This window comes from Cricetulus griseus (assembly GCF_003668045.3).
Source record: "Cricetulus griseus strain 17A/GY chromosome 1 unlocalized genomic scaffold, alternate assembly CriGri-PICRH-1.0 chr1_0, whole genome shotgun sequence".
NCBI classification, from domain to species: domain Eukaryota; kingdom Metazoa; phylum Chordata; class Mammalia; order Rodentia; family Cricetidae; genus Cricetulus; species Cricetulus griseus.
Window position 1 is genome coordinate 155,695,777 of NW_023276806.1, and position 60,948 is coordinate 155,756,724.

At 39.8% G+C, this 60,948-nt stretch overlaps 1 protein-coding gene across 4 annotated transcripts; it reads right to left on the reverse strand.

Moving 5' to 3' along the window:
• Nucleotides 1–1,100: 1,100 nt before the first annotated feature.
• Nucleotides 1,101–60,544, reverse strand: LOC103160199 (SCY1-like protein 2). Of its 4 annotated transcripts, XM_035450807.1 has the most exons (19): nt 60,294–60,544; nt 53,119–53,323; nt 42,701–42,858; nt 39,964–40,108; nt 36,487–36,636; nt 35,261–35,482; nt 34,399–34,515; nt 33,326–33,451; nt 32,124–32,300; nt 27,414–27,536; nt 26,125–26,238; nt 22,767–22,899; nt 21,869–21,987; nt 19,714–19,814; nt 8,234–8,300; nt 8,018–8,113; nt 4,070–4,189; nt 2,621–3,130; nt 1,101–1,778 (listed from the first exon to the last, which is right to left on the reverse strand). In XM_035450807.1, exons 2-19 carry the CDS (start codon nt 53,293–53,295, stop codon nt 1,680–1,682), a joined length of 2,754 nt encoding a protein of 917 aa, XP_035306698.1. In that variant the 5' UTR covers nt 53,296–53,323; nt 60,294–60,544; the 3' UTR covers nt 1,101–1,679. The 4 variants fall into 4 exon arrangements, with proteins under 4 accessions (XP_035306698.1, XP_027248396.1, XP_027248394.1 ...); XM_027392595.2 differs by having other exon boundaries at nt 1,126–3,130; nt 8,018–8,110; XM_027392593.2 differs by having other exon boundaries at nt 1,126–3,130.
• Between the last annotated feature and the right edge of the window lie 404 nt (nt 60,545–60,948).

Sequence of the window (60,948 nt, forward strand, 5' to 3'; positions counted from 1 at the left end):
CCTCTTGCTTTTGCAGCTCTTGGTCTGGTTTCTGAGTCTCAGGGGCTCCTGGGACTCTGTGCCCCTTAGTGATCTGGGGGGTCTTTCAATTTAAAGTTTAAGACACATATAGATGTTTCTTTCCTTCTAATAAGGAATTCAACACTATTACCAAGCTACTTTATAAAATAAAAAGACTGGAGAAATGACCCGTGGTTAAGAGTGATTAGGCTGCTTTTCCAGAGAGCCTGAGTTTGAATCCCAGCCACATGGTAGTTTGCAAACATCTTAACTCCAAGCCCAGGATATCTGTGGTGATTTGAATGAGAATGGCAGCCATAAGCTCCTATATTTGCATGTTTGGTCCCCAATGGATTAGGAGGTGTGGCCTTGTTGGAGGAGGTGTGTCACTGGGGGTTGGGCTTTGAGAGTTCAAAAGCCCACTCCATTCCCTGCATGTGTGCTCACCCTCCCTCTGTTCCCCTCTCTCCCTTCCACCACTACCAACTCAAGCTTATGGATCAGGACGTAAGCTCTCAGATACTGCTCTGGGCACCATGCAGTCCCATCATGATAGTCGACCGTGAGCCCCCACATAAATGCTTCCTTTTGTAAGTTGCCTTGGTCATGGTGTTTTGTCAACGAAATAACTGAAACTGGATCCAATACCACCTTCTGGCCTTTACAGGCATTGCATGTACATGGTGCACCTACACCCACGCAGGCAAAACACCCACACATAAAAACTAAAAAGAATTACTGAATAAACAGTAGCTACTGAATCATTAACAAAGAAATGGTCTTAATACCAATTTTATTCCATATAAAACATTTCCCAGAAGAAATATTGTGTTTAAAACAAGTCAGGTGAAGTTTTGAATATTTGACAAATGCCTTTTTGCTTCTCGAGTGAATCCTTTGTATCCTCCCAGTTCTTTAGCAGGCATGCCACCCAAGTGCCAGGTGTAAGCACCAACTCGCATTTCTCTAAGTGTGCTTTCACTAAGAGGATGCTATCAGCACTGGCAATGGCATAACTCTATACACTGTCATCAAGTACTGCACAGTACGCACATCACGTGCATATGTGTATATGTTTTTTTTCAATGAACATTCAACCATTTAATAAACTTAGGATCAGCACACTAAACTTTATATGATTTATTTTAAATGATTGCTGGTTCCAGATAATTAAAAACCACAAACTATGGCAACAACTATAATACATACACAGTTTTAAAAGAGTTCTTTCTTTAGTTATCACATAACAGTGGAATATAATTTTTAAAAATACAAAGGACAGCTGTAGCATAAGGCTCTGTGGTAGAATCGGCAAATTAAAGACAAACATCAGAGACAGGTTCTGGAAAGTGAGGCGTGTCCTATTAGAATTGATTTCTTCTTTTCTAACAGTGACTGATTTACAGACACTAAAATGTCCAAACAAAACAAAATGTTTCTGGGACTCCTAGAAAAGAATTAAACTTCAATAGTAGTAACTAACAAGGCTGGACTACCATGGCAAGCTAACATTCAATCTGTTGGTACCAATGGCTCACTCATTTTTAGAGTTTATTACACTTGAAACAATATGGCAGAAATCTCAAGTTTACTCATTAAATATAGTTTAATTTTTTTTTTTTTTTTTTTTTTTTTTTACAAATCTCCTTTTGAAAATGTAATTCATTTATGCTGCAACTTCAGAAGTTTGAATTCAAACTCGCGTATGAAGGCAGTGGTCGAGAAAGCCGTATCCGGGTGCTTCGTCTGTTTGCTGTACAAGTCAGTACATGGCTCTCCTGTGATACAACAGGGAAAAGGTGATCCTAAATATATTCAAGTAAAGGCAGAAAATACATTGCTATTTGAGGCAGATCATGCTAAAATATAACTCACAATGATTAGTTTGCATTTAAGATGGTCAATAATGTTTTTAAATCAATAAAATTAATATAAGTTAAGATTTGCAGCATTTTTACTGTCTTTTGTACGAAGCGTAAGTTTCTTTGAAAAATAAGACTAGAAAAAGCAAACGACTCAATCCTCCTTCATGTTACCATCCACTGCTGTATAATTGCAAACCAATCAACCCAGCATCAAGATCCTTCACATTAAATGAAGACAAATGAATACAAAGGCAGTAGATAACAGGTGAGCTTCCAGTTACCATCAACTTAAGGTTTTTAATAACATGAAGATTTACAAGCCAAAATAAATATCTGATTTAAAAACTGCTATTCAAGATAACTCGGTTGTCCTTTTGTACTTTGAGACTAGTAAGGACTGGATCTTTAAAAACCTGAAGAGGCGTTTGTAAGAGAAAATCCTCAATGCTTTAAAAAATTCAACTGGCCAGGATCCACACAACTCCTGCACTGGCTGGCATGGAAGCAGGTGCTCTCTGTCTCTCCCAGAAGCAGTTTCTTCAAGCCAGCTGCACAGCGATGTAAACCTGCTTACCGAGGACTGAAAGTGCAGTGACCCTCCAAAGAGCAGCATGGGCACCTCACCCGAAAAGATCTTTCAAGTCATTGCTAGCTGAGCCGCTACTGGTCATAGTAGTGGGTGGCTGTGCAAAGTTCTGTGGGTTAAAGAAAGGATTACCCTGCATACCAAAGGCAGTCTGTCCTATTACATTCACCTGCGTGCCCATGGCTGCGTTGCCCAGGCCTGGGGACCCTGGAGGAGGTACAAATTGACTCAGCCACTGATTTGGTTTCTGTTGGGATAGCTGGTTCATGCTAACTTTGGGTTTCTGAGGGCCAAAGAGATTATTAAGGGCAGACATATCGGTTGGTCTCTGTTGAGCCTGCTTCACACCAGCAGAAGGAACACTCAAAGAACTGTAGTTTGACAGAGTGGGGGCTGCTCCCAGAGTCATCGTGGTCACTCCAGCTGTGCTTGTACCACTGAAGAAGTTCTGGTTTGGATTGACTGGCATGTTGAACCCGGAAGTCTGAAAGCCCATGTTGGCATTTAGACCATTTGTCAAATTTCTCTTTGTATTATCAATTGGTGTAGAGAACATCATGCTGAGGCCAGTGGAAGGAACAGACGTGAAGGTACTTGAAGCAGAAAGCTTGGGAGTGCTAACAGAAAGGCTGCTCAATGAGGTCATGTTGTCCATCAATGTGTCTGTCAAGTCCTTAGTCTGAAAAACAGGAGCAAGTACTTTACCTCCAAGAAATTCAAAGTACTTTACAATTAGTGAGCACTAGACAGACCACATGATAACCAGTGTGAGCACTGGGCAGACTACATGATAAAGTACAAATTATAGTTAAGCTGATGATCTACACTAAGTCAGTAAACTAGAGCCTATACATTAAATAATGACTACTACTTATTTTTGTAGTTTTTGTAGGCAAACACTGGCAATCAATTCGATGATAGTAATGGTAAATTTAAAGCACAATTAAGTGAAATGCTCCCAAGACAGAACTATCTTTTTATTATCATAAACGGGATATTTTATATTTTTTATTTTGAATTTCATCACAATTTTTAGGAATTTTTTCTATTCTACAAGTACCTAACAGTTACTCTCTATTTTGGCCCTTAGCCAGAAACATTATTGCCTCTGAGGAAGAACTGTGGTGACTAAAACTAGTGAGAACAGTATTAAGTTGGAACACTTCTGAGCTACACCAGTGAGTGTAAACTCTGCAAGCAGGACCCATTCCCCAGGGCAGTGCCAGCATCTGAAACGATGCCCAGAACATAGAGGGAATCCATGTGGTCAGGCAATATAGGTGCCTCTTCTTAACCTGAGCTACAAGCCAGTTAGATGGAAAAGCCAGGAACAGGCAGCTTCTTCTAGCGGAGAAACACAAGGATATGAACAAAATATTCCTGATAATGGCACTATTAATCTACATCTTTTCTTACAAACCTGCTCACCCCATTTCCTCTTTGGTGACAGCACTGAGACAAAGCAATGAATATGGAGCAGGTTACTCAGGAGTTGCTGTAATGCCTAAGTCACACAATTTATCATATTATCCTTTAAACACATCCCTACACACATTAGTTGTTTACCACTCTGTTCCTTACTCCTAAGCATGCTTGAAAGTACGCCAAAGAAACGCACCTGTTTGATGGGCACAATGGGAGTGTGGGGCTGGGGCTTGAGAGGCTGCTGGCTTTTCAGCTTCTGTGCCTGCTCCTGTTCTTTTGCTAATTTCTGTTTTTCTTCAAGTGTAAGTGATGCCTTCAAACAAAGCAAAACAAAATTCAACCACAACTTTATACTCCAGCTGTAGGTGTGTGCATCACAGCACATTGAGCAATGCTTACTACTTCAGTAGAAAGCAAGCAATCCAGTGTTGGTGACCTCAGGTGGAAACTCACAGATCTGCTACAATGCTTCTGGTGTAAAAGAAAGTTCTTTACAATTACCTGTTTCTTTATGAGTAACTGATTTCATTCTTGTTCAACTTGAAATCTTAGTGGAAAAAGCTCATGAGCCAGGTCTAGTGGCACAGACTGGTAACCCAGATTATATGAAAGACTGAAGCAAAAGGACCAGTCAGAACACCTTACAGAGAATGTCTCACAACACAACCAAAAAGGAAAAGCTAGAGCACTCAGTGTGGTAGCACACGCCTTTAATCCCAGCCCTTGGGAGGCAGGTGGATCTCTGTGAGTTCAAGGCCAGCCTGGTCTACAGGTGTTCCAGGACAGCCATCCCGTCTCAAGCAAACAAAAAAAGAGAAGAAAGAGGAGCCAGGGGGCTGGCTAATGGGTAAAGCAGTCGGAAGACTTCCAGCTGATAAACACCTTCAGCAAAGTGGCAGGATACAAGATTAACTCAAAAAAACTCAGTAGCCCTACTATATATAAAGGGGCTGAGAAAGAAATCAGAGAAACATCACCTTTTACAATAGCCACAAACAAAATAAAATATCTTGAGGTAACTAACCAAATAGGTAAAAGACCAGTATAAAAAGAACTCTGAATCATGAAAGAAAGAAATTAAAGAAGATACCAGAAAATGGAAAGCTCTCCGATGCTCTTGGATAGGTAGGATCAACATAGTAAAAATGGCAATTTTACCAAAAGCCATCTACATATTCAATGCAATCCCTATCAAAATCCCAACACAATTCTTGACAGACTCTGAAAGAACAATACTCAATTTTATATGTGAAAACAAAAGACACAGGATAGCAAAAGCAATCCTGTACAATAAAGGAACTTCTGGAGGCATCACCATTCCTGACTTCAAGGTCTACTATATAGCCATACTCCTGAAAACAGCTTGGTATTGGCACAGAAACAGAATGGTAGACAAATGGAATTGAATTGAAGACCCTGATAGTAACCAACACACCTATGTACACCTGATCTTTGACAAAGAAGCTAAAACTAAACAATAGAAAATAAAAAGCATCTTCAATAAATGGTGCTGGCATAACTGGATCCTGACATGTAGAAGAAGACTGCAGATAGATCCATGTCTATCGCCATACACAGACTCAAGTCCAAATGGATCAAAGACTTCAACATAAATCCAGCCACACTGAACCTATTAGAAAAGAAAATGGGAGCTACCCTTGAACAAATTGACACAGGAGACCACTTCCTGAACATAACGCCAGTAGCACAAACACTGAGATCAACAATTAATAAATGGGACCGCCTAAAGCTGAGAAGCTTCTGTAAGGTAAAGAACACAGTCAACAAGACAAAATGGCAGCACACAGACTGGGAAAAGATATTCACCAACCCAACATCTAACAGGGGGATGATTTCCAAAACATACAAAGAACTCAAGGAGCTAGACTCCAAAACACCAAATAATCCAATTAAAAAGTGGGGTACAGAACTAAATAGACAATTCTCAACAGAGGAATCTAAAATGGCTGCAAGACACATAAGAAAGTACTCAACATCCTTAGCTAGCCATCAGGGAAATACAAATCAAAACACTCTTAGGTGCCATCTTGCTCCTGTCAGAATGGCTAAAATCAAAAACACCAATGACAGTTTATGCTGGAGAGGATGTGGAGAAAGAGAAACGCTTCTCCATTGCTGGTGGGAGTGCCAGCTCCTATAGCCACTTTGGAAATCAATATGGTGGTTTCTCTGGAAAATGGGAGCCAGCTACCTCAAAATCCAGCAATTCCAGTCTTAGGCAAATACCCAAAGGATGCACATTCATACATTAAGGACATCTGTTCAACTATGTTCATAGCAGCATTATTTGTAATAGTCAGAACCTGGAAGCAACCTAGATGCCATTCAACTGAAGAATGAACACAAAAAATGTGGTACATTTAAACAATGGAGTACTGCTCAGCAGAAAAAATAAAAATGGAATCTTGAAATTCAGAGGCAAATGGATGGAACTAGCAGAAACCATCCAGAGTGAGGTAACCCAGTCACAAAAAGACAAACATGGTATTTAATCACTCATATATGGCTATTAGACAGAGACAAAAGGATTACCAGCTACAATCCACACCTCCAGAGAAGCTAGGAAACAAGGAAGACCCTAAGACAGACATACATGGTCCTCCAGTGAAGCAGAAAGGGACAAGAGCCCCTGAACAAATGGGGAGCATGGGGGAAGGGAGAAGGGAGGTAGGAGAAAGGGGGGGGAGAACATGAGGGATCAAGAAGATTGAGTGGGGAAAGGAACAGAAGAGAGCAAGAAGAGACACATCAATAGAGCGAGCCACTGTAGGTTTAAAGAGAAATCTGGCACTAGGGAATTGTACAGAGACCCACAAAGATGACCCCAGCTAGGAATCTAAGCAATAGTTTAGAGGTTACCTTAAATGCCCTTCTCCTATAATAAGAATGATGACTACCTTAAATCCCATCCTAGAGCCTTCATCCAATAGCTGATGGAAGCAGAAGCAGACACCCACAGCTAAACACTGAGCTGAACTCTGGAATCCAGTTGCAGAGAGGGAGAAGTGATGAGCAAAGGGGTCAAGACCAGACTGGAGAAACCCTCAGAAACAGCTGAACTGAGTAAGTGGGAACTCATGGACCCTAGTCTGACTGCTGGGGAACCAACATAAAACCAAACCAGGCCACCTGAACATGGGTGTCAGCTAGGAGCACTGGACAGTCTATGGAGCCTCTGGCAGTGGAACCAAGATGTATCCCTAGTGCACAAATGGATTTCAGGAGCCCATTTCCCATGGCGGATACTCTTAGCCTAGATACACAGGGGATGGCCTAAACCCTACCTCAAGTGACATGGACAGATTTTGATGATCCCTCATGGACCGTATCATCCTCTCTGGGGAGTAGATGGAGGATGGAATGGGGGTGGTCTGTGGGGAGCATGGGAGGATGGGAGGAAGAGGGAACTGGGATTGATATGTAAAATAAGACTGTTTCTAATTAAAATAAAATTTATTTAAAAAAAACTTGAATGAATATCTGAAGGTCATAAAATTAAGGTATATCACGTAAAAAAAACAAAGAAAGGCACGGCTGCTGGGCTAACAAAGAATGGGCTTGCATTCACTCTGACAGGAATGTAGTCAGAGATGATTTCATACTGAAAAGCTGCGGCTGGAAAGATGGCTTGGTGGCTAGAAGGGGACACCTGCTCTTCAGGGGACCTGAGTCAGCTCCCCACATCTCTATCAGGCAGCTCCCAGTTCCCTGTAACTCCAACACTGGAGGATCCAATAGCCTCTCCTGGCCTCAGTGAACACCTGCATTCATTTGTACAACCCCCCCCAGACACCACAAATACATTTTTAAAAAGTAGAAAAACTTTAATTATTGATAAGCAGTAATTGAGGAGAAGCAGACAGGCAGCATAACTATAAGTGATGGCACCACCCAAGCAGAGACAAGCGATCAAGGCAAGACACCGTGCGTGCGTGCGTGCGTGCGTGCGTGCGTGGTAACAAAGGAACCCAAAATAGCATATACACACTCCTTCCCAACACACTTCACAAAGAGTTAGACTATTCCTTGTTAAGAGGTCACACAGTATTTCCCAGGAAATACATGTGGTTTATAGGAAATCTCACAATAGAAACGCTTTGTTTAAAGTAGAGAAACTTACTCTTTTCTGTTTATTCTGCAGCCCATCTTCTTTATTTTCTGATTCACCACCAGTTAGAAGGTCTGCTCCAATGTTGTTAAAGACCTTGTCAATCTGCTGAAATACAAGTCCGACAAAGATACCCCAATATAATTGTCATTTTGTTCCTAAAAGACTAAGGACTCTTAAGTGAGGCACACTCTCAAACATTTTCTGTAAAAATGAATGTCATCTTACCTGACTTCCAGCATGTGCAACGTTTGTCTCCTCGGGAGCACTCATTTGATTTCCTATGTCCAAAGACCTACAAGATGGACAGAATTATGGAAAGGTAGTTAAAACAAACAAACATCAACTTCATTCCTTAGCTCAGATTTCCCTACTATTTCCCCACATTATTTTACCCAAATAATAATAAAAATGATGATGATAACATCTGGGGCCATGAAAGTCTGGTGACAACTCCAGAACCCATGTAAAACAGTCAGCTGTGGTGGCATGCGTCCGTAAATCTAGCAATTCTGCTAGGCATTGGGCAAAGATTACAGAATTGACTGGAAGGTCAGGGCCAGCTAGTCTGTAGTACACACAGCAGAAACAGATCTGACTCAACACTGTGGAAGGAGAGAGCTACCTCCTAAAAGCTGTCTGATGGGGGAAAGTCATTCTGTATGCTATGAATATATATTTCTCTTATTGGTTTAATAAAATACTGATTGGCCAGTAGCCAAGCAGAAAGTATAGGCAGGGCTACCAGATGAGGAGAATTCTGGTAGGAGGAGGGGAACGAGAGTCAGAAACAGACAGACAGACAGACAGACAGACAGACAGACAGACAGACAGACAGACAGACAGACAGACAGAGAAGCACTCTTGAAGAAGACACCATATAGCAGCAGAAGGAGTAACATGCCGGCGAAGCATTACGAGTAAGCCACAACATCGTGGCAATACATAGTTTAATACAAATGGGTTAATAATTAAGAGAGAGCTAGCCAGTTTATAAGTAATATAAGCCTCAGTGTGTTTATTTGGGACTGAAGGGCAGCAGGACCAGGCTGAACTCCATCTACAAATGGTGCCCCAAGGTGGGGCAAGAAGTTCCACATGAAACCTGACAAAAGCTTAAAAAGGGATTCTGAGAACAAAAGCATGGCTTCTTGGTAGCATCATTTTCTTGAGTGGCCTCTGTTTGCTAGAGGCAAACTTTAAGAATAGCTTCCTGACTCAGTTTTAGTGGCAAAAACCACAAGGCATTTTTTAGGTTTTTGTTTGTTTTCTAGGATTTATTATGTATATGGTGCTCTATCTGCATGTATACCTGCACACCAGAAGAGGGCATCAGATTCCATTATAGATGGTTGTGAGCCAAGATGTGGTTGCTGGGAATTAACTCAGGTTCTCAGGAAGAACAGTTAATGTTCTTAACCACTGAGTCATCTCTCCAGGCCCCACAAGGCTCTTTTAAGAGGCCCTAGAGCTACCAAATAATTAAAGGGTGTTTGTGAGCAGCAGGCAGCATGCTTCTTGGTGGTGACATGGACCTAGAAACTCCACAGTGCTGTGATAATAAGCATGGCTCCCACAGCCATGATGCTAGTCTCTCAGAAAGCCAAGGAATAGGCCAGGCCAGCCGCTGCTTTAATTTTAGTCATGCTGTTTAGTCATGTGGTCAGAAAAAGAGAGATATACAGTAAAGAAAAATTCAGAGGAACAAATCCTCTAAATTATTTACAGTGTGTTTTAAAATATATGTAGGCTTGGGAGAGAAAAAAAAAAAAACTAGCTGGGTGTGGTGGTACTCGCCTTTAATCCCATCGCTTTAGAGGCAGAGGCCAGCAGATCTCTATAATTTCAAGGCCAGCCTCGTTTACAGAGCAAGTTCCAAGACAACCAAAGATACACAGAGAAACGCTGTCACAAAAACGCCAAAAAGTAAAAGAAACAGAGTAGTTTAAAAGAAAGAAACAAAAAAGTCATGTAAAGATGGAAAATCACAGAGTCTAAATACTGATGCTATTGTGTTGTCTTTGAATTGTTGCTGAGGAAGGAGCAACAGCTGCTAAAAGACATTTGATTATAAATGCTGCCGGATTAATCCAACCTATATATTTTGAAAATGCCTTGACTTCAAAATTTAAGTCTAAAAACATGTTACTTTGGAGAAGAAGTTCTGCTTTTGTTTCCACAGAAGATAAAAAGCTGTGGATTCCTTCCAAATTAATATGGTTTGATCAAGCAAGACCTCTTGAAGCAGTAGCCCAGGTGATCCAACAACCAAAGCAACTGAGATGATGCAGCCCCACAGACTACTTAACTACAGCCAGGATTTGTTCATGATTCTAGTTTTCCCAGATCTCCTTGGGATTGATAGAGCCCACAAACAGCAGGAAGCAGTTTGGAGAGAACTACGCCCAAATTCCCAAATATTGTTTATAAATGCTTGTTTTCATTTAAACAGGGTTAGTTATAAATGGCTAATGATCACAGCCAATCACTTACTAAAGAAAAAAGGGATTATGATATAGAAATGAATACTTTGCATTGGTATGGATTTTGGTTTATTGTTATTTAAGGTCAATTTTGTTATATGTATATTTCTACTCTTGTTTAGGTATTGTGTTTACACAGCTCTTTTAAAATTTGTAATGTACTCTGCCCCACCTTCCTCTGCCCTGCTTAGAGACACCTGAGGCCTGGGACTGGGGGCTGCTGCGGGTCCCATCTCTTTGGGATTCAGCCCACACAGAGTCTGCTGGGTCCTGATACGTTCCACGGGAATAGGTGAGCTTGGGCCTATTTCTGGTCCACCTTCCTCTGCCCTGCTCTGAGACACCTGAGGCCTGGGGACTATTCACAGAGGATCCCATCCCAGCGGGATCCAGTCTACCCAGACACTGCTAAGGCCCTGGTACCAGTCCTGCCTCCATCCACAAGTAGATGAGACACAGAGTATTGGACCTATTTGTATCCACTGGAAGGGAACCTTGGTCCAGGACCCACCAGGAGAAGAGACTCCTATACCTACCGGAAGAAGGGATGTTAAGAAGGCAATATAAAAAGAACACATTCAAAAACAGAAAAAACAATATGACATCACCAGAGTCTAGGGACTCTACACCAGCATGAATATCACAAAGCAGATGAAGCAGAAGAGAATGACACTAAAAACAACTTTATGAAGATGAGAGAGATCCTCAAAGAGGAAATGAGAAAATCCCTGAAAAAAATGGAAGAAAAAATGAACCAAAAACTACAAGAAATCAACACATCTCTTAAGGAAACAGTTCAAGACCTAAAAACTGATATAGAGACAATAAAGAAAGCAACAATCTGAGGGAATCCTGGAAATACAAAACCTGGGTAAATGATTAGGAACTACAGATGCAAGCATAAACAACACAATACAAGAGATGGAAGAGAGAATCTCAGATGCTGAAGATACTCTAGGAGAAATAGACTCATCGAAAAAAGAAAATCTTAAGTCCAACAAATCCCTAACATATAATATCCAGGAAATGTGGGACCACCATGAAAACACCTAACCTAAGAATAACAGGAAAAGAAAAAGGTTATGAAAAACCAAACTCAAAATTGCAGAAAACACATTCAACAAAATCATAGAAGAAAACTTCCACAACCTACAGAAGGACATGCCTATGAAAGTACAAGAAGGCAACAGAACACCAAATAGAGTGGACCAAAAAAAAAGGTCTCGTCGCCACCAAACATACAGAATAAACAGAAAATATTAAGAGCAGCAAAGGAAAAAGACGGAGTAATATATAAAGACAAACCTATCAGAATTATACCTGACTCCTCCATGGAAACTCTGAAAGCCAGAAGGTCCTGAAAAGAAGTCCTACAAACACTAAGAGACCATGGACGACAGCCCAGCAAAGCTTTAAATCACTATAGATGAAGAAAACAAGATATTACATGACAAAACCAGATTTAAACAATACATATCCACCAATCCAGCCCTACAGAAAGTTCTGGGAAAAAAAAAAAACTCCAACCAAAGGAAGTTAACTACAAAAAAAAAAAAAAAAAAAAAAAAAAAAAAAACCATAGGCAATAGATAATCCCACTTTACCAACAGCCAATAGAAAAATAGGGTGGAAATCCACACACATTTCCACCACCACCACCACCACCAAATCCAAAACAAACAAGAATGAACAATCAATGGTTATTAATATCCCTCAACATTAATGGTCTTAACTTGCCTATAAAAAGACAAAGGCAAGCAGAATGAATATGAAGACAGAATCCATCCTCCTGCTGCATACAAGAACTCACCTCAACCTCAAAGACAGACAGTACCTCAGAGTAAAGGGTTCGAAAAAGATTTTACAAACAAATGGACCCAAGAAACAAACGGGAATAGCAATCCTAATATCTAATAAATTAGACTTAAAACTAAAATCAAGAGATGAAGGGGGTCACTTCCTACTCATCACAGGAGAAATCCATCAAGATAAAGTCTCAATTCTGAACATCTATGCCCCAAATACAAAGGCATCCATGTTCTTAAAAGAAACATCACTAAAACTCAAATCACACATAAAACCTCACACACTTACAGTGGGAAACTTCAACACCTCCCTCTCACCACTACACAGGAACACCAGACAGAAACTTAACACAGAAACAAAGAAACTGATAGAAGTTATGGCCCTTTTGGGTTTAACAAACATTTATAGAACATTCCATCCAAATACAAGAGAATATACCTTCTTCTCAGTGCCATATGGAACCCTCTAAAATCGACCACATACTTGGCAACATAGCAAACCTCAACAGGCACAAAAAATTAAAATAACCCCCTGTATCTTATCAGACCACCATGCTTTAAAGTTAGAATTAAACAACAAAACAAATTGCAGAAAACCTACAAACTCATGGAAATTGCATTATTTCTGAGTCAAGGAAGAAATAAAGAAATTAATGATTTTCTAGAATTCAATGAGAATGAGGACACAACATACCCAACCTCTTAGGACATTTTGAAAGCAGTGATAAGAGGAAACTTCATAGCACTAAGTGCCCACATGAAGAAACTGGAGAATACTCACACTAGAGAATTAACAGCACAACTTAATGATCTAGAACACAAAGAAGCCAATGAACCCCATAGGCGTTGACACACCAGGAAATAATGAAATTGAGGGTTGAAATCAACAAAGTAGAAACTAGGAAAACAATACAATGAATCAATGTAATGAACAGTTGGCTCTTCAAGAAAAATCAACAAGATAGACAAACCATTATCCAAATTTAACAAATGGCAGAGAGTAAACATGCAAATTAATAAAATCAGAAATCAACAGGGGGACATACAACAGACACTGAGGAAATCCAGAGCATCATCAGGTCATACTTTGAAAACCTGTACTCCTCAAAATTCAAACATCTAAAGGAAATGGACAATTTTCTGGATAGATAGTACTTTCCAAAATTAAATGAAGAACAGATAAGCAATTTAAACAAACCTATAACCCCTAGTGAAATAGAAGCAGTCATCAAAACTCTACTAACCAAAAAAAGCCCAGGGCCAGATGGTTTCAGTGCAGAATTCTACCAGAAATTCAAAGGACAGCTAATACCAATTCTCCTCAAAGTATTCCTCAAATAGCAGAAGGGTCATTGCCAAACTCATTCTACGAGGCTTCAATAACCTTGGTACCCAAGCCACAAAAAGACACAACTAAGAAAGAGGACTACAGACCAATATCCCTCATGAACATTAATGTAAAAATACTCAATAATTAACACTGGCAAATCGAGTCCAAGAACACATGAGAGAAATCATCTACCATGATCAAGTAGGCTTCATCCCAGGGAGGCAAGGATGGTTCAACATACAAAAATCCATCAATATAACCCACCATATAAACAGACCGAGAAAGAAAAACCACATGATCGTCTCATTAGATGCTGAAAAAGTCTTTGACAAAATTCAACATCCCTTCATGATAAAGGTCTTGGAGAGATCAGGAATAACAGAAACATACCTTAACATAATACAACCAATATACAACAAGCCAACAGCCAACACCAAACTAAATGGACAGAAATTCAAAGAGATTCCTTTAAAATCAGGGACAAGAAAAGGCTGTCCACTCTCTCCATATCTCTTCAATACTGTCCTTGAAGTTCTAGCTAGAGCAATAAGACAACAAAATAAGATCAAGGGGATACAAATTGGAAAGGAAGAAGTCAAGCTTTCACTGTATGCAGATTATATGCTAGTCTACATAGTGACCTGAAAAACTCTACCAGGGAACTCCTACAGCTGATAAACACCTTCAGCAAGGTAGCAGGATACAAAATTAACACAAAAAAATCTGTAGCGCTACTGTATACAGATGATAAACCCAATGAGAAAGAAATCATGGAAGCATCACCTTTCACAATATCCACAAGCAACATAAAATATCTGGGGGAAACACTAACCAAAAAAGTGAAAGACCTGTACAATAAGAACTTTGAGACTTTAAAGAAAGAAATTAAAGAAGATACCAGAAAATGGAAAGATCTCCCATGCTCTTGGATAGGTAGAATTAACATAGTAAAAATGGCAATCCTACCAAAAGCAATCTACAGATTCAACGCTATCCCTATCAAAATCCCAGCACAATTCTTGACAGAACTTGAAAGAACAATTCTCAACTTCATATGGAAAAACAAAAGACCAAAGATAGCCAAACAACCCTGTACAAATAAGGGAACTTTTGGAGGCATCACCATCCCTGACTTCAAACTCTACTATAGAGCTATAGTCCTGAAAACAGCTTAGTATTGGCACAAATATAGACAAGTGGACCAATGGAATCGAACTGAAAACCCTGATATTAACCCACACACATACTTGATTTTTGACAAAGAAACTAAAATTACACAATGGAAAACAGAAAGCATCCTCAACAAATGGTACTGGAATAACTGTATGCTAGCATGTAGAAGACTGCAGATAGATCCATGTCTATCGCCATGCACAAAACTTAAGTCCAAATGGATCAAAGACCTCAACATAAATCCAGCCACACTGAACCTATTAGAAGAGAAGATAGATGGTACCCTTGAACAAATTGGTACAGTAGACAGCTTCCTGAACATAACACCAATGACACAGACACTGAAATCAATTAATAAATGGGACCTCCTGAAACTGAGAGGCTTTTATAAGGCAAAGAACACAGTCAACAAGACAAATAGCAGCCCACAGAATGGGAAAAAGATCTTCACCAACCCAACATCTGACAGAGGGCTGACTTCCAAAATATACAAAGAACTCAAGAAGCTAGTTTCCAAAACACCAACTCATTCAATTAAAAAGTGGGGTACAGAACTAAATAGACAATTCTCAATAGAAGAATCTAAAATGGCTGAAAGACACATAGGGAAGTGTTCAACATCCTTAGCCATCAGGGAAATGCAAATCAAAACAACTCTGAGATACCACCTCACACCTGTCAGAATGGCTACAATCAACACCAATGACAGCTTATGCTGGAGAAAGGGAAACACTTCTCCGTTGCTGGTGGGAGTGCCAGCTCACATAGCCGCTTTGGAAATCAGTATGATGTCTCCTCTGGAAAATGGGAGCCAGTCTAACTAAAGATCCAACAATTCCACTCTTTGGCATATAACCAAAAGAAGTACATTCATACAACAAGGACGTCTGTTCAACTATGTTCATAGCAGCATTATTTGTAATAGCCAGAACCTGGAAGCAACCTAGATGCTCCTCAACTCAGGAATGGATGGAGAAAATGTGGTACATTTACACAATGAAATACTACTCAGCCGAAAAAAACAATGGAATCTTGAAATTCGCAGGCAAATGGATGAACTAGAGGAAACCATCCTGAGTGAGGTAACCCAGTCACAAAAAGACGAAAATGGTATGTACTCACTCATATCTGGATTTTAGATCTAGAGCAAAGAAGAAACAGCCTACAATCCACAATTCCAGAGAGGCTAGGAAACAAGGAAAACCCTAAGAGAAACATACACATGGTCCCCAGAGAAGGGGAAAGGGACAAGATCTCTTAAACTAATTGGGATCATGGGGGGATGGGAGAGGGAGTCGAAGAAAGAGAAGGGAAGAGGAGAAGGACATGAGGGAATGGGAATATCTAGTCATGGGAAGCATAGAGGAGAGCAACAAAAGAGATACCATCATAGAGGGAACCATTATAGGTTTAAAGAGAATTATGGCACTAGGGAAATGTCCAGAGATCTACAAGGTTGACACCAACTAACAATCTAAGCAATAGTGGAGAGGCTACCTTAAATGCCCTTCTCTGATAATGAGATTGATGACGGCATTATATGCCACCCTAGAGCCTTCATCCAGTAGCTGATGGAAGCAGATGCAGACACCCACAGCTAAACACTGAGCTGAACTCTGGAATCCAGTTGCAGAGAGGGAGAAGTGATGAGCAAAGGGGTCAAGACCAGACTGGAGAAACCCACAGAAACAGCTGACCTGAAAAAGGTGTTGCTCATGTCCCCAGACTGATACCTGGGAAACCAGAATAGGACTGTTCCAGACCCCCTAAAGGAAGTCAGTTTGGAAGTCTGGACAATCTATGGGGCCACTAGTAGTGGATCAGTATTTATCATTAGTATACAAATGAAACTTTGGGAGCCCTCTCCTCATAGAGGGATACTGGGGAGGGTCTAGGCCCTGTCCATATGATATGGCAGACTTTGAAGATTCCCCCATGGAAAGCCTCACCTTCCCTGGGGAGCAGAAAGGGGTTGGGATAGGGGGATTGGTGGGGGGTAGGGGAAGAGGGGAGGGCGAGTGAACTGAGATTGACATGTAAAAGAAGCTTGTTTCTAATTTAAATAAATAAAAGTAAACAAAATTTAAGGTATAATTAAATACAGATTATAGTTACCTATAATAGTCAAAACTTAGTTATGTTAGATTTTCTAGATATAACAGATATATTTCAAATGATTAGATAGTCTTCAAAACTTTTCAAAGACCTACAGAATATGGATTCAATGAGACACAACTGTTCCTGACAACACCAATTACTTCAGAGAGGAAGACGGACACAAAAGAAACTCATTATGGAGTTTGCCTTCAATATGGCAGGAATGTCCATTTATTTGGACAAGAAACTGCTCTTGCCTGGACTGCTTGACAGCATGCTGTCCAAACTGAATAAGCAGGTTACAAAGAAAAGTGACTGCTGAACTTGCCAAGAGACAGGAGGGTCCTTCAAGATTCCTGCTTCACAGAAAAGCTGCCAGACACTGGGCCTACAGGCTGAAGAGGGATGCCCCACATTACAAAAGAATTTTGGGTGACTGTCCAGGGAGCAAGATGTCATTTCTAAAGTTTATATATTATCCTTCTGTGGTATTTGATGGAGTTGAAGACATATAGTTATGAATACAGTTTTCCTTAGTCATGATAAAAGAGAAGTTACATATAAAATTTAGACTCACAAACATAGGATATTTTCTTCAAACTTTGTCAAATGCAAATGGACTAAATATTGTTAACTATAATTCCTTGATAACTGTTTTATTACATATAATTTTACTATGTTGAAGTTAAAGCCTTTCTTTTTTTATTTACACAGAAAAGAGGAGATGATGGGGCAATGTCCTTCTGTATGCTGTGAATACACATTTCTCTTGTTGGCTTAATACAACGCTGACTGTCCAGTAGCCAGGCAGGCAATATATCGGGGCTACCAGACTAGGAGAATGCTGGGAAGAAAAAGGAAGTGAGTAAGTAGCCAGGCAGACACCATGCAACTACCTGGATGATAGGATGATGAGCATTCTCCAGTAAGCCAAACTACATGGAGATACACAGATGAATGGAAATGGGTTAATAATTAAGAGAGAGCTAGCCAATAAGAAGTCTGAGCCATCTGCCAGACTTTGTACTTAATATAAAGTGGGACTGAATGGGTGCAAGATCAGGTGGGACAGAGACTCGGTCATCAGCTGTCCTCTATGCTCATGTACTCACATTTCTTTCTCTCTCTCTCTCTCTCTCTCTCTCTCTCTCTCTCTCTCTCAAAATAAATAAACAAATAAGTAAGTAGATAATTTGAAAATACCTGTGTATCGGTTTTTGTTTTTTTCGGTTTTTTTGGTGTTGTTTTTAATTCAACATTTAGGACTTGGGCCAGGAGGCTGGAGAGATGCCTCAATCAGTAAGAGCATTTGCTGCTGTTCCAGATGGCCTGCTGTTCACTTGCCAGTACCCACATCAGATGACTCCCACACACTAGTAACTCCAGTTTCAGAGAAATTCTAGACTACAAGGACATCCGCACACATACATACATATAATAGATATATATATAAAAAAAAAACCTTGGAGAAAATATTTAGACCAGGAAGATGGCTCAGCAGGTCAAAGCACTTGTATGTGCCAAGCCTGACACACGGAGCTCAATTCCTTGGGACCCACATAGTGAAGGGGAAACTAAGTCCTACACGTTGTCCCTGAAATCCACGTGTCATGCATGCATGACTCATAAAAACCAAAATTAAGACTTATTTTTAAAAATGTAAGAATTAAAAACTTTAAAAGACTTACTAGTGAATATACCAGTATTTCAGGAATCAAGAGATGCCAGTTATTACTGCCGAGGATTTTATTATGTAACTGAGAGACAAGATGTGGTACGAGCTAATGATTAAGTTTAGAACATAACAAGAAATACTGTAGTCACTGTGATATGACCAGATGTATAGAATGTATGAGGAAGGATTTAGCCAGGAAAAGCAAAAATGAAAGGACTGCTTTGCCCATCCAATATAAATACTAAATATTACAATTTTGTTTAAGGCTGAAGGTATAACTTCATGGCAAAGTTCATGTTTAGGATGTGTAAGGCTCTACATTCAATGCCCAGCAACAAAAATAAATTGTTTCCACCTAAAACACATTTCAAACATTAATTTTACAGCTTTAATGGATCAAACCTCAGATACATCTGCAACACACAAAGGAAAGACACAAGGGCTGTTTTATCTATTACAGTATGAATATTCACTCCTCAAGTTTTTCCCTTACACTGGGACAGAAGCTAAAGAGTTTTGATTTGGGGACCTTGCTCATGATTCATACAATTTTGCTGATTTTCAGATGCTTCTTGGGGGAACCTGAACTCATGTGTTTACACTTGAGCAAATGACATAGTAAACCTTTGACTTGAAGAAAATAGCAGTTCCAATGAACAACTTCCATCTTTGTCTTTAGAATGCCAGTATTTTCTGTAGTAATTCTGAAAATTCCTCTAAAATAAACAGGTAAATGCTGTAGTACTACATGCTTATATACTCCTGGGGCTAGAGGAGACAGGAAGAAATCCTGACATTAGGGGTTCTCAGATTTCAAAAATACCTAAATCCTTGTTGTCAATGTTCGACAACCAGAGCTGACAATGCCAATGGCTGATGCTGACGACAGATATTCTCAGAAACAAAGTCTTCCTCATGTAGATAAAGCACTAAGATCATATCATATTCCATATTTGCACTCTATTTTCAACAACATCCCATTTTAATCAATTTCAAATTACTAATCTGTTGGAAAATTTTAAAATGCCTCATGTATTAGCAAATGAAAAATCCATCAATCTTCCTATTCATTCTTCTGGAAAATCAATCATGAGCTGTCCTGGATCCCAGTGGATGGTGTGTGCACGTGTACAGATGCTGCTCACCTCTGCTGCTCCTGCATCATGTGAAGCTGCTCCAGCTTAGTCCTGTGTTCCGACTCCAGTCTGCTCAGCATCTCCTTTATGACGGCAATGAAAGAACTGAACTGGCATGGTAAGAGATAGATACTGTGAGGATGGGACCAAGCAGGACAGCTCAGTAAAGTGATCCTAACAGCCTCCACTCTGCTAGTGCAACAGGACTCACAACACCAAAGTTACAAGGGCAGTCCATTTGAACTCACAATACCAAAGCAAGCGTTTAGTCTTTGTACAGAGGAGACATGATGGCTGGCAAATCTTTAACTTCTGGGACTTTAAATTTTATTCTATTTGATTTTATGTGTATGAATGTTTTAGCCGCACACATGTTTGTGTACCATGTGCATGCCTGGTGTTCACAGAGGTCAAAAGAGAGCATCAGATCCTCTGGATCTGATGGTTATGAACAACCATGTGGGTACAAAGAACCAAACGCGGGTCCTCTGCAAAAGCAACACATGCTATCTCTCCAGCCCTCTAGAAGTGTTTTAAAACATCCTCAATCAGACAATGAAAATGACAAAAATATGAGAACTGTTCTGGGCATAGTATACTATTCTTCTTCATATTCAGTATCACCCATTTGTCAACCCTGACTTGATACCCAAGATAAACAGAAAGCATTACATCTAGGAGCAAAGCTCAAATGCTTTCCTTACTACTTCAGGTGCAGTGTTGGGTCTAATCAACTACACATTTCTTCACCTTCAAAAGTCTGCCTGCTAAGACTTCTTTCCCCAATGCCCCACCCTTCCTCTCCCCCAGTTCTTCATGGCTGTTATTAACTTTTCCATCCCAATTCTAAGTCTTCCCTGCCTATGACCCTCAATTAAACAGTAACTTTCCTCAGTCGTTTACATGTTTCATTAGACACCAGGTTTCTACTGTTTTCTTTTGATTTGGTTCCTCTTTCTGGAACTGCATTACAACTGGGCTATATATAATGAAGAATAAGAAGAATGCCCAGTCTTAAGGAAACTAATTTGCCAAGATCTCAATGCAAGCATGCCTACAGCAAACTATTGTAAAACTACAGCAAAAGGGGCATGCAGAGACATAATTCTGTAATGAATTTTCTATACACATTTATGCTTTGCTCAAACATTTACCACATCTTCACAGTTCAATACCTAAAGCAGATAGATATTCAAGTCTATCCATTATCACCGTACTTCAGTCCCATTACTGAATTGTTCCTTCTCTGTAGCAGACATGCTCTACAAATGGTTCCTAATTATCCCTTCTTCCTACTATTTATGTCACCTATTGATGAGCATGGGAAAGAGCAAGACTTCCTTCTACTAAACAGCAGAATATGACAAAAGTAACAGGCTATCACTTCCTTTAGTACATTAACAAGACACTGTGGCTTCAGGCTGCTATTTGGAAAAGAGCCACATGTACAGAAGTGACAGCAGCATCTAGTTAACATACAACTAAGACTAAAACCTTTTCAGCCCAACAGCCCAAAAGGGGTCAAATCCTCCAACAACTATTCAAGAAAACTAAGCAGATGAGTCCCCAGATGGACTTTCAAATGAGACCCAAGTTCTTGATTATAGCAGGATAAGAAATTGAGTAACAAATTCAACTAAGCGAAGCCCTGGTGGGGCGGGCCCACAGAAAATGTAAGATTAGTGAGTATGCACTGCTTAAAAACACTAAAGCATTTGTTTATGGTGATTTTTAAATGTAGCAATGCAATTCTGTTCATATCAACAAATGGCCTCAAATTTCAGGTGGAGACAACCTCAACATCTTCTAGCATCCTGCACATTTACCTCCTCCAGGAAAGCCTTTAATGTCTATCCTCCTACCCAAAACCTTCATTAACTCTGTGGCATGTTAGCCAGGCGTTAGTGGCGCACACCTTTAATCCCAGCACTTGGGAGGGAGAGGCAGGTGGATCTCTGAGAGTTCCAGACCAGCCTGGTCTACAAGAGCTAGTTCCAGGACAGCCTCCAAAGCCACAGAAAAACTCTGTCTTAAAAAAAAAAAAAAAAAACCTCTGTGGCATGTTATACTTGTTTTGACCTCCTATACTTATTATATGATAAAAGCACATAATGCAAGTGGCAAAAAAAGAAAAAAAAATTGAATACACATATAATAATCCCACCTGATTGAGATTAAGATTGTTTTCAATACTCAGGGGAATGAGATGAGGCAGTACTTTTCCAGCCAGCTGCTCTTTGGTGATTCCCAGTTTCTTGTGAGTAAAAGTACATTTATAAATACCTGAGAAAAACAGAGTAATAAACTTTAGAAATTGGCACCTACAGTTCATAGAAACCATTAACATTATCTACAGAAGGCCTCTGGTAATGGGTATGGCACAGATTTCCTCTTCTTAAAATAAGGATGCTCTCTTCGTTGTGGACCACAGTGACTCAGTTGCACTTAGTTCAGATGTATAAACGCCAGGGCATATTTATCCTGTGCTTTTGTGGTTTAAGAGCACATTTAATGGCAACACAAAACTAAAGCCTTGGTTATGATAATGCAGCAATTGGGTTGCAGAATAACCCCTTGCCCTGAAATCATCTATCTCAGACTCTATTTCAAGATGTTTAAATACAGGTACAGTGAAGAATAGTCTCCACTTTTATTTCTCCTAATACTAAAATTCAGAGTAGCAGCTTAGTACTTGACACTACTTTATGGAAGAAAATTACACACTATCACATCAACAGAAATGATATTCTCCCCACTTCCCCAAACATGGGACTAAAATTCAGAATGCGCCTGTGAGTCAAGTGCTCTGATATAGCCCCAGCCATTTAGTTTATAAATGTCAAGAGTCCACTTCTTTTGCTAAAATAGAACAAAGTTATATTGTGGTGTTTATCTAATGATTCTACAGCTCCATAAGTCAGACAGACAGACAGACAGACAGACAGACAGACAGACAGACAGACAGACAGACAGAGCACAACAGTTTTATAGAATGGACATTTTAATAGAAAACTATTATATAAGATTAAGATGATACCAAATGACATTAAGTTTTCAGCTACCTAAAATTCCCATGAGGACTGCAGGCTCCTTGGAGGGAATTTGTTGTAAGAAGGGTAGGATATCATCAAGTACAAACCACTTATCCAAGTACTCCAAAATCTTTCCTAAGCAGACTAATGAATTCACACGAACCTGTTAAAAGAGATAAATTGCATGTAAACTTGTCATGTAAAGTTTTCTCATGTAAAACAAAATAATTCAGTATAAATTTAGTCTTCCAAACAGGCACATGGTAAAAAAAAAAAAAATCACAATAAAAATAGGCTTATTTAAATAGATTATGAACATGGATTCATTAACATAAGATATTTGACAGGTGGTGGTGGCACACTCCTTTAACTCAAAGCACTTGGGAGGCAGAGGCAGGCAGATCTCCAAGTTCACTGTCAGACTGGTCTACAGAGTGAGGACAACGGAGGCTACACAAAAAAGCCTTGCCTTGAAAAACAAAACAAATAAACAAAAAAAAAAAAAAAAAAGGAAAAAGAAATTCCCTTATTTACTAATTTCCTGGCATGTTACGGAAAGAACTCCAGATGCTCCAACTGAGATACTATAGATAAAGACAAGAAAGAGGTTCAACCTTGTAATGGTCACTCGTCCACTCATTCATTTCTATGGTGCCAGGGAACAAGAGCCAGAGCCTTGCACCTATCACCCAAGTTGTCAGTGAGTGACAATCCCAGTCCTGCAGGACTGTGAGGGCTTTTATTTGTTTATAAGCAAAATGTAACTATAAAGGGGATATATTCCACCAAGCAGCCAATCTCACATAGATTTAGTTACTTTAAGGGAGGTTCAACTCATTCTTAAAATTAAATATTTTAACTGAAATTGTCCATATTAATCTATGGCCATCCCACCCTAGATATTCCCAATCTCCTAGGAGATTATCCACATCTGCCTTACATAAAATTTCACATTTCTGAATACATCTTTAATATACTCACGAATGTTCAACATTTGTAAGCTCTTTAAAAATTTTTATATTCATTCACCTTTTGATGTACATCATACCCTCAGTTAGCTGTAATTGGTTCCATTTATTGAATGATTTATGTGGGTGGTTGTGTGCATGCCACAACATGCATGTCAAGTCGAAAGATAACTTGCCAGAGTTGGTTCTCTTCTTTAGTCAGTAGGTTATGGGAATCAAACTCAGGTGGTCAGGTTTGCAGCATGCACTTTTACCCGCCGAGCCATCTTCCTGGCCCCTTTAACTGGGATTTCCTTAGACCAGGGCTGCTGGCAAAGAACTCTGATCCTGTTATTCAGGACATGGGAGTAGGAAGATCTCAAGCTCAAGGCCAGCCTGGGCAATTCAGAAGGACCCTGTCCTAAGGTAAAAAGAAGTGGGCTGGGGCTTGGAACCCTGATGCACACCTATCACCCCAGGACTCAGGAGGTAAAAGCAGAAGATTCGAATTCAAAGGCAGCCAATAAAGCAAGGTCAATGCTACCTTTGGCCTAGGCTACTTTAGAAACAACACACACATGGAAAAGAGAGGGGGAAGGGCTGGGAATACAGGTGAGTAGGAGGAGTACTTTTCTAGCATATGCCAGACCATGGATTCAGGATTTAGTACCAAGTCATCCCTCTCCCAATCTCCCCCCAAAACAAGGGTATCTGTAAGTCATGTTCATAATATTAATGAAACCCTATCAATAAAACTCTAGTCTTAAAACGCTAAGCAGAAAATAATTCCATGGATTAATAGTTGTACATGAATAAACAAAATTTTCAATTTGCTCCAGTATTTTCTGAAACTTAAGCACAGAATAATGTAAATACCATCTGAAGGCTTAACATGTTTTCAGAGTCCGTTTATTATGCTAAAGAACTAATGCATCTACTAGACATAAAACAGAAATGCTGGTTCAATTTTATTTTCCTTTATGATGTACTAAATATTAGATATATTTCAATAATACCTCTTGAAACACTATTCCTAGCTATGTACTGTTTTTCTTCATTTTCAGGCAATTTTAAACAATGATTGATGGTTTAGGCATTTCCTATTAAAGATGCCAGACCCTAGAGAGAGAGTTCATAAATACACTACAGATTTCCTATGTGCCATACAAAGGGAAGCAAAAAGCACATAAAGCTCCACCTAAAATGCATTTTTAAAAGTGAGACATAAAATGCAAATCCACCCCAGAATTGCTATTTTAAGCCATATTCACTGTACATCCTCATAAGCATCCTGTCTTGAAGGACCAGGGCAACAGTGGCACTAGTCTAGATCCCCCAGTGTCTACAGCCCCTGCATTCACACACTCCTGCACACTATACATAACTGAAGAATACTTTGACAAGATTTCTGTTAACATAAACTTATAATGGTATAAAGAAAGCATAGGGTTTCCAGAATGGCATTTTAAAAACTGAAATTTTGCCATCTATTTTGTCAATATAAAATCAGGGTTTCCGGGGCTGGAGAGATGGCTCAGCGGTTCAGAGCACTGACTGTTCTTCCAGAGGTCCTGAGTTCAATTCCCAGCAACCACATGGTGGCTCACAACCACCTTGAATGAGATCTGGTGCCCTCTGCTGGCATGCAGGCAAAAGACTGTATTCATCATCATCATCATCATCATTATCATCATCATGCCTTGAAGCATGGAATTTAAAAAAAAAAAAATCTGTTTCCTACAGGTTGTAGCACATGATCAAGGCCATAAGCAATTAGTGACAAAATCAGAATAAACCCATTTCGCCATGCTTGCACTTCAGAAACGACTTTTCTCAACCACTTCAGTACTCTTTCTAGCTTACATATCAGAGCTCTTCTGCCAAGGAACACCAACTGAAATGGATAAGATGTCTGGAAAGTACAATTGTGTCACACTGCTTTTGTCTGTGAGTCTATTAGGATACTAATGAGTATTTTTCTAATACAGACACCACAAGACACAGATGATGGATAAAATGATCAAACTTATAAAAGGCAAATATATTAAGTTCTAGGAAATATAAAAGAGGGTTCAGCAGGTAAAAGAGCTGCCAAACTGAATATGTGAGTTTCACCCCTGGAACCACACAGTGCAAGAAGAGAACCAACTCCCACAAACAGTCCTGACTTCCACACACTCACTACGGCTCTCAAACATATGCACACACATATGATCTCTCTCACACACACACACACACACACACACACACACACACACACACACACACACACACACACACAGCAAATACATGTAAAAAAAAGTTACATGAAAAAATTCATAATACTCTATATAGGTTACCTAAAACTAAGACAAACTCCATAAATAAACCATAAGCTAGTTACTACTCAATGGGAAAATGATTGAGCACAGAAAGACAAACATGAATGTGTAACTACTTACAGCAAGGGAAGATGTTTGTAAACAGGCATTTTTAATTCTTGGAATCAAAGCATTTTTCATGGATGGATAGTCTATAAGATTTGCAAAAGTTGGGATGATATTTAGACAGAGCTCCTATTGAAAAAATAAATCTGGTCAGTCTCAAGGAAAAGCAGTCCACCTTCCTCTGACACACTCAGCTAACTTGTTACAGTATAAAATAAAACTTTCATATGCTTTGTGTTATTTGGTCCTTACAACACTTTTTTTTGAACATGAAAAATCATAGTTATGATCATCTGAAAAATGGAGTGGCTACACAGGTCCTGTGTTAGTGTTCCGAGAAGCTATAATTACAACTAGTTCTGTACTATTTTCCCCTGAGGCATGGACTTTATGTAGGCCAGGCTGGCTTCAGTCTGCAACCCTCCTACTTTAACCTATGTACTGGGATTACAGGCCCACATCCTTATTTGTACAGGGCAGTAACTCAGGAGAATTGAAAAGTAGAAATGAGTACACCTTCCACTTGTGCCATGATTACAACGGAAAAAAATTCAACCTCACTCTCTTAAATAAACTTAAAAGTTTATTTAAATAAACTTAAATGCCTCAAAAATGTGACTTGAAATACACAGTAGAGCAGATGTATGTAAGGCAGTACAAACCCACAATCCTAGCCATAGTGTTTTTGAGACAGGGTATCATGCCCCAGGCAAGCCTTGAATTCTTGGTCTTCCTGCCTCGACACCCCAAGTGCTAGGATTACAAGTATTATGATACCATGCTGGAATCTAGCTTCCCCTTTTTTTTTGTTTTTTAAATTCCATGTATGTGTGCCTGGAGGTGACTTTGTGCCTTTGTGAATGCAGGTGCCAAGGGAGTCGAGAATAAAGTATTGGATTTCTGGGAGCTTGAGTTATAAGCCATTGTGAGCAGCTGGACACAGGTGCTGGGAATCTAACTTGTGTTCTCTATAAAGCAATACCTACCAGGTGTGGTGGGTTGGGATACATCATGAATCCTAGCACTTAGGAGGCAGGAGCACTTGGAGCTCAGGGAACAATTTCAGCCTAAGCTACACAATAATTTCCAAACAAACAAACAACACCTACTCCTAACCTCTAGCCCACTCCAACTCTTTAGTTAGAAGTCAATATATAGTGTAACAGTGAACCAACACGGTAATAAGATAAATACATTAACTATTGAGTGTACATACAATGTAAAGATTTAATTGTGAAATACGCCTGACTTTCTTTCTCCTACCTTAAGACCATCATGAAGGAAAAACAAGCCAGACACTGTACCTGGATCTGAATGGAAGGAGCCTCCAAGGCTCTGTAGACCATGGGTAGCACACTGTTCTTTATCTCATCAGGAGGGGTTTTGGTTAGGAGCAAATCCATTTTTTGTAGGAAAATTAACAAAATCTGTGTGAGGAAAGGGAAGAAGTATTAAAAATCTACAATTATCAAGAAATTCAATATTTGCCAAAATATAGTGTTTTCTGAAGAATAATTTGTGTATTTTGACACTCACCATGTTGCTAGCCTGAAGGCATGGAAAACAAAAATATACGCATCAAGTCTCTTACATTTTTATACGTGTAGCACTTAACAAATGTTTCCACCTTACTCTTTTAAAGACTAATCTCCAACATGTCTACAGTAACACATGACTCCACTACAAGTCCCTACTATCCAGAAAACTACTGGGTTTCAAAAATAAGAGACAAAGAGAGTCAAAGTTAGATTGTCTCAAAAGGAGAAATGTCATTCAGTTTCTATGAAAGTACAGACATAAGTTTTGTAAGGACAAATTCTAGGAATAAACATTTTTATTGTTCCTAATAGTTTTTCCTAGCTGTCTTTACATACATAAATTGTAATAAACAAACCAAAATACTTAGGTGAGATTTTGTATGTGTGTGACTATTTTGCCTGCAAATATGGCTGTGTCTACAGGGAGGCCAGAAAGCGGTAATAGAGTCAATGATGACTGTGGGTTGTCTTGTTAGTGCTGGGAATCAAACCCAGGTCCTCTAAAGAACAGCTGTTCTCAGCTGCTGAGCCTCCTCTCCAAGCCTCAGAATACTAAGTTTTGCCAATGCTCAATTAAAAATTTTAAAGAGGGCTTATTAACTGAAAACAGAGGAAAAAGAATAGAGTTACCTTAGTTTCGTTTCCTGAGGCTGTGATAAATACTGTGACAAAAGCAACTTAGAGAATAAAGGGTTTATTTGGATCACAATCCCCAGTCCAATGTGCAGGAAAGTCGAGGCAGCAGGGCTTACACACACACACACACACACACACACACACACACACACACAGAGTACACATGAATTGCCAGTGCTCAGCTCTCTCCTTTTCACTCAGCACAGAGCACAGGACACAGACCATGAAATGTTCTTGTTGCCCACATCAGGGCAGGTCTTCCCACCTCACCTCATGTTCTTAAAAGAAGCCCTCACAAGCATGCCACAGAATAACCTGATCTAGACAATGACACAGTGAAAGTCTCTCCTCAGGAGATTCGGCATAGTATCCGGCCAACAATCAAAATTTACCATCATAAAAAGAACACGGTCAAATGGGAACTGAAATCATATGTCTTGGATTTTATGACTCATGAACAATCTACGTAATTTGATGTCACCAACTTTTCCTCTGGACACTGTGACATCTGCCAGGAAGCCCTGCTTTAAATCATATGGCTCTGTCCTGAGACCCTTCCCTGGTTAGTAGGAACACCCCCACAGACTGCCTTCTAATGACCTCTTTAAGGAACAGAAACTGGGGAAAGAGCCAAGAGAATTGGCAGCAGGCTGGTGGCACAGGCCTTAAATCCCTAAACTCAGGACACAGAAGTGGAAGCCAAGCAAACCTTTGTGACTTTGAGGTTAGCCTGGGGTACATAGTGAGTGCCAAGCGAGTCAGAGCTACATGGTGCAACACTGTCTCAAAAAGAGGAGAGTAGGTACTAGCAATAGCAAGGGGATGGATGAGGAAGAGAATAACTAAATCCATGGTGTTTAAAGATGACATCATGATATTTAACACTTATGTGCTCATTTTTAAAAATTATAAAATAAAAGCTGCATTGTCAAGGGAAGAACTACAAAGAATCACAAAGCCATTACTATACCAGATTGTGAGTAGCTGAGAACGACCCTAAAAAATAAGAGAACTATCGTAAAAACAACTTTATGAAGATGACAGAGACCCTCAAAGAGGAAAAGAGAAAAGAAATTGAAAAAAGACAAACCAAATATTGCAAAACAAACAAACCTCTTAAAGAACACAATGAAAGCCAAGAATAAACAACCAAATGAAGGAAACAATTCAAACACTGCAAGCCTTGAAAGCTGAAATAGAAACAATAGGAAAAAAAAAAAACAAAAAAAAGAAAACAAAAAACCACACACAGTCTGATGGAATGGGGGAAATAGAAAAGCTGGGCAAATGATGAGGAACTACAGATGCAAGCATAACCAACAGAATACAAGAGATGGAAGAGAGAATCTCAGGTGCTAAAGATACACTACAAGAAATAGACTCACCAACCAAAAAAAAATGTTAAGTCCAAAAGATCCCTAACACAAAATATCCAGGAAATATGGGACACTGTGAAAAGATCTAACCTAAGAATAATAGGTATAGAAGAGGGTGAAGAAACCCACCTCGAAGGAGCAGAAAACATATTCAACAAAATCATAAAAGAAAACTTTCCCAACCTAAAGAAAGATATGCCAATGAAAGTATAAGAAAACTTACAGAACACCGAATAGAATTCTCAATAGAGGAATCTACAATGGCTGAAAGACACATATGAAAGTGCTCAACATCCTTAGCCATCAGGAAAATGCAAATCAAAACAACCCTGAGATACCATCTTGCTCCTGTCAGAATGGCTAAAATCAAAAGCACTAATACAGTTTATGTTGCAGAGGTGTGAGAAAAGGGATCATTCCTCCACTGGTGATGGGAGTGCAAACTCATACAGCCACTTTGGAAACCAGTGTGGAGATTTCTCAGGAAAAGAGGAATCAGTCTACCACAAGATCCAGCAATTCCACTCTTAGGCATATATCTAAAAGAAGCACATTCATACAACAAGAACATCTGTTCAATGATGTTCATAGCAATGCCATATGTAATAGACAGAACCTGGAAGCAACCTAGATGCCCCTCAACTGAAGGGGAAAGTGACAAGATCTCCTGAGCTAATTGGGAATAGGGGAGAGGGGAGAGGGAGCTAGGAGAAAGAAGGGGAGAAGAGGAGGGGAGAGGAGGACATGAGGGAGCAGGAAGACTGAGATGGGGGAAGAATAGAGGAGAGCAAGAAAAGAGATAACATGACAAAGGGAGCCATTACAAGTTTAAAGAGAAATCAAGCAATAGGGAAATGTTCAGACATCTACAAGGACGACCCCAACTAAGATTCTAAGCAATAGTGGAGAGGCTACTTTAAATCCCCTTCCCGGATAATGAGATGGATGACTACCTTATATGCCACCCTAGAGCCTTCATCCAGTAGTTGATAGAAGCAGAAGCAGAGACACACAGCTAAACACTGAGGCAAACTCCTGGAATCCAGTTGCAGAGAGGGAGGAGTGAAGAACAAAAGGGGTCAAGACCAGGCTGGGAAACCCACAGAAACACCTGACCTGAACAAGGGGGGGCTCATGGGACTCCAGACTGATAGCTGGGAAACCAGCATAGGACTGATCCAAACCCTCTGAACATGGATGTCAGTTAAAAGGCCTGGGCAGTCTATGGTATTAGATCAGTATTCATTCCTAGTATATGAATGGACTTTGGTAGCCCACTCCACATAGAGGGATACGATCTCAGCCTAGATACGGGAGGAGGGGGGGAGCACCGCTAGGCCTGCTCCAAATGCTATGACAAACTTTGAAGATCCCTCATGGAAGGTCTCAATCTCCCTGGGGAGCACAAAGGGGATGAGATAGGGGGTCAGTGGAGGAAGTGAGGGAGAGAGAATTCAGATAAAGAAAAAAAAAGAAGAGAGGCTTGCAAGTTTTCAGAAGGTAATGACTAGTACATAGGTCTGGAAAGGAGACAGACCCACACTCAAATCCAGGAACGGACCCACTGTTCTTAAATGCAAGACAACCTTGTTTCTGACAAATACAAACTCTAAAAAAACTATATATTTTATTTCACTTACATATGCACATTACACAAAGAATTTGCATTTCACACACATAGAGATTATATATATATATTTTATTCCCATAAGGCATTACACTCTTCTAATGAAAGTTTATTAGAGAAAAAAATGAAGAGAAACAACTGACACAAATCTCTGCAAATTAACTGCTAGAAAAGCAAACCAAATAAAAATATCTGGAACTAGAAATAACAGTATTATTTTTCCAAACTGCTATCTTTCAATTAGGAATAATGAAACACAAACAAAATTTGATTGCAATTTATTTTCTAAGTCACTGATTTATGGAAAGCCACATTCATTTGCTAAGTTTAATCATAACTTTGTCAATGCTTCAAATGTATACAAAGTAGCTTTCTGTGAAATGAAGAAAAAAACCTAATATACTTACCTCAAGTTTTTTCAAACATTTAAAATTATTGTGCCTGGTTGCTGGAGTGCAGACTTCGATCCACTAGGACAGCAGTTACAGATGGTGTGAACTACCATGTGGGTGCTGGAAACTGAGCCCAGGTCCTCCAAGAGACTGCCAGTGCTCATGTGCTAACCCATTTCTTGAGCCCCTACTTACTCAATTTTTGCTTTGTTTTGTTTTGTTGACACAGGAGTTCTTTGTGTACCTTTGGCTGTCCTGGAACTCACTCTGTAGAACAGACCTCAAACTCACAGAAATCCACTTACCTCTACCTCCTCAGTGCTGAGATTAAAGGCATGTGCCACCACTACCCAGCAACTTAATCTATTTTACAAAGTTCAATTGTTTTTAGTGGGAGTAGTTATCATTGTAACTGTAAAAACATTCAGGTGTTATCACAACATACCTGGATTGGCTCCTGCTGCTTAAACACAGGACCAAGTTCAGGCAGAATTAATTTAACATACTCTTCTTTGGTGCATTCCTCGGCAATCAGTAAAACATTAGGCAGAACAAAAGGTACCATATCTGGGTTTACAAATTCTGAAGTCAAACAAGGCAAAATTCTCTGCACGATGACACGCTGAAAGGAAAAATGAAAAATTAATCAAAACAAAAGTATTTCAGAACGTTAAAGTGACCATAAAGTTCATGGGTGAAATGGAAATGGTTTTCAGAGAAAAGTAAGACTGTGTTGCCAGCTACATCAAGACAAATAGGACAGGCTCAGAATGTCCCAAGTAAAACAAGATACATGATCATTCTACCATTAGCAAAACTCTAACTAATGTTCACTGATAGCGTTTCTCCTCTTAATCCTGTCATTACTTACGGTTTCTACCACCTATCCTATCAGGATAAAGTATTATCCGGACTTTCTAACTGGTAATTCATAAATGGCAACCATGTCTTTGTTGAGTGGAATGGCCTTGGAAGGAATGACACCACTTCTGTTTTCTATTCACTCTCCAGACCACCTAAGGAAAGTGGTAGACAAACACTGACTGTGATTGCTGAAGCTTTGGAAATGACTTTAGAGTCAGGAATCAATAGTTTTACAAATAGTAGTTTCTTTAGCACTCATTGACTATTCTTGTTTTTGTTCTTAAGAAGGGGTCTCACTATGTAGTCTGGCTATGTTAGAACTCAGAGACCCACTGCCCTGCCTCCCAGATGCTGGGAGTACAGATAAAGGCATGTGCTTCCAGACCCGGCCTCATTACTGTCTTTAACACTATTCTGAATTCATTGTTTTAGCAAGTCAGAGAAAAAGTAAAGGAACTATGAAGGTTTGCACCAATACCAATGCATCTCTTAACTGCTGGTGAGGCAGTGAGCTCCACCACGGCTGTTCTCAGACATCCTTTTGGACACATAATGTCCAGCACAGGTAGCCTTAACACACGCAGCATCCTAATATTTTAAATCCTATTTAATTTTGCACCATAACTAAGTTTTGGCTTTAGTTTTCAGTATGTTACTGTCATCTATGTACCTAAGGTAAATTTGTTTTATATCTTTGGAAGAGCAGTTTATAGTAAGTCAAAGTAAAATTAAATAAAAATCTCTTGACCACATTAAAAAAAAAAAAAAAAACTGATAACAAACCTTAGGCAGCTTTGGTAGAACCTTTGGCAATCCTTTGAAGAACTGTGATTTCTGAAGATTATCTCTTTGGAATAAGGTATCAAAATACTGAAGTGTGACTGCACCAACATCATCAAAGAAGGGAATCTAACAGTATGGAAAGCAGTTATTTTCATAGAAATTCAGTTAAAATTGCTCATATTTAAAATATTCAAAAACATTTGGTAACATTCATAGCTCTATATTAAATAATCTAATTAGAAAACTTCAAATAAGAAATTAACTTTTCAAATTCAAATCACCAGCTGGGCATACTCAAATTTTCAAATCTTCAGTGCCTGTGACCCAGCTGGGCAGTGATATTATGTATAAAATCCTCAAACTTTCAAGCAGCTTCAAAGTTGGAACTGGAACCGGTTCATCAACTAAAAGCATGTATTCCCTTCCCAAGGACACGAGCTAAATTCCCAGCATAAACACCAGGCTACTTTTGCATTCATACACATGTATCTTCCAATGGACACACACAAATACACCATTAAAAATACAGAAATAAAATGTTTAAGGATAAAATGCTTTGGAAGCATGATGAGCACTAGCTACCTACCAAGCTAAAGACAATACTTCTTTTTTATTAAGATTTATTTATTTATTTATTTATTTATTTATTTATTAATTATGGATAGTGTTCTGACTGTATGTATGCCTGCAGGCCAGAAGACGTCACCAGATCTCATTACAGGTGGCTGTGAGCCACCATGTGTTTACTGGGAATTGAACTCAGGACCTCTTGAAAAGCAGTCAGTGCTCTTGACCTCTGATCCATCTCTCCAGCCCCCAACACTTTACTTTCCTGAGCATCCAAAATGCCTACCTCCCTAACTGTGACTATCAGGATCTCTGGTAATTTGAAACCTTAATTTTCTTCACAAATATGTACATCAATTGTTTAGGTATTTAATGTTAAATGCTGAAGTTTTAATACATTCAAGAACACAGACAGCATCTAAGAACAAAATTATGCATTATAAGTTTCTTCTCTTTTGCCTTTTTTCTTTTTCAGTTTTTGTTCCAATAAACCTAGATGTACTCACTTTTGTCATTTGGTCTGCATCGGGCCTTACAGTTGGAGTTACATTCAGCAACAGTTTGACATGTTCACGAACTTCCTCAGGTATACTTGTAAGTGAACTAGATCGTAAACGACTCAGCTATTCAAAAGAGCAAAAATATGTATGAGTATTAAACATTCACAAAGGCTATAAACCCTTTCCACACAGTGAATCTGGCAACTGTACAAATACCAACTATTCTTCCGACATAATTACAACATCTTTAATACTTGAAAATATTTCCATTTCTAAAGTAAGATGGGCAGTATTTTAGATACTCTAGTATATGCCGTGATTAAAGTTGTAATAACTACCTTTTAATAATCTTTATAGAAGTTAGCTTTACTGAACTGGTTTTACACAAACTTGAAATGAAGTATTCATTTCTATTAGGAAATTTCTGCAGTTGTGACTGCCTACCAAAAAATCCACAAGATCAAGTCTGTCAACATTCCAGCACATGGGAGGACTCCTAAGACCTCACCCCTTGCTGAGGAGCTATTGATAGCTGCTGTCTGCTGGCAAAGGGAGTTCTGTCCTAAGGATGTGGCCCAAGACATGTCTAGAACATGCCAGTGGATAAGCAGAACTCTCTTTACAGAACAAACTAAACTTGATGGATTATTAAAAAGGAGTATGAGTTGGGATGGGCAGTTGGGAAGAAGGGGTAGATCCGGGAAAAGGAAGATTCAGGGAAAGGAAAAGGATAAATGTGGTAAAAATACATATGTATATGAAATTCTTAAAGAATTAATAAAGCTATTTATTTTTAAGAAGAATTTACTGTCTACATTTTAGAATAGAAGCCAAGGAGACATTTTAACAAATTCCAACAGGCAAATACCTGATCCAACTGTCTACTGAAACTCTTGTAAATATCTTGCTTGTTGACTTCAAATATAGGTTTCCCTTTATTAAACACAGCATATATAACAGTGCCTAAAGAGTACATATCACTGGCTGTCTCACAGCTCACGGAGAGGATGTATTCAGGAGCCAAGTATTCAGGATTTGGAAGACACAATGAAGGTAAGTTTGGGTCCCACTCTTTACAAAGAAACTTAGGCTATAAGAAGACAGAAACAGGATGACAAGGTTAGAATGTCAAGTAACAGCAAACCACTATAGGCTATAGCTATCTTTATATTTGCACTGATCCAGTCAGGACTCAGGAGGCAGAGCAGGTGGATATCTCAAGTTCAGGCTAGCCTGATCTACACAATGAGTTGTAAGACAATCAGGATTATATACAGACCCTGTTTCAAAAAAAATTATAAGAAACAGCAACATTTTGTATATAGCCAAGCAAGTGAAAATGCTACCACCACATTTAACTCTAAAACACCCAAATCATCAAATCCAGAAAATGCATGCAACGAATACCTGAGCTGTAATTGGTGCCCTATGGCCATTCCATGTCATAAGGAACCAATCAACACAAAGCATGGCTGGCCTAAAGTGGTGTTTCTAAGAATCAATGCTGGTATCCTGAATCACTGGGAAACAAATGCTTGGGAGCAGGAAAATGAAGCTCACATCCTAGCTGAACACTTGGCACCTACCTAAACTTACTGTTCCCACACTACACTGAGTTGCTGTAGGTATTAAATAAGCAAGTGCATGGAAGACCTTACAAAATAAAAGAGAGTGAGACTAAAGAGAACATAATTTATACATGTATGAAGTCGTCAAACAACAAATTCAACCAATTTTTAAAATTAATAAAATCTCATTATGTCAGCACATAATCACTATTACTGCCCCTGTGGTCCCTAAGGACAAACCCACATTCTCTCAGTTGGCAATGGTGTTAAGAGTCACATCATCAGTTTGTATATTTGGGTTTCTAAGGAAGAAATTTCTGTTTAATTCAGTCAACGTTTTGTTCCAGACATCTATAGAATTAATCATTTAGAGAATACTCTTGGGAACAACCAACACCAGGAGTTTTCTCTACAGCAGACATCTCAGTACACATTTCCAAGTCTCACACTTTACCAGACTACCACTGCAGATGTGATCATAGATTTCCATGATTTGAAACAATCCAAAAATGAAAACCATTATTACCTCTTGTTCAGAAGGATTGCTTGACGACACACAAAAATCAAAGCCCATTATTTTCCAGGCTCCACTTTTATTCAAAATTATATTTTCAGGAGTAACATTTCCATGAACCATTTTCACACTGCTATGCAAAAATGACAATCCTTCAGAAACCTGGAAGTAGAAACAAAAAAGTATTTTTGACCAAAAATTACTTTTTATACAGAACACAACACCTGCTGGTTCAGCTAGGAAGTTTTTTCAAGTCAGCTAGCAAACAAACTAGTGAGGGAAATCTTGCAACAAACCAAGTACAGCTATCTATTAATAAGTTCCTTTTTTAGACTGGTGTGGGTAGTAAGTAGTAAGTGGTAAGTACCAAGTACTGTGCTCAGTTTTTAAATGTTTAATATAGTAGCATGGTTATGTCTGTCTGTGTGAAGGTGACTCTGGAGTCCTATACAGGAGACTGTTTGTACAGGAAGAAGTGGGTCCAGCAAGTGAATGTTCTCTGGCTTCCAGGAATCCTGTCCCCAACTTTCTTCAAATGGTACTAGTCACTGCTCTATGGTCTGTTTTCCTGAATCCCAGATATGGGTGGGGGTCTGCTCTGTCTTAAGGCAGCCCTGTTTCCATCACTCAGCTGCTGTCTGCTCCCACTCTGCAGCTGGGCCTCTGCTCCAAGTCCAGACTCCATCACCTGAGACTTCTCTCCCTCCATTCTCCTGTAAGCACCTGAGTCTCAGAGCAATCCGAAACCAAGTTTCTACCCGACCTTGGTTCATTTCTCCCATAATGTTTTCCATACTAGTTAATAATCACTCTTGCCTTTGTATTTGCTAAAACAAAAACTTCTGAGTTATCATGGTTTTTTTTTCTTTTTCTTTAATTTGGCCAGTCAACCAGCCATGGTGGTACATGCCTTCAACCCACAACCCCAGTTGTGGAAGCAGAGGCAGGTGAATCTCTTTTGAGTTAAAGGCCAGCTTTGTCTGCATAGCAAGTTCCAGGTCAACCAAGATTACACACTAAGACCCTGCAAATACATATGTATTTGCACATACATACACAAATCATCTTATTTTCACTTCTAAATATACCTAGGATATGATCCAGGTATACCACCTTCCCAACCATGGATCACTGCTGTCTCTGACCAGGGTTACAGTAGCAGTCACAACTATCAGGTCTCTTGGCTTCCGCCCTTACCTTTTGTCCACAGTTTGTTAACGCAGCCACTTCAGCATTATTAGAACATAACCCAGATCATGCACTTTCCTGTTGAAACCTATTTTCTCTCAGAGTAAACTCTGAAACATTGTTTTGGCTTCCAAGACCTTCCTGCTATAGTAATATAGTTAACGTGCTAATAAACTGTAAAAATTTTACACTTTCAGAAATAGTTATTTCCAAATATAACTTGAAAGAATACAAAGTTTTCCAAACCTAGAAGTTTCCTTAACTTCACAAGAAAACAAGCTACCTGCTTCTTGTATATTTGGAAAACTGACAGTATTTTTATATTTATATACAGGGATGGTGTCCTATACGCTTTAGCTAAGATGCCAGTTTTTTAGCACATTAACTCAAAACACACATCAGGCTACATATAGAGATATACATGTGGGTTATTTTTTGTGCTTATGAGAGTGAGCGTGTGCATGGGGGAATATATGCAGGCATGTGTATATATGGGTTCAGAGGTGACATCACTATGCTGCTCTGTCGGTTCATTCTCTGCCCCACCCCTTGGAGCAGGGTCTTTCACTGAGCCCAAAGCTAGGCTGGCTGTCAGCAAGCCTCCTTACTCCACCCCACAGAGCTGGGATTCCAGGCATGCACACATCCAGTTTTTAAATGAGTGTAAGGAATTCAAACTTAGGTCCTCATGCTTTGCATAGCAAGTGCTCTGATCCTAAGCCTTCTCCCCAGCTTCTACTTTTTCATTTTTATTTTAACTATCTGTTAATCATTGGGACTATTTTATATATAGCTTGGGAAAACAGTGCAGTTGCTTGCCACAAAACAACAGCAATCAAGATGATGGCGGTACTGGCATAAAGACAGACCAATGAGACAGACTGAAAAACACAGAAGTAGCCTTGTGTATATGATCAAATAATTTTTTTAATGATGACACGGAAACCATGTGGGGGGAGGGGTCAGTGGTTAGACTTCTTAATAAATGATGCTGGGAAAAGAAAGAATGAAGACAGACCTTTATGCCATTTACAAAAATTAAACTCAATCTAGGAATGTAGCTCAATGGTAGGGCATATATTAAACATGTGAAAGGCCCTACAATGAAACAAAACAAAACAAAACCAACCATCTCAAATGTATTAAAGACCAAAAACTACAGAACTCTTGGGAGAACAATGGAGACATTTCCTGGCATTAGTTCTCACATCCCGGATGTAAGATCAAAAGCACAAGCAACAAAGAGGTACGGAAGGCCTCAGGTAGTGGATCAGTATTGATCCCTAGAACACAAATGGACTTTGGCAGCCCACTCCACACAGAGGGATACTCTCTCAGCCTAGACACACTGAGGAGGGTCTAGACCCTGCTCCAAATGATATGACAGACTTTGAAGATCCTCCATGGAAGGCCTCACCCTCCCCTGGGGAACAGATAGAGGATGGGATGGGGGCCAGTGGGGGGCAGGGGAAGATGGGAGGGTGAGGGAACTGGGACTGACATGTAAATGAAGCTTGTTTCTAATTTAAATTTTAAAAAGGTGCACCAGGCTGATGTGAAGGCTCATCAGGCCAAGGCATTTGCTGCCAACCTTGATGACCTGAGCTCCACCCGGGCACACACAGCATAGAAGAACCCAATCCCACTGTGGTCCTCTGATCTACCCACACATGCCCTAACGACTCAACACACAATAATGATAAATTAGAAAGTGTTTTTAAAATTTAAATATAATCTTTCTTTCAAAGGAACTCAGAATTTCCTAGTGAATCTACTTCATTCACTAGGAATGCTAAAGATTTACCAGAGAAAGAAAAAGTATAAATTTTCCTTACAACTATTTTATTCTTACTAAATACATTTATTTTCATTTTTCTAGTTTTGTTTATGAAATGAATTTACATGACTCAAAGAATTAAAAAGAACTTATCCAACAGCCATAAAGTAATCCTTCTCAAAGGTTACCAATGTTATCAGTTTCATATATTTAAAATAACTTAGCAAAGGGATTGTGGCTCAAGGCTAGTTTGGCTTATACAGCAAGTACCAGGCCAATCAGGGTAAAACACGGAGACCCTGGTTGGTTGATTGGTTGGTTGGTTTGTGCAGGCGGGAGAACATAAAATATAACTTAAGATTAACGATAAAAACATGAACAATTATAAGTCATGGAAATAATTTTCAAATTATTGTCAAGGGCCAAAATTACACTAGATAGTTTACACAGTAGATAAATCTGAAATAGCTGAAAACGGTTTTTAAAGGAAAAGAATTTTTCTCATATTAAATAAAACTACATACCTGAAGCAAACCATACTTAGTTTCTACATCATAAAGTTTATAATCCTTAATGTCTGGAGATATTGAAGAGGGTAGATTTTCCCAGTTACCAAGAACATTGGCTAAACTTGCAAAAACTGGTTCTGTACAAAATGCCAAGCAATCCCTGTTTCAAAAAAGAAAGAGTTATTATCATTTTTACACATTATAAAAATACATTAATTAAATACATATGAAACAACAGAAAAATCTATCAAATATCAGTAGGAAACTTTATGATTTATAAGCCAGAATGATTATGATACCCTTCAACAAACAAAGTCATGTTTACACACAAATCATGCTGGATAAATTATTCAATTTGTTAAACTAAATTCTGTGACAACTGAAATACATTTTATTTTAAATTTTAAAAAAGTCAGAGTAGAGCCGGGTGTTGCTGGCGCACGCATTTAATCCCAGCACTCGGGGAGGCAGAGACAGGTGGATCTCTGTGAGTTCGAGACCAGCCTGGTCTACAAGAGCTAGTTCCAGGACAGCCTCCAAAACCACAGAGAAACCCTGTCTCGAAAAACAAAAACAAAAACAAAAAAACCTCAGAGGAGATAAACTACTTCAATTTTGCTTTTAAAGTGATTGCCAGAAACCAAAAAGAAATAAAAACATGACTCAGAAACTGTTTCATTAAAGCTATCATACACGTATGTGTAAGACTGTAATTTTCAGAATAGTTCTCATATATGCCACAGGAACAAGGCAGGGGTTTCTTCAACCCACAAGCTTCATTTTATCTAGTTTGCACATCATTTTGAAAGGATTCAACAGTTTTTAAGTTTCAATTACTATTCTCTTGATTTCTAAGATTTTAATGTTCAGAGAATGTTACCATGGAAACCAACAGTCTGTGCCCATGTCAGAATGTTACCATGGATGCCGACAGTCTGCACCCATGACACAATGATCACCTCAAGCTCAGAAGGCAGGTGAGATCTGGCCAAGCCCTAGCTTTCCTATGTCTTATCTTGGTGATGCTGAACCCCATCGCATCTCCCCAAGCCTCGCTTTGTCCATCTATAAAACAGGGCTAAGAGATGCACCCTGGAGAGTTATGGTAAGGAGCAAATGAGATACTCATGCAAAACACAAGGCAGAGCACCTTGTCTGCTGTGCATGCTCAATAAATTGAGCACTGTATCATAATTACCAAGCAGTCAGGGACTCAGCCCCAACATTTTAGGTCTCTGTCTATGGGCTTGGCAGTGAAAACATACAAAATGCCAAGGCTAAACCAAGCTTCAGTTCCAAGATGCCAGTTACTTAACAGCAGCTATGCACTCTTATTTCATGTGTCTGCAATATACTGCTTAACTTCTTCTGCCCTAAACCTAAGAAATGGAGGATCTAAATCTATCATCTCAATCTTAATAATATATTTAAAATGAAGTGTCTCTCCTCCTATCATTAATGCTTAATGCTTACTTCAATTTTAGTAAGTCTTACAACTAAAGATCATGAAGTAAGCTCTGAATTGTGCCTCTTCCTGAGGGCAAATAAGTTTAAGGCCAGCAAGATGGCTCAACAGGTGGAACTTGTCATGCAAGTTCCTGAGTTCACATTGACCTGAGTCAATTGACCTGAGTTCAGTTCCCAGAACCCACAAAATGGGGACAGAGAGAACTGATTCCACAAAGAAAGATGCCCTCTGACCTATACACACACACACACCATGACATGTGTCCACACATATACATCATGCACACCCTAGTTAATACAAAAAAAACCTTTTAGTTCCTAATTCTAGAATGTACAAGAAGCTATGGGGATGGAAAACAGAAAAGTATATTGCCCTTCTCACCTCCAGAAGCTTCAAATGAATTATGAGATATAAGACAAATGGATCAAATTAACTTAAAGTCATTTTATAGTAAGAGATGTGAACATACTTCTTGGTAGGCACAACATAGACATAGACAAAGACTAAGACATACACATACACATACACATAGATATAGACATAGATACATAGCATAGGCTCAGAAACCAAGCTGCCAACTTCCAGGTTTTCCATCAAGCCAGAGTTTAAATAGTATCTTAACCCAGCTCTGTGTAATTATGAAGCTTATAGGAGTTAAGAAATGAGAAGCATCCAGAATAATTTTGTGCATGATAAATGCCTGTACCTTTATTTGGGAGTCATGAGTGGAGAGAGTTACTGAGGATTTCAAACACGGAACTTTCGGATGCATAATATGTAAAACAGACAAAAGCAAAGCTGCCCCAGCTGAAGGGAGATGAGAAGCTTGGAATCCTCTATTTGCCTCTTCCTGCCTTATCCTGAACATCCTAAAGGATACAGTTCCCTTGGATGGGTTGTGACTACTATAGGCAATTAAACACAGACTCATAACAATTGTGAAAAGTGCTAACACCTCAGAGGCCACTAGTTAGAGAGGTCACTGGCTGCTGTTACACAAGACCAGACTCTATTCCCAGCACCACATGATGGCAGACAACCACCATAAGTCCATTTCCAGGGTGACACCAACTTCTAGTCTCTTCGGGGTGCCCGCACATAGTGCACATAAACTCACAAGCAAATACACACACACACAATAAATAAATACACATGCATAAATGATCCATAAGATTGCAACCCTTACTTTTCCAAATATTTTGTTGATAATACTTGAAATATACCAAGTAGTTAATTTTAACTATTTATTCAGGACCCTTCCTATAGGAAATTTCAAAGTTTTACCTTGACTCTTCTAAAGGATGCTGGACAGTAAGAAGTCGAGGGTGGCGTAGCCGGGTGAGCTGTTGGACTCCTCGTTTTAAAGAATCAATGATTTGATCCTTTTCGAATTTTTGATATTTGTCAATCAGCTTTTTATCAAAGACAAAAACAGCTACTTCCTAATTAAAAGAAAAATTATGTAGGTAATTTTATTAGGCAATATTTAAAAGCAGTAAAATCATATGTAAGTGCCCTAACAGTCTATAAACAAATAACTAATACCATGGAAATTTTAGCAATATTGCAATAATATACCAATCAAAACACTAAGTAAATAAATAGAAATAAATCTTTATATTTAGAAGTGTAAGACCCCAGGTCCTTATATAACAAGAACATAGAAAAATAACCATCTTGAAATTGTGTTATACGACATACACACACACTATATGTAACACTCATTCCCTTTATGTAGTACTCTTAAACAAAAAACATTTTACAGTGTTTAAAGATTCATAATAACTTTGTAGTATTAGATTATTATTAAAGTCCCATATAGCCCAGGCTATGCAGGCTAAGGATGCCTCAGCTTGAAGAGCACTGGAACTTCTGGTCTGTACCACCCCACCAGCCCTGCAACAAAATCTCAAAAAGACCTTCACAAAAACAAGAGTGATCATTTGCCCAAACACCCAGCTTGTAAGGAGCTTTTATGCATGAGTGACCTATCCTCCTTCCCTTGCCCTGTCCTCTACAAAAGTCACTGGACAGTCACCAGTCCAGGAGCTGCTCCTCACTTCTCTAAGACTATTAAGTTTTTTCATTTCTTACTGTCACACACACACACACACACACACACACACACACACACACACACACACCACTAAAGCCTACATACTTTTTGCCATATTCTTTTTATTTTCTCATGCACACAAGGCAAATCTTTCTATATTTACTCTCTCTTCCTAGGTGAGCCCAGAAACAGCACCATCTTCAGGTGACAGGCACTCCAGAAAGCTGACAGCAAACTGGCACAGAACAGCAGGTATTTGCCAAGATGCTCTGAACAAAGATTTTGAGTAAAAGTCCCCCTCAAAAGCCTCGAATGAAACTGTCAGGCTGCCTCCTATTCCACTCATTTGTCTATTCTCATTATTTTCTGGGTTTTGGGTTTTTGCATAGATATTAGGATTGCCATTACAAGTTAGTCTGGAAACCTACTTATCTCAAAACTTTTGAAAATTTTCAATTCAGAAGTTTCCTCAAATATAATAAGTTGGACGCTCTAAATACATAGAGAAGTGGGTTAAGGATTTTAGAGAATGAAGGCCTTAAAGAGAGGTGAGACAGAGAAATGACAACCTAGAAACTCCAAGGACTTGGAAATCATGACATGTACCATAATAAAACAGGACACATTATTCAATATATTTGTACAAGTTCAGACCAGAGTTTTGAGAAAATTTCCCTCCAAACAGCCAGCTGCCATTGAAGAAGTTTTCAAACAGGAAAATGGGAGATTTGATAACTGGAGATCAAATACCACACTATACAGACAAAGAAATGACCACAATCCCTGACACATTATAAACATTAAATTTTAGGCATCTTAGGATACCATGTCAACACCTTTACTTTGTTTACTTTGTTTCTATTCTACTACAAGCACCAGTTTTCTGCTAATACCCATCTGATCAGTGCTACACACTTGATCAATGACCTGGACATTCAAGATCAATAGCATCTGTGAAACATACAGGTTAAGTCTCATACTGTCAATTTAGATATAAATCTAATATCACACCAATATCAGAGACAGTTAACATCCAAGAATGTAACTAAGAGTGGTTAAAGGTCCAATTTCCAGGACCGGTAAGATGGCTTGGACACCTGTCTCCAAACCTGTCAATCTGAGTTCAATCCCTGGGATCAATGGTGGAAGGACAGAACTATCACAACACGTCTTCTGACCTGCACATGTGTGCCATGGCAAGTGTGCCCACATTTACTGTCTGTCACCCCTCCCTCTAAGCAAACAATATATAGTATGTTTTAAAAGAATCAAATTTCTTGGACTGGAGAGATGGCTCAGAGGCTAAGAGCCCTGGCTGCTCTTCCAGAGGTCCAGAGATCAATTCCTGGCTCACAACCATCTGTAATGAGATCTGGTACTCTCTTCTGACGTGCAGGTATACATGCAGGCAGAATGTTGTATACATAATAAATAAAACCTTAAAAAAAAAAAAAGAAAAAGAAAGAAAGAAGCCAATTTCTTGAAACACACAGGTCCAAACTGGAATACCACTCCTGCCATTTATTCTTACACTGACATTGAACTGGTTCTTGTTATTTTCAAACCACAGTACTATAAAAGGAAATCAGGTGAGAAATAAACAAGCAACAAGCCCTCTAGATAAAGTTGCAGGCATTAGTCTACCAAAGACTGGACAAATAAAGCATTTCTCAAGTCAGCTGATTAATTACAGAAACAGGTAACATTTGCAGTTATGTGCGAAGTACTGCGCTAAGTCCTTTTCAGGGATTATGCAATTCAAGGGTATCCCATCAGACATATTATTTTATAGTTATCCTATTTTAAAAATGACACTGGAGAAGAAATATTGTAAGAGACTCCATAGGAAAGATGAAGAGTCAAGACTCAATGTAACAATAAGTCTTTAAGTCAAAGCCGCCCGAGCCCTACCACCATGTGGGTGTCTTCTGCTCAATTTCTGCCCACCGCCACATTATGGTCCCAAGTAACACACAGAGACTTTTATTAGGTACAAATGCTTCTTGGCCAATGACCAGGATTTCTCATAAATCTATAAATTTTTATAAGACCTTTTTTTTTTTTTTTTTTTTTTTTTTGGTTTTTCAAGACAGGGTTTCTCTGTGGCTATGGAAGCTGTCCTGGAACTAGCTCTTGCAGACCAGGCTGGTCTCGAACTCACAGAGATGCACATGCACCTGCCTCTGCCTCCCGAGTGCCGGGATTAAAGGCATGCACCACCAAAGCCTGGCTCTAAAACTTATCTTATAGATGATACCTCCCACTGGCGCCCTCTCTTGCCAGGGGAACACAGGGTGACTCCAGAGCAGAGACCAGGAGGAAGAGAGAAGGGAACAACTTCCTTCTTGCCCTTGTTTATATGAGTCTCCCTGATATGTCACTTCCTGCCTGGATCGCAAGACTTTTTTACTTTACTTCTTTACTTCCTAGAATCCTTCTTGACTCCTAGTCCCGCCTAACTTGCTGCTTCTTTGGCCAAACAGTACTTTATTCAACAATCAATAAGATGAACATAGACAGAAGTATATTCCCCATCAAACCAAAGTATCTAGTCTTTAATTCTAGAACAAATACACCATTCTGTCAGCTCAGAAATAACATAGGACAAATAAGGAGAATTCATGATATATATCCTTTGGGGTATGTAGCTGTCAATGAAGTAGAGTGACAGCTTTAAATTTTATACAGATTGCATAACCCTTATACAAAGAAAACTGTTTGGGGCCAGGATTGTTCCTGATACAGAAACAGGACTTTACAAATGCATGAGCTCTCTTGCAGACGTGACGCAAGTCTGGGCACGAAATCTACTATGTTTCACATACACCTTACACAGAGCCTGAGGATAATTTTTGAACAGTATTAGGGACTTGTATTTTTAATACAATCTGATACATGGTATCAGGTGTAGAATTTTCTAACACATCATATTGTCACTCAGGTTGTTAGAAGTGGAGCACATTGAATGTAGGTTTTTAGATGAGGGATGCTCACAGTGTGTATACATTGTATAACCTCCTCTTTTGACTCTTAAATACATTGTAACCAGAAGGGGAAAGGCTCATATGACACTAGTTAAATCATAAAGCAAGTGACCAGGAAGTCTAGATTTCTACCTCACTGTTCACTTATACTCAAGTGAAAAAAAATTTATTTTAGTGAGTGCTCTTTTATAACACCTTTTATAAATGCATCTATTTTAAATGTGTTTTTCACAGTGTCTTTTTAAAATGTATCACATGAAATGGCTCTGGCACTCTTGCCATTTCACTGCTGTTAAAGAGAAACACTCCAGTTCATGAGGAAAAAGAAACAATTCTATCAGGAGATTGTAAATTTACTACTCAAAAGTCAAAGTCGACAGATTCTTCCCCCATAGATCACAAGAAGTTATTAACAATCTTTCAAACTTTTCTTCTTCAGTCAGTTAATTACAATTCATCAATTTCAACAAAAATGTACTGTTAACCATTTCAGGCCTCTTGATGACTCTGTAAATTAAAACTTTGCACTTTTAAAGGGCTTTGGTTTGATTTTCCATAACTCATGTACTATGGCTGCTGGAGAGCAGCTTCTCTTCCAGGGCACACTTAGAAACCTTTAGACTGCTTATTCGCATTTGGAGATGCTCAATTTTATCACAAAGTTCGTTGTTGTCCTTCACCATATTTTGAAGTTGGTTAATTTTAATCACTGAGCTTGTTCCTATCCTTTAGTAATTTAGCCAGGAATATTAACAGCAACCAACCAGCAGGATAATTTTCCTTATTTTCCCCAAACTGTCAAAAGTTTCAAATATAACATCACTGATTCCATTGCCACTCACTAGTGTTGAATCAAGATAATCAAAGGCATTTATCTCTTTAAGTCTGAAATGTACTTTACACCGTGGACTTTTATTACTTTCTGAGTTTCCAGGAGAGTGACTGGAGAGGTTTCAGTAGCTGAAGGTGTTGGTGAATTTGAAGGTGTAGACCACCTATTCCCGATACTTAAAAGATTTATCCTTATACTTCTGTTTCTCTAGAACCACTCTGGTCCCAAAATCTGTATTAGACAGGGTTCTCAAAAGTCACAGAACCTAAAGAATGAGAGAGAGAGAGAGAGAGAGAGAGAGAGAGAGAGAGAGAGACTGTGTGTGTGTGAGAATTTACTGAAATGACATATAGGCTGCAGTTCAACAATAGCTACTTATGAATGGAAAGTCCAAGACTCTAATAGCTGCTCAGTGCTCAGTTTCATGAGGCTGGATGTCTCAGCTCTGGGTCTGAACATGTCAGTACATCCAAAAAGGAAAGGATTATTGACAAGGAGAAGGCAAGCAGGCAAAGAGCAAACCCTTCCTGCTTCCACTGTCCTTATATAGGCTTCCAGTAGAAGGTGTTGCCCAGATTAAACATGTGGCCTTCCAGCCTCAAAGTCTGGACTAAACGCAGGTATCTTACAGCCTCAAGGTCTGAATCACAAGTGTGCCCTCCATTTCTAGATTATAGTTCATTCCAGTTAGAATCAAGTTGACAACCAAGAATAGCCATTACAGGTGGAAAGACTATAAGAGCCAAAAGTTGATAACACCAAGCAAAGTGTTTTCCAGACACAAAAGAGCCACTAGTTGCACACATGAACTCACAGCCACTGACCAATGCAAGCTCCACCCAGACAAAATCACAGTATAAAGAGGGAGAGTAGGGATCAAATCCTACCACTAGCTGAGGAGCCAGTGGCATTGGATAGCTGCAGGTGTTGTGGGAATTTACTCCTCCAATAGATCTAGGGTACCAGCCTTAGGGTGTCGCTTGTCAACAGACATGACCTCTTACAAGGAAAGAGGAGGGGTCACTCACTCTCTTGTGTGGTGGCAGGAGATCAAATTGCTGCTTCCACTGACCCCAGGGCAGAACGGAAGGAAGACAGAGGTGGCTCTCTACCATGCTGGTATTCGTGTTTCCTAATAAATCTTTGATATCCTCTTATTTGGCCTCTCATGAATTCACATACCTTCACCAATTGTAGGGAGAGGGGGAGCCTGTTTCCATTAACAGAGTGATGACTGGTAGGTCAGTCACACACCCTAGAGCAGGCCCCACTCCAAGACCAGCTGAGAAACACAACTAAATTGGATGGGGAAACAAAAAAGAACAAATCTCAAAACTAGGAGGGAAGTGATGTAAAGGGGGAAGAGGATGCTTGCTTATGGGAAGAATTGAGAGAATTAATATGTTCAAGATACTTTGTATAAAATTCTCATAGAATAAAGTCATTTTGAAAATACTATTTTTTTATTAATAAGCCTAACTTTAAATAAAAGACCATAAAATTATTGAAAAAATGGTCAGGTATGATAACATACCATAATATGAGCACCCTAGAAGTTGAGGCAGGAGGACCTGATTTACATTTTTTTTTTGTTTTGTTTTGTTTTTTGTTTTTTCGAGACAGGGTTTCTTTGTGTAGCTTTGGAGCCTATCCTGGCACTTGCTCTGGAGACCAGGCTGGCCTCAAACTCACAGAGATCCGCCTGCCTCTGCCTCCCCAGTGCTGGGATTAAAGGCGTGTGCCACCAACGACCAGCTGATTTACATTTTTTAAAGCTACTTGCTTAATATTAAGTTGAAGTCTGCCAAAAATAATATAGTTCAAGAAGTAAATCTAAATTATATAATGAAGTGTGCAAGCATCTCAGAGCCACAAGAGATATCTGTTCAAACTCAAATATTCTTTTTGTTGTTGTCCTTTGGGTTTTTTTTTTTTTTTTTTTTTTTTTTTTTTTTGAGACAAGTTTTCTCTGTGTAGTCCTGGATGCCTGTAGACTAGGCTGCCTCGAACTCACAGAGATCTGCCTGCCTCTGCCTCCTAAAAAGTATGTAGAGGTAGAGTGAGAAAGAGGTCTCAGTGAATAAAGGCATTTGCTGCCAAAGCTGATGACCTAAGTCCCACATGGTAAAAGGAAAGGGCTTGGATGTTGTCTTAGTTGGGGTGTCACGGCAACTAAGACAACATCCAAGCCCTTTTCTACTTCTTCAGTAAAGAAAACTGCCAGGCCTCATATGACAGCATACACCAATAATTCCAGCAGGACGAAGGCTGAGAGAGAAGTACTATGGGTTGCAGGCACCAAAGAAAAAGAATTCAAAACTGTATTTCAAAAACTATGTCCACCAAACACACTGCTTTATCCAGGTACTTCCACTCCCCAAAGCAATACAATTTGAGGAAAGATAGAGTAGAACAAAACCACCTGGGAGAAGCCAGCTCACACATTCAGGCAGCAGCTGACAACAGGCTGTGGTTGGAGCATTTGTCCTGGCTCTCCTGCTCTCTGCATCACAATACAAGCCCCCACTTTACTTACCATGGCATTTTAAGAGGTGAAGCAAACTTAACAAGTGAGCATCAGCCCCTACAATTCTGAGTAGGCACAAAGACACTAGGTGATTGATTTCCAGAGCCTTAGTAAGAATGCATGCTGTAAATCTGGCAAGGATTTTCATATTGTTCATATTCACTGTGGAACAATGTGTTAGTCTTCAAAGTACATGCAGTGCCCCCAAAAGTATACTGTCTAGTAATATCAAAGTTGTCATAGTTTATTAACGACACATTATGATACTCCTACAATGAAGATTTCAATATTTCTTACAGTCTATCTTAAGGTATTCAGCAATATATAGATGAAAGTGACTACAAATGCAATCTGCAATATTGCTGTTGACTATCCATTTACAACTACATTAATGATTACTCAGCTAGTTTACACTTAGTAACCACTCACTTTTTATATAATCAGTTGAAAGAGAAAACAATGTTCAAAATTGACAATTTAAATCAACTATCATTTACGAGAAATATCAACTTTGAATTTCAATAGATTTCTAACCAAATGCAATAAATAGAAGAAAATCCTATTTCTACAGAAATTGAAACCTGGATTTTTTTGGTTTGTTTTTGTTTTTGTTTTTGTTTTTTGTTATTTTTCAAGACAGGGTTTCTCTGTGTAGCTCTGGCTGTCCTGGAACTCACTCTGTAGACCAAGCAGGCCTTGAACTCAGAGATCTGCCTGACTCTGCCTCTCAGAGTGCTGGGATTAAAGGCCTGCTCCACCACTGTCTAGCCAAACCTGGTATTTCTAACCTTACAATCCCAACACAAACTGATAATAAACTGCAACACTAATTGGGCTAGTGAGATGTGGGTAAAAGCACTTGCCAACGAGCCTGACAACCTGACTCCAACCCCAGGACCCACAAGGTAAAAAGAAAGAGACATCACGTTGTCTCCACCACAGGTACAGTTGTATATGTAAAAAAAACAAGTTATCCATATTTTTAAATTTTAACAGGAGCTTGAGAGACAGCTCTGTGTTTAACAGCACAAACTGCTTGCTCTTCCAGAGGACCCAAATTCAGTTACAGCACCCATGCAAGGTGGCTCACAGCCATGTGTAACTCCAGCTCCATGGGATCTGTGTCTCTGGCCTCTAAAGGTCTATGCATTCATGTGCACAGCCACCATTCCACAAGTATACATAATCAGTTAATTAAATAATCACCCTTTACATTTCTAACAACATTCCCTGGTGTCTTAAGCCAATTTTTATCAATATAACTCATTCAAACTACTCCAAATGAATAGTTAATAAACAAAATAAAAACTGAAGAAATGTACTTTCTATAATTCTATAGACTAAAAGAGCAAATAATACAGCAACTGGGCTGAGGTACAACTCACTGGTAAAGTCCTTACCTAGCTCATTTGAAACCAAGTGCAATTCTCTAGTGCTATTATACAACAACAAAAGTACTAAATAAGGCATACTTAATGCTGGCAAAAATTTAACACGATATTTCAACAGTCACAATTGAGAATTACTAAATTTACAGACTGAGAATATTTATCCTAAAACATACACTTCACTGAATATTCCCATATAATATGCTAACATGACTTTTTTTTAATTACTCAAGCAGAAGTAAATTGCAAGATGATATGTAAAATGATGAATCTGCACAGCTTATACTGTAGAGAATGTGGAGAAGGGGGAAACTCCTCCATTGCTGGTGGGAGTGCCAACTCTGTACAACCACTGTGGAAATCAGTATGGTGATTTCTCAGAAAATTAGGGATCAACCTACCTCAAAGCCCTGCAATACTACTTTTGGGCATGTACCCGAAAGAGACACATTCACACCACAAGGACATTTGCTCAACTATGTTCATAGCAACATTATTTGTAATAACCAGATCTTGGAAACAACCTAGATGCCTCTCAACTGAAGAATGGATAAAGACAATGTTGTATATTTACACAATGGAGTACTACTCAGCAGTAAGAAACAATGACATCCTAAAATTTGCAGGCAAATGGACAGAAGTAGAAAAAAACATCCTGAGTGAGCTAACCCAGACACAGAAAGACAAATATATTATATACTCACTCGTAAGTGGATACCAGACATACAACAAAAGATCCCCAGCCTACAATCTACAACCCCAGAGAAGCTAGAACCTTCTTCCACAAACAGATGGAAGCAGATGAAGAAATACACAACTAACCAGTGGATCAAGCTCCTGGAGTACAATTGAGTGAGGAGGATCGATAATATGAACAAAGAAGTCAAGACCAAGATGGGGAAGATGGAGAGATCACTGTCTCAGGTCTGACAAATGGGGAAACTGAATAAGACTGAACTAGACTCCCTTAATATAGGTGACCATGGTGTGGCTGGGACAATATATGAGGCCACTGGCAGTGGGTCCAACATTTAACATTAATGCACAAACTGACTTAGTGTAACCCATTCTATATGGAGAGATACCTTGCCCAGCCTAGACATAGGGATGTAGGGTGTGGGGAGGTGCCTTGGTCCTGCCTCAACAAGGACAGACTTAGTAGACTTCCTAGGGGAGGTCTTACCCTCTCCCAGGAGCAGATGGGGGGGAACAGGAGAAGAAGAGAGAGGAGTAACTGGGATTAGTACATAAAAAATAAATTAATTTAAAAAACAATGATGAATCTGCAACCAGGAGATACAGTAGGTATTTAAAAGCATTTGCTTTGACTTCATAAAACAAAACGAGACCTAAAGAGTCCATTTAAGATGTCATTAAAGGGTTGGAATGATGATGGGTCAGGGGGTAAAGTGCTTGCTGTGCAAACGTGAAGATCCAAGTTTAAGTTCCCCAGCACCCACATAAGAGCTGGCACAGCAACATGTGCCTGCCAGGAGGAGACAAGTGGACTGATGCCCAGAGATCACTGGCCAGTCAGTCTAGACAACCAGTGAGCTCCAGGTTCAATGAGAGACTCTGTCTCAAAAGAGAACATGCAGAATGACTTAGGAAGACATCCCAATGTAGACCTCCAGCTTCCACACACATACTCACCCAAACCTAGACATACCAAAACCACAAACAATGTATTCAAAAACACTGGCAATCCTTATAATCCTCACGTGTGGTGAGTACAAATAGGACATTCAAGTTCAAGGGCAGCCCCAACTACACAATCAGGTGGAGTATGCAGACAGCCTAAACTAACCGTCTCAGGGGAAAGCCACTTGAGAACTTTTGGCACTTCTCAATAGAAAAATGAAATCATTCTATGGAATTTGGTATGTTACTGTTTCATATTACATTAATAACTAACCTGTTTAGTTGACTTCTTTGTGCCATTAAAAATCTTCCATGCCAGCCCATTGCCACCACTGGCAATGTGTCGACCTACATCAAATTCTCTGGTGACAGGATTTCCCATAACAGCACTAGTGACATCAGCTGTTACTTTTGTAACAGTACTCTTCAATTTATTAAGCATGGACTCCATGGCTGCAGTACTTAGTAGTTCAAGTTACCTAGAAACACAAAAGGATTTGGAAAAACTGAATCATTTTTACTTGTCTTAAGCACACTTTTCTAAAATGTACCCCTCCCCCAAAAGACCAATACAACACCATAAAAAATTGTAAGTTGATTTTTTTGTCTTCAGAAAAATGTAACCACAAGTAGAAATTTTAGTCTAGAACACACTCTTCCCAGTAAAAACAAAATAAAAAGTTTAAAGGGCCCAGTGTCTTATTCAGTAATAAACACTCATTTTTATTTCTATATATTTGTTTCATATATACATACATACATATATAACTACTACTAAAGTTAATGCGTTATTGAACCCTGAGATGATCTGACAACATTCTCTAAAAAGTAGTGCTTGGTACAGTGATGTATACCCACAGTCCCCGTTATTCATGACACTGAGTCAGGAGGATGAGTTCAAAATCAACTTGAGCAGCACTAGTCTAAAATCTCAAAATGCTGTGCCTTCTGCTCATACCTATCTATAAAACAAGCTCTTGGAAGGCTAAGATAGGAGAGCTGCTGCAAGTTGCAGCCAATCGGGCTCAGAGTGAGACATGCCTCAGAAGAGGAAGAGGAGAGAAAAGAGAGAGAACAATGATGAGGAGCTGGAACAGCAATACATTGATAGGAAAAGGGGAAAAATTAAAATGAAAACTAAACTGTGGGCTGGGCGTTGGTGGCACACACCTTTAATCCCAGCACTTGGGAGGCAGAGGCAAGTGGATCTCTGTGAGTTCGAGGCCATCCTGGACTCCAGAGCAAGTGCCAGGATAGACTCCAAAAAGTTTCACAGAGAAACCCTGTCTCAAAAATCCAAAAATAAATAAATAAATAAATTGTGCAAAAGTTAGGGAGATGGGTGAGTGAGCAAAGCAGGTGTCACACAAGCCTGACAACCCAAGAACCCTTATGAAAGAACAGCTGCAATAGAGCAGCAAGCTTCCCTACTTCCAGGACCCCTACCAGGAGAGACAAGGACAGGAGGATAGCCAGGAGCTCTGGGCCAGCCAACTTGGCAAGCTGTGAACACTTCCAGGAACTATATACAATAGCCATGTACCTGAAAGGAGGAACAGAAAGACAGACAGTATACACACTGACAAGGGGAGGAGAAGAACGCCAAAGGCATTGTAGAGATAAAGCTGAAGAGCACACAGAGGGGACAACTGTGCAGGGCTTTACAGACCATGTTAAAAATTTCAGTTAATCCTAGAGCCAATGAGAAGACACCAGACACATGATGCATATATATACATGCAGGTAAAATACTCCTAAACATAAAATAAAAGTATATCTAAAACTAAAACATAAAAAAAAGATGAGCTTAAAAAGGCATGAAATAGTAAAGAAAAGACTACTGTGTGTCATGTTACAAAAAAGACTACGATGTACATTGAAAATGATAAAAAAAACTTATGAAGAAAACAAGACAGTTTCAGAATTTATGTTCAAATCTAAGGTACCTATCCAGCATCCAAAGAGAATCAACATTAATTACACAGGTAGGAGGCATGGAAACTAATCAATTACTTATTATTGAAACCTCCTTATGGGTCTGACATCATTATAAGGAACTGAGGGAAGGGGAGTAAAGGAAAACAAACTATGAAGGATTTACTCTTCAGACAAGAGATAAAATATATATACATACTTGATGTGCAGTGCTTCAAGAGCAAAGTAACGGGGATGGAAGAATGTTTCCTCACAGACCTTTTTTTTTTCCTTTTTTTTTCTTTTTTTCTTTTTTTTTTTTTCCGAGTCAGGGTTTCTCTGTGTAGCTTTGGAGCCTATCCTGGCACTTGCTCTGGAGACCAGGCTGGCCTCAAACTCACAGAGATCCGCCTGTCTCTGACTCCTGAGTGTTGGGATTAAAGGCGTGTGCCACCAACGCCCGGCCCCAGAGGACAATGTTAAAGATGTTTGTTTTCAAGGTGAACAGCAAGGACTAGATAATGGAAAGGAAGCAGGAGTAAAAAGAAAAGCAGGAAGAAAACATGACAAAAGATATCAGGAAATCCAGATTACCCAGAGCAATGAGCATGAACAAACCAGGCTATAAGACATCACAGAAAGCTGGCACTGAGTAGATGACTAATCAATTCATCCAACAGAGTGGAAGAGATACACTCAGGAGGAGGCTGGGAGCACGGAAGACTGGAGAGAACGTCAGCATGTAGTAAGAGATGATTAAACAGTTTAGAAAGCAAGAAAAAAAAAAAAGAAAAACCAACCAAGAAAACCAAGGCCACATGGAAATAGAGACAAAAATGGCTAGCTACATAGAAATGTGCTTTGTAATTATGAAATAATTACATTATGCAATGTTGGTACACTTCACATTTCAAATCTTGAATTAAGGAAACAGCAGTGAGGAAGGAGAACAAAGAAAAGATAAACAAGTTCGGCCGGGTGTTGGTGGCGCACACCTTTAATCCCAGCACTCGGAAGGCAGAGGCAGGCGGATCTCTGTGAGTTCGAGACCTTGGTCTCGAACTACAAGAGCTAGTTCCAGGACAGCCTCCATAGCCACAGAGAAACCCTGTCTCAAAAAAAAAAAAAAAAAAAAAAAAAAAGATAAATAAGTTCTCCTTACAGCAACAGGAACTTAGTGACTTCACAATGGGATGAGACAAAGCTAGGACTTCCACTCCTCACCTTCATCCCCAGTTTCAAAATCCAAATCCAAGTGTAGAAGAAGCCATTTACCAAACCAGGACATGTGCATAACAGCGGTTTTCAGGAGAGGAAAAACTCAATATTGGATGCACACAAATGACAAATAAGGAAAATTAGGTTTTGGATATAGAGGTCTGCACTGAGGGTAAAACTTTAAGCTCCATGAGTAAGTACAGAAAACTGTGGCCTTGGGAAGGGTCATCCAAAGAAAACTCAGGGAAAAGCACACTGTAAGTGCAACAGGAGGCCAAGAACACGATGGTTTTCAATGAGTCTATGAACAACTGCCTGAAACAAACACAAAACAGTGGGATAAAACCTATACTTAAATAAGACTTGGTTGTTTGGAGTTTAGTTTGTTTGCTTGAAACAAGTTCTCACCATTTAGTCTTGGCCACTCACACTGTGGTCCAGGCTGGCCCCAAACTCACAGAGATCCACCTGTCTCTGCTTCCAGAATGCTGGGATTGAAAGTGTGCAGTGCTAGCCTGGTAGAAACTTCACATGCACAAAACCCAGGAAGGCTGTATCTTTTCTAGAAACGATAGCTTTTCAATTTTTACTTGATTAAAGAAGACAGAAATGAACCAAGATTTTTTTCCTAAAAGACAAAATTATAAATGGCAGTAATGTTTGTTTATATGCAAGCCGTTTCTTCTCATCCACTAAGAAGTCACCTGAGATTTAACCCTCTTTCCCTGCTTAAAGCTCAGTGAATACGAATGAAAGTAACTTCAGTATTGATCCACGACTGTTTCCCTCTACCATCTGGCTCAGCATTCATCTTATTTTCAATGGAAGTAACAGGTGAATCTGCTGTAATAGTAGATTGCATGTACTCCTGGCAAAAGTGGGTAGCTTGTTACCCTGGTAAGTAATTGATCATGAACACCAGATACAACCAAATAAACTGTAATATGTAAAATTACATCTATGCTACAATAATTCTTAAATTTCAAATAACTAGAGTCCTTTATTGCACAAGAATATTAAAAGCTAGCATTAGCTTGCATTTTTGTTCAATGTATTACAATAAAAGGGTACTTAAAATTTGACAATTTGACATTTGACAATTAAAACTTGTATTTACACAGTATCAGTAGATAAAAGAAAGGGAGAGAAGAGGCGGGGCAGATCGAAGGAGGAAAGGAAAGGGAAAGGAGGAAGAGATAAAGCAACCCATGTGCAGTAACACAAAGATGGGAGTTCAGGGCCTGTCTCAGCTAAACAACTGTTAAGTTTTGAACCAGTATGGTCTACACAAGTCCTTAACTAAAACCTAAAGCTGCTAAGATGGCAAAACAAATAAAGGTACTTACTGCCAAACATGATGAGCCCAGGTTATATCTCTAGGACCCACATGGTGGGACAAAAGAACCTAATGTGACTTGTCCTCTGACCTCAACATGTACACCACAGTACAAGTACCCACACAAACGCACACATCAAATGCAATTTTTACAAAATTGTGCATAAATTTAAAAGAAAGGGGACACTCGGGAAGGAAAGGAAGAGAAAGAAGAGAAATGAATGTAAAGGAGACAGGGAAGGAGGGAGAGAAAGAGGGAGAAGGTGAAGAAAACAGAAAGAAGGAAAGGCAAACCTAAGTGTAATGTGAAAATGAACTGTGAAACACTTAATTCCACAAGACAAAGGTTTCAACCTGGAAACATCTAAATACCCTGGGAAACCGAAAGCCTATGGACTGTGCTGGCTCTAAGAATAAGAATCTGTAAACGGCAATGTGTAAGGTGCAGTTAAAAGCATCTGGGGCTTGATCAAACTCTCCAGGCGACTCTGACACACAGCAATGGATGAGAACTGAGTGCTTTATGTTGACTATATCCAATACCAAGGACACTGCAGTCCAATAGTCCAATACCAATACTCTATACTGGTCACTATTGCTTCTCAATGTGACTAGACCTGGGACCAACTAAGGGATATACGGCTGGTGGGGGGGGGCAGGAGGCCGGTGGATATTTCTTGGAAGAATTAACTGAGGGGATGAAGACTACTCCCTAGAGTAGTAACTCTTTCCAGAGTCAGCCCTGATATACTCAGATCTGAGGGTAAAGCAGTGCTGACTTTCAACTGCCTGCTCTCATTCCTTACAGGTTGACTGCATCTACCCACTACTCTTGCCATCCTTGCTGACAGCAGAACCCAGTTTCTTTAGCCTCCCAATGTTGACTGAAGACAAGCAGCTCTCCACAAATATTCCAAACCTCCTATGCCAGACTGGGCCTACAGAGACATGCACCCTTGGGGACTGAACAGTGTTAGACTTCGCCACTCCTATTGTGGAAGCCTTTTAATCAATCCTCTTTAATATATTTTGATTCTATAGATTTTAGAGAACCCCAACTAACAACACAATCCCTAGTCTATGAAAAGGCAAAGTCACCATACTTCCTAGTCATTGTAGGAATTAAAGATAATGATATATCTAGGATACTTGGTACATTTCTGGTGCACTTAGTAAGCACTTAGTAATTCACTCATTTAACAAACATCTATGCAGTATCAGGAGATGGGAGACATAACTATAGGAACCCTGCAATGATGTCCTGAGAACACCTGAAGAGGATTTATACTCAAAAGTCTCCCTGAAGGGAACCCCATGATAAACAGGCATTAACTGGAAGCACGGGGAAAGAAGAGCATTTCCAGGCTCTCATGGACACTTCCAGGAACTATAAACAATAGCCATGTACCTGAAAGGAGGAACAGAAAGACAGACAGTATACACACTGACAAGGGGAGGAGAAAAACGCCAAAGGCATTGTAGAGATAAAGCTGAAGAGCACACAGAGGGGACAACTGTGCAGGGCTTTACAGACCATGTTAAAAATTTCAGTTAATCCTAGAGTCAATGAGAAGAAGCAATTGTGATTGGATCTATATTTTGAAAATATCAATTCTAACATAGAAACTCCAGGAGTTAACCACTCCAGATGTAGGAGACTTAATGAAGCAGTAGAGAAAATGATGGTGGCTGGAACTACAAGGTAATGCTGAAGACGAAGAATATGAGAACTCAAGAAATATTTAAAAGGCCAAATCAATAGGATTTCATAAGAAGTAGAGAATGAGAATGACAGAAGCTTGACAAATTTCAACTCCTATAGAAGGGGATAGAAACACAGTATGAGGACCCTTTTTTTTCTCTTGGGAAGATAGATCATAAATTTCAACTATGTCAACACGATATAATTCCCAATTACAGAATGGACTTGGGTGGCAATGTCTTAATATATGGAATTACAACACAGCTGTATTAGTTTACCGCTCTTAAAGACAAAATGAATAATTTTCACCTGTGTGTAAGATGTATCTTAACAGAATAAAGCACCATATATCTTCAATTAGGTTCCTTTCCTTTTCACCCTCCCCTAACCTTTACTAAGGGAGAGGCGGGGAAGGCCTCCAAAGTCGAAAAGAATCTTTGAAGCAATCACCAAACAGGTTCAGGTTTTATAATGGCTGAATGACTTGCAGCATTTTTGCATTATAATTTGCCCACACAGAGGCATACTACCTAGAAAACTTAAACCCAGCTTTTTTAAAGTGTCACCACATAATCACAATCCCTGGATTTGGTGTGTCAATACTCCAGCTGAAACTTACAAACCTAAAGTCGCTGCAAAGAGGTAGATTTGATAACAGTGGTGCCCTTAATTACTGAACACAAGCAACGTGTCCAGTTCTGCTCGCTTTATCTGTCCAAACCTTTATCCTTTCTCTGTAGCCCAAACAAACACGAGCACTGGAGACCCGGATGGGGATTTTAGTCTCACAAACCTTATCTGCCCCACCCACCTCACACACAATAACCGTCCAGTCCAGAAAGACAACTACCGTCAGAGAAGGGCGACCAGAGTGCGAGGGCCATAGTTGGTGGTGACCCAGGTTACCAGAACCGAGCCTCAGAAACAAGGCGGGGGCTGTCTCACCAGCCCCGATGTAGGGTACCATTTCCCAAAAGGATACCGAGATCTCCACCGCGGAAACCCAAGCTCCTGCCCCGGCTTGGGGAGCTCTCCCAGCAGCAGACGACCCGGCAGCGAGTCTCCCGTCGCCCCAAGGCCTCTCCTGGAGTCTCCGGCCTCTGAGATCCGCTCCCCACTGCTCGTCGCTACCTGGGTCGGTCTTCCCGGGCCACCCACCGCCGGCCCAATCAACCCAGCCCGTCACTAGGCAACAGTCGCCAGCCACGAGGCTCGGAGAGGCCTTAGCCCACTTGCTGACCCAGACCCAGGTCGCCTGAGCCCGCGACCGGTCGCTCACCTCGCAGCCGACTACCTGGAGGGGCGGTGCTGGGGCCCGTCCCCGCCGGCTCCCTCAATGCTCCGGGCTGTGACTGCTCGGGCCTTGCGCCTGACCGCTCCCGAACGCTTACTTCATCTTCCCCGCCACTCCCGAGGCCGCAGAACCCCAAGACCCAGGAGCAGAGGGGGAAGGGAGGGAAGGGACTGGGGAAGAAGAGCAAGAGAGGGGGAAGAGCACCGAAAGGTTTGCCCGGTCTGGCATGACGTCACTTCCGGGTGGCTCGGAAGGGGAGGGGCTTGGCCCTACCCCGGCCCCAGCGACGCGGTGGGGGCGGAGCTCCGTGCCAGGGGCGGAGCACCGGCGTCCGCGGACAGACTGACTTTTGACTCTCAGATTGGAAGATTTGGCACGAAGGACGAGCTCACCCAGCACAAGCTGGGCAGGCCGAGTTTCCGGGGCCATAGAAGGTGATCCTCCAAGAAAACGAGGACAGGCAGCCAAATGTATAATGGAGATGGGTGACCGAAGCGGCTGTCACCGCTTGCTGGACTCCAGAGGTCTGATTGTGGGGCCCCGCCCCTTTCCTGTGCCCACAGCCTCTCAGGCTCCCCGCTACCCATTCAGGTAGCCGCTCCGTAGTCCTGACACCCTCATGCAGACAAGTCACCATGCT

Coding starts and splice junctions, on each gene's coding strand:
- LOC103160199 (XM_027392593.2), bottom strand. CDS start 53,295: ATGGAGTCCATGCTTAATAAATTGAAGAGTACTGTTACAAAAGTAACA. Junction 36,637..39,963: donor CTAAGTATGGTTTGCTTCAG/GTATGTAGTTTT, acceptor TTCTACTTCCAG/GTTTCTGAAGGATTGTCATT. Junction 27,537..32,123: donor AGCAGCAGGAGCCAATCCAG/GTATGTTGTGAT, acceptor TTCCTCACACAG/ATTTTGTTAATTTTCCTACA.